General features: G+C 36.6%; 2 protein-coding genes across 2 annotated transcripts; both read left to right on the top strand.

Annotated features, from left to right (window-relative positions):
• Nucleotides 1-470: 470 nt before the first annotated feature.
• rab10 (RAB10, member RAS oncogene family) lies at nucleotides 471-23615 on the top strand. Its single transcript, XM_084431549.1, has 6 exons — nucleotides 471-1325; nucleotides 12269-12329; nucleotides 15539-15677; nucleotides 16708-16797; nucleotides 17229-17330; nucleotides 22482-23615. Exons 1-6 carry the CDS (start codon nucleotides 1199-1201, stop codon nucleotides 22566-22568), a joined length of 606 nt encoding a protein of 201 aa, XP_084287675.1. The 5' UTR covers nucleotides 471-1198; the 3' UTR covers nucleotides 22569-23615.
• An 11058-nt stretch (nucleotides 23616-34673) lies between these two features.
• Nucleotides 34674-57722, top strand: lin28b (lin-28 homolog B (C. elegans)). The gene is made up of 4 exons (XM_084432894.1): nucleotides 34674-34899; nucleotides 35572-35747; nucleotides 46468-46655; nucleotides 51906-57722. Exons 1-4 carry the CDS (start codon nucleotides 34890-34892, stop codon nucleotides 52177-52179), a joined length of 648 nt encoding a protein of 215 aa, XP_084289020.1. The 5' UTR covers nucleotides 34674-34889; the 3' UTR covers nucleotides 52180-57722.
• The last annotated feature ends 14367 nt before the right edge of the window (nucleotides 57723-72089 follow it).

Raw genomic sequence — 72089 nt, 5'->3', positions numbered from 1 at the left:
TTTTTACATTGTTAGTTTATTTAGAGGGACTATAGACAAGAGCGACATTTCATTTGTAGTCCCTGGGCAGGGAGAAAAGACCATAGGATCATATGGCATAGTTAAAACGATAAATAATACGTAAAAACACCTTAAACATACATTACAGTTAATAACAATTACACAAACTTACACCGTCAATAAGGAAGAAAATAAAACCAATCAATAAATACATTTTGTTCACCTTAGATAAAACTAAAAGCGTCTGCAAAATGAATAAATGTAGCCTAAAACGTAAAAAAATATACAAAGAAAATGAGTGCATGATAAGCATGGTTTTGCACATGTACCATGGTATTGCAATGAAGTACCACGTTTCAGCATTGTCAGCGGATAACTTATATTCATTGTCATTTGGAAATGTTCTAAAAGGGGCACGCCCGGACTGACGTCACCGTGTTTGACTAAACATCTGGATTCGTCACGGTGACACAATCACACCCCGCAACGATGGTCCGGGACGGAAACTAGCTGTCGGGCCACGGAGTGTCGTTTACGGGCCAGGTTCTGGGCTGCGCCAGCTGCATTCGCCCTCCCCGTAAAAGCTACGTCAATGTATCCGGACGCTTTGTGCTCCGTCCAATCAGCGTCCGAGATAGATTTGAAAAACGGCGCGGTCGGCCAATCAGAAACCCGGACGCTGACGTAGGGGCGGGAAGAGAGGCGTGGCTCTAAAATCTAGGGTGTCGCCGTGGAGGCTCCATTCGAAGGCGACGGCGGTTGGTCGGTCGTCTATGTGTTTGTCCTCTTCTAAACTCCACAAACGGACCCGGTAAGGACTGTCGTAACGGAACCGGCTGTCAAACGAGATCTACGCGGTTCGGCATCGCTGGGATGAAGCGGAATAGCTTTCATTTAAATCAGATCGCTGGTGTAGTTTGAAGAAAGAAAGTCGGGCGGAGGAGCCATTTTGTCCCGACAGTGTGTGAGAGAAAGAAATACTGAGACATTAAAAATACCAAACGCCACGCTTTGAGAGGAAACACGCATCTTAAATACATCCTTAGGAATATAAAAAGAGTCTACAGAGGAAATCAACGCAATTCAGCTGTGAAGAGACTGTCCGGCGTGTGTTTTCGGATAACAGACACACACTTTCCATTTAACACACACTTAGTTTCTATTCGCTTCTCTTCAGTGTGTGTTTATAATAGCTCAGATGGCGAAGAAGACATATGATCTGCTCTTTAAACTGCTTTTGATTGGTGATTCTGGGGTGGGAAAGACCTGCGTGCTGTTCCGATTCTCCGATGACGCCTTCAACACCACCTTTATCTCCACTATAGGTGAGACACACACACGAATCTACCCGGTCTAAGGGTTTTAGTCTTTGTTTTAGTTGAGAAATGCGGTTAGATGTGTGTATACATGGTGACTAGGCCTTGATTCTGGGCTTTAGCATGCTAGCCGGCTAACTGATTCATATCAGCTGAGTGAATCACCTCAGTTGATTCAGAATCATGTCGTAGAGTTGTGAAGCATGTTTTGGTTGTCATGTCTTTTGGATCAATGATATTGTTATTGTTGAGGTTATTTGGCTAAAGTTCGCGCCACCATGCGAGTTGATTGACAAATAGCAATTTGATGCCAGAGGATTTCACTTAATGTTTTTTCGATGTTTAATATGTAGCCTAGTCATTATTTTGTCCAGATGAGATCTATACATCGTGAATTGCTTAGGTTAAATGTTCAAGCGGCCTGTTACATGCAGTAACCCCAAAAATCCATCACTCCTAAGTGTTAAACCTGTTAACATACCAGTACAAAACATATTTACTGTGCCACTAGTGCGCTTACCCTGTCAGTTTGTTGAAATAATCGATCATAAGTTATAAAAAATAAATAAAAAAAGCATAAACAGTTCAGTAATGTGGCGTCATCTGCTGCGCTACTGCGCATGCGCATTTATGCCAATTGAGTGTTTGCCAAACTGTGTTCTCTATGCTAAACCAGTCATTTCAGTATGATATCATGGGAAAGGCACACTTGAGATGGGTTTTTGCTAGCCTATGTGTGTGTTTATTGTAGTTTTTGGGTTATGGCCAGGTGTGAGAGTTGCAATCTTTCAACCCTCTCATAAAAAAAGTACTTTGAAACTCTCATTGTACCACTGTACTGAATTATTACAGTATTGTTATGCCAGGGTTTTTCCAAGGTATATTTCGAGTGGACTGTGTTTAGAATACATTGGTACTTTTTGCAAGCATCCTAAAAGGGCCACGTTAAAATTTGATTTGTTGTATTTGAGTGTAAAGTCGTTTTCTTGCTTTCCTACTTATTTGACCTTTTCTTTTTTAGCTGTCAAATCCATCATCTGTCACCTGTCAATCATCATTTAACATGTAAATGAAAGATAGACTGCTTGTCTTTATTGCTGCAGATGTTTGGACGCCATTGTTGCGATATAACAGACTTTCTATCCTCACTCTTCCTCTATGTTCAGATCCCTGGAAGGTAAATGCAAAAATGAGAGTTAAAGTTAAACAGAGAAGCTGGCCGTACCTGTTAGATCACAGGAACTACATGAGAATGTCATACGGCAGATGCTCTTGAACTCAGTTTACGGACGGCAGGGTCATTTCTCTGGGGGTAACAGGAGATCTCAGTGTCACACCAGTTCACGGGGCAAATTTAGACACAGCCGGCCCTGTCCGTTTATCTTAAAGAACTGATACTATATGCTCTCTCTCACTGACATTTTGTCTGATTTTGAAGAGTTTTGGCTGAAGAAAAGCTTAAATCTTGTAACTGTTAGATGTTACTCACCTTAAGCTTTGTCAACATGAAATCAAAATTGAATTCAAGTATTTTAATTATAATTTTCATATTCTATGTTGTAGATATTATTATTTTTATTTAATATTATAATTCAATTATATTTAGGTCACTATTTTCTTTATATAGGCCTAATATTTTTGGAGAGTATTTGTTATATGGTCTTGTTTACACCAGGTAATCAGATGCGTTTTGGTCGATCGGATCACAAGTGGACGACACTAAATACAGGAGTAAACGGCGTCTAAAACGTTTTGAGCTCGTCCACTTTTGACCACTTCCAGAGGAAGTTGAAAACACATTCGATCAGATTGCTTTTGTAGTGTAAACGCTCATGTGGTCGAATGTGTTCAAACAGCCACAAAAGACCGTCTGCTGATCTAATGTGGGAACATTACGGGAAGATCTCTAGCCAGACGGGATTTAAACGTTAGCTGGAGACCCAAGTTTGGTTTGAAGAATGAAAAACGTACCAAGCTCAATGTTCTCTCACCATTCCTGATTTCTAACACACACTCTCAGCGTTCGGCTGGTCTTGTGGCTGTCAGAGCAGAAACTAAAGCTGATGCTCTCGGAGTGTTTTCCCGTGTTCATATGTAAATTGCGTGAGCTTATTTCATCCAATAGATCGAAAGATCTGAAAAAACCCATAGATTTACCACCCATAGACCCTCCCCTCGAAGAAATCAGGACAGAAGTGATTGAAAGTGGACAAAAGAGACGGATTAAAACACCAGGTGTAAACGGGAATGTGTCTCCCTCGTCCACTTGTGATCCGATCGACCAAAACGCGTCTTAACACCAGGAGTAAACGGGGCCTATATTTGAATTGGATGTTGATAATGTTTAAGTGTTCTAGTATGTTGGCCTGTACAACCAATTTATGTGATGCATGTTCAAGCTTGTTCCTAAAAAGAAAAGAATCAAAAACTTAAGTTTAACAAAAGAAATTCAGATTGGCTTGGTTTGCCATACACGGTTTCTGGTTCTTCCAGGCTATTGTGAGTGATTCATTGGCGCTCGTTATACTAATTCCAAAGAAAAAGTCTTTGATCTGAAATGTAGCTCATAACTTGTGCTTCCTCTTAAATGACTTTACATTTTGTAAACATATGACATCACATGGGCAATTCAATATTGGTTAATGTAAAACCGTTTAATCTGCGGAACAATCTGCTTGTTTTTAGTGACGCATGACTCATATATATAAGTAGAATAAAGTTACTGTCTTTGATTGGTTCGGACTGATAAAATCCTGGATATGATGAGGTTTGAAAACAAATATTGAGCTGGTTTCAGGAAGGGCAAGGGTGTGTGTGTGACCTTTACAATGGTGTTTTTATCTCTTTACTGTGAGTCACATGACTGCTCACGGTGTGTCAGGTGACCACATCGAACCTGTGGCTTCCTGTTGCCATCAGCAAGTGTGTGTGTGATCAGGTGGCACATGTATACTGTCAGCACGAGGTTGATGTTCTGAAATGCCAGGAAACTGTGGTTGACGTGATCAGATCAGTGAATCCACTTTCACTCACACTTGTATTTCTCTTCTACTCCAGTTCTTTCTTTCTGTTTTCTCTTATGTTTCTTTTGGTTGCTTTTTTTAAAATCCCGATTTTCTTTTTCTTAAATGCATGTTTCTGGTATTATTCTCCATGTTATTCCAACTACATATAGTTTTTGCAATCTATGTTTAGAAAAAAGTAACCACTTGCAACTAGGCTATTTTATTTTATTTGTCTTTATTTACTCACCCTCATGTCGTTTCAAACCCGTAAGATTTTCTTTCATCTTCAGGAAGATATTTTTGATGAAATCTGAGAGCCTTCTGTCCCTCCATTGACAGCTAAATAAAAGAGACATTTATTTACATATAAACATTGATATTTTATTCCACAATTGATAATAAAATGACAGAATTTTCATTTTTAGGTGACCTGACCCTTTAAGTTTTGACCAATGACAGATTTGTTTCAGAAAGGTAGTCCTTCATTTGACTGCAAACTTTCATTCCTGATGGATAAACTAAAGTCTCACCTTTCATATTTTCCTTTTTTAAATACCCTGTCACTTAATAATAATATAGGTTATGAATGTCATTTCATGTTGACTTTAAGTCCATCTCTCTCTTTCTTTCTGTTGTAGTTCAGGGCCTTAAAATACTCGCCGGAAACTCCCTGCAGTCCCAAGGAGAAAGATCACCTTACACGCTCACACACAAACACAAATCTTAACCACATTTGCACTATTAAACTCATGATTTATTATCGTATAAACTTCTAAATGCATAAAAAGTTCGCTTTTTCTCACTTTTCCCCTTTCTGACTGGCAGTAGTGCATTCTTTTTCTTTGATTGACAGGATCTTGGCTCAGTTGGGCGGAGCTTCAGTCTTGACCCCTGAGGGGCCCCACAGCTGCAGAGGCTCATGGGAAGGGGTCTGATTGGCTGCCTGTCAGGAACCCTTCCATGTCCTTTGTGTTCAGAACTCGTATAACCCAAGTTTATTTAAACCAGCCTCACATTTGGTGCTGTACTAGCCAGTATAAACCAGACGACTTCTCAAACAGTTTACTCACCCTTACGTCACTTTAAACCTGTGTTTTATTTTCCTTTGTTGATGTAGGGCAGAATAATATAGTTTTTTTTTGTCAACTACGTTTACGTCGTTTTTAAAGCTCCTAGTCCTCATTCACTTTCATCGTATGTAATAGAATAGCGTCACCGAAACATCTTATCTTGAGTTCCACCGAAGAAAAGCATGCAGGTTGTTAAAGATGTGGAGGAGAAGTAAATGATGGCAGAATTGTCACATTTTGTGCTCAAACTTTCTGCTCTTTAAGCTCGAAATACTAGACTGCTGTTTTTGAGTGAGTGTGACTTTGACATGTTTCCAGAGGTTAAACTCTGAGTGTGTGTCGTGTTTTTACATCTCATGTTCATCAGAGTTTTCACTCTTTATTCTCTTTCTATCTCCGTTCTCTGTGGTGGTTTATGTGTATTGTATGAGAGTGACTCAGTCTTTGGCTGCTCATTTGTGTATCATTTCATAAAGCAGCTCCCACCCATAGTGCAGCTGTGTGTGTGTGTGTGTGTGTGGTTTGAGTTCTGTTAAGCATTACTGCTAAATATGCTGGTCAGTCTTTCTGCATGTTAGAACTTGGGGTGTAACGGTACACATATTCGTACAGAATTTTTGTTACGGGTCTTTCGTTTCGGCTTGCCTGTATACTGAATGAATGCGGTTATTTTAATATGCGTGGAACTTCTGTGTGCAGAATTTGATATCGATATACTTTGATGTTGCAAACATATTTGAAAAATACGGAGGAAACCAAGTGTGCAGCTGTGGGAAAAGTAGCCAATGATCCAAGTTGTTCTAAACATGACACATACTTTATATTAAGCGCTTCAAAGTTACTCATAAGCATACAGTTATACATCAGATACGAATGCTGCTTGATGCATTTGAGACATGTTTTCCTCAACACATAACTTGCTTCTTACGGGTTTGTGTAAATGTTAGAAAGATGTTCTTATTTACAAATAGAGCTGTCCCAAAAACTGTGACTTCAAAACCAAGGTATGTCCCCCGAACCATAATTTTTGTGTACCCTTACACGCCTTGTTAGAACATTAAAGCACTCCAAATCCTGTTTAGACTATTCGGTAACAAAATGGTTAGTGCCTTTACAATGCAGTTGCTGATGTGTTAGGCTGTTTTGTCATCATTTGAGTGATCGTTTGGATGCTATAATGTATTTAAGTGATTTAGGTTGATACTGTGCCATTTCTAATGTGTTTTGAGTGGACTTGATTGTTGTATGCCATTGCTGAGGTATTTTGAGTGGCTTAGGTTAGAGATGCCCTGGTCGACTGGTCATGAATCAGAACCGGGCGGTTTTTGCTCCAAACACACGATTGGCAACTTGCCGTTTCTTTTGTTTTAGATTGGCCGTTCTTAGTTCCGGATGTGCACTCAAACTGCTTTACAATCATTTCCATTTATGTGTAAATGTAACAGAGTCTGTAAACACTGGCTAGACGGGACACGCTAAAGACGGACTCAAAGAAGAGAGGAGAGCACAGATGCATCAGCAGGGAACTGTTTGTGATGCTCAAAATATTAGAAGAAAAATATAAATTGAATTGGAGGGAACTGACTGACTGTCTTCAGAAAAGTTTCGATGGCATTTTCATTTTCCTCTTACCTTTGTATAATGCCTATTAAAGTAACAACATGTAGTTTTTCAACCTTCATAATATATTTCCAAGACCCTTGTGATGGTACATCGACTTACAATAGGTTGAATGAGACGTCTGCCAGAGCCTGACGGGGTCTGTATCGCTTTTACTGGCACTATGTAACTTCGGGGTGCGGGTAGTAACCAGAGCTCAAAAAGAACTACAAAATTCGACTGCTTTACGGCATACGTCACTTCGCCCACCGTGACAGGCCAACCAGCGCGTTTGTTTTCGTGCGTCTGTTTTCGTCATGGCTGAAGCAGCAGCGAAACGTAAGAAGTCCAAGGTTTTGTCGGAGTAGAGTCGGAAAAGGAAAAGGGAGAGTGATAAACTGAAAGGCAGGACGAGGATCAATAATGGTCGAGCGTTTGCTCGCTGGCGTGAGCTTATCGTCAGACCGATGCTGACTTGGCCGTCATGCTGTTGAACTAGTAAGTAAATTGCTTGCATACTATCTTTAGTTTTTCTAATCTGTTGTCTGCCTGGCTACGTTACGGAAACTATCTGGTCCTCCATTTATCTTCATGAATCAGCTAACGTTAGTAGATGAGCGAATTATCAATCTGGTAGCTAGTAAACACTAACATGCTAACGTTAGTTTTAGATGGTTAGGATGCTATCGCTATCATTCTCGTTCAGATTTGAGCATTGCAATCGACATGCAAATCGCAAATGTTTGAGTTAAAATGTTTAGTCTACTAAACATGTATAAATTATGAAAGGAGGAAGATTAATAATATTATCATTGCCCATATGAAAAAAACCTGCATGCTTCAGTAACAGCCCGTTCTCATCCCAAGTCATCATATACTGACGCGTTCAAAATTTCTTCAATATCGGACGCACAAAGCACCCTTTAGCGTCCATATGAGACTCATAACCCTACCACAGACCTAAACCTACCCATAACCGAAGCGTCTCATATGGACGCTAACGGGTGCTTTGTGCGTCGGATATTGAAGAATGTTTGAAAGTGACGATTTGGGGATGAGAATGCGTTGACAGTAACCGTAAATCATTTTACGACAGCGGTAATGGACAATTCCGCTTCCAACCTGTAGGGCGACCGCAGAGGAAAAGTTCCATGTTGTTGCTTTAAAGTAGCCTGGATGCCAGCTGAACTTAGCCCCGCCCACAACATTTGAGGTCGGGAAGTTCAGTCCGGACTTGATCCGTTGAGGAGCAACTATGCTCGAACCAGAGCTGTTCGGACCAATCAAATTGTCAGGGTGGGCTTTATACGATCAACAGTAACGTAATCATCCGCGTCACCAAAGAGCGCTTGTGTTGAATTCGTTTACAACAAAGATGGCGCCATTGCGTCTGTTATAGAAGATATCGACAGCACATTAAAAAGGAACAGAGAACCGCAATCAAGGCATTTGTCGATCAGAAAGATGTTTTGCCGTCCTTCCTACGGGATTCGGCAAAAGTTTAATTTATCAGCTGGCCCTGATGGTCGGCAAGAAAATGGGGCGCAGTGAAAACCCTGTGGTCATTGTGGTTTCTCCGTTGCTCTGATTGGTTGTAGGTCTATCCAATTGAGTGCAGAGGCATTTTCTTTCCTGGTTTGGTTGAAACACACCCCATAATCACAGCCCAATGGAGCAGTATCGGACTCATATTCTGACTAGAATCTGAGTATGGCGACGTCAGGCTACTTTGGTACAGCATTAACCAAGGAAATGCTATATCGCTGCTGTTCCACAAGCGCCACCTACTGTCAGAGTGTGAATTTGCTTTTTCATTCACTTCGTCTGTACGTTTTTTTTGTGTGTGTGTGCAGGTACAGTGTGTGTTTTATGTAGGGATGCACCGAAATGAAAACTCTGGGCTGAAACTGAAAATTCAGGATGCGCACTTGGCAGTAAACGGCAAACAAATAAATTAATAATCAAATAATTCTTAACACTCAAATAGCTAAAGCTGAGTTGTACAAACATTTAAACTGCACATAAGGCAGTTTTATATCTACCTTTTAATAACAGAATTGTTTTTACTCCATTTGTTGCTGAAATATAAACATTTAAATGACAATAAACTGTAATAACTTGTTTTCCTGATAGATTTATCCAAACATACATTAAATAATGAAGACATCACTAACAGGTTAAGTAAAAATACAATGAATGTGGAATACAGTGCACATATTTAGCAAAATGCTCTTCTCTAGAGTTTTTTTTTCTTTCTAGCTAACTGAGTTTATGGACATTGAATAGCTTTCTTGAAATGTAATCTTAAGTATAACCTACAAGCCGTTTTGACACTGAGTGATATCATGAGACAGGATTCATTTGGATAAGCTGTGATGTATCTTTCGACACACCTTCCGGTGTTCACCCCTGTTTATTTCCTGCTGTAACTAGTAATAAAGAGGAGATGAGATGATCGGTTCAACTTCACAAGCGCTTGAACTGAGGTGCTACAGCCATCTGCCATATTAAAGAGATTTTAGTGATATTTATTGTTTGAAATTCACAATAAAATCGAAAGAATTTTAAAGTTGAGACTTTGCTTCATATTAACAGTTACACAGCAAAACGTTTTTTGCTATTATTGGATTGCAGGCATGTTACAAATGTTTAGTTGAGTTTTATTCACGCTACTCATCAACAGAAAACAGCACCGACTAAAAGATTTTAGATTTAAGAAACCATATCATTACCGATTTAAATCGGGAAGTTAATATTGTCTATTCAGAGCTAGTGACACTTTTAACTGTTGTAGCTTATCCACAGTGTGTGCGAAATAGATGCTGAACACAGTCAAAACATGCCATTGGAGAAGCGCTAATCAAATGTCTGTCTCCATCACTGATTTCGGCCCTCCAAAGAGCATTTTCGCCCAGAACCGAAAATAGCTGTTTCACCTATAATTTCCAGTGGTTACAAGTATTTTTTTTAATGCCAGTTTGGCCTGTAATAGTAGCCTGGAAATCCAGACCTAAATCTGAAAGATTGATGATCTGGCATCAACTAATGAAAATCGGCCAACTCGAGGGGCGGCACCAAGCTTGCATTTGAAAATCACTACGGCCAATCACAACAAGCCCCATACGCTTAGCTACCAGCGGAGCTAACTGGTAGATTAGACTCTCGCCGTATATTTTTCAGGGGTGAATGTCTGTCTACATTTGTAAAATTATACATTTATGGTAGAATCAAATGTTGTTTTGTTTGTCTTTTCCAGGGTACTGTATTAGAGCAAATAAACAACAAATAAATCTGCTCAAACAAAGAAATAAAAAACGGCAACCGGTGCATCCCCTAATTTACGATGTTATTATGTAGATGCTATGGTATTTTAATTGGATTAGGTCATTAGTATGCCATTTCTATAGTGTTTTGAGTGGATTAGGTTGTTGCTATGCAGTTGCTGAGGAGGGTTGTTACAGTGCGGTTGCTAAAGTGTTTTGAGTGATTTAGTTTGTTACTATGCCATTACTAAGGTGTTTTAGGTGATTTTAAGTCGTTGCTAAGTTTTTTTTTTTTGCACATTGCTTATGGTTGCCAGGGTATTGTGGGAGTTGCTTACTAATCCAAGTTTCTCTGCAAACATCAGTTGTGTGTGTGTGTGTGTGTGGCAAGGACAAAGTAGCTACCAGCGATCTGTTCAGGTCATTTTCCAGTGTGAATTTGTCTGAATGCTTTTACTGTGCAGTTGGGCCGTTAAACTCTCTCAGCAGTTTCACAGATGAACCTTTCCATTCTGTCTGCGTGCCCGTGTTAGTCCGTGCTAGTCTCAACAACACACGCTGCTAGTGTTCTCTCTGAACGGTAGAGATCTCTCTACTCATGAGCAAACATTGTGATGCTACTTTGAGCTGCTTAAACCTCGTGGTTTATATCTTTCTTTACTTTTAAATTTAGGAACATGGTAGAAATCCCCCATCGATAGGCTATTATTGCTATAGATAGTGTAGCGTTTTCTTGATGCTTTTCTGTGTCACACTGAGTGCTCAGTCTTGTTTCTCATTTGAAAAAGCTTCTCCCACGCTAAAGCCCTTAGAGGCAAATTTTCACAAGTCATGATTTTTTATGATTTTACAACAAATTAATGTATGCCATTGCCTCCACATCCCACACTTTTACATTGAATGATGAAAATTCAGTATTGGAGCCATTTAGTGCAAAAAATTCTTATCATTTAAGCCATTATTAGTTGACTAATCGCACATTTATATTAATTTAATTACTTAAATATATACTGGGGGGAATACTAAACCATAAAGAGCCCTATAGGCCTAATATAGCCAAGCAAAGCACCGGCAAAAGTAATGATTATGAATGTGTTGAGACATTTTAATTATTTATTAATAAATTACTGTTTTCTGAGTCCGTATAGTAAAAGCGGTGCCATTAAGTTCTACAGATGTTGTCGCAAGCACCTGATTTGGTAGCGCTAGTGGGATTTTTAAACACAAACTTACTATTGTTTTGCATTAATAAGTACAGTTGCTAATGCTAATAATATTACTTGTTTGTTTGTTGGAAATTTTACAGTAAAGCACTGAGCTTTAATTTGAGATGCAGATAAAATTGACTTTTATTAAAAAAAAGGAGTGTGCAAAAACCTAGGGAACCTCCTTATAGGGAAATTTTAATATCAAAAGTATCAAATTTAAACATCAAATTTGATCACGCAGCGATATTATTAATACTGAGCTGCAGCATTGCTTTATGGAGAAACAAGTATGTGAACTTAGTATGTTTCCTAAATCTCTGCAAACATACTATGGTATTTTTGTGCTTTAGTACAGTCAAAAACATTACATACAGCACCTTCAATGTAGTCATTGTTGTAGATCAGGCAAACTTTCTAAACTGTGAACAGTCATTTTAACTAAGCCAGTTAATGTGCTAAAGCTTGCAGTGATTATAGCAAATAACATTCTACTTGGAAAAAGTAGCGCCACCATTGGGATCTGTGAAGAAGCTCTTGCGCTTCAGCCTCAACATTCTGGTCAAAATGCCTCCTAGAACATGGAGTTCAGGAGGAGAGCAAATCCCCCACAATCCACTGCAAACTCGCATTCAGATCTGACTCCATTCTAATATGAAAAGCCTCGGTGGATCCAATCAATTTCCAATGAATAAAATTCACATTTTCCCATTGAATATTGTGTTTTACTCTAGATTACAGAAATAAATCGGGGTTGTGAATGCTTTCAAGTGTCTTTCCTAAATTCCTCTTTCTGTTCTGTCTCTTTAGGAATCGATTTTAAGATCAAAACAGTTGAATTGCAAGGAAAGAAGATAAAGCTACAGATATGGTAAGTTCTTAGTGTGTGCTAACATGGTTTCATATTCATAACACACATTATACAAATAGATAATGTGATATGTAAATGCTTTAAGTTAATATTTAAATTATATTTACATTTTGAATAACTGAAAATGAAATAACCAACCAAAAGTTTCACATTTTTCCGGGAGAAAAAAAGTCTTAATGGTTTCTAAAAGTGAACAGCAGTGTTTTACTGTAGCATTACATAAAAAGCAATGTCACAAATCTGACAATTTAATTTTACATCAGTTTAAACTAACAAATAATATTTCAATATCACCAATTCTTATCTCAATTTGGTAATGTCAACTATATAGTACCAACATCAACTATATATATTACATCAACTATATTATCAATTTGATATATTGTTCAGTTCTAGTTTATATGCAGGATGCAAAATGAAAACTTCATTCAAGCATGAATAGACTTGCTAGCATGCAATTCAGAGACTGATCTACTAGAAAAATGTTGTTCTTCATGGTTTCATTTCGGTGGCCTGTGACCTGGAATGTGTTACCATTCTGTTATGACGACAGTAAAAGAAAAAAAAAATTGTTGGGCTTCCTAGTAAAACGGCTAAAAGTGTCAGGTAGTGCAGCGATGTAGGCGTCACCATGACACAAGTGTACTGCAGATACAAAAGGTAAAAGAACCTAAATAATTCCATTGTTGCTGCACATTTTGTGCATGAGCCACACACACAAATCGATATACTTTTATTGATGAAATTATTATCAACAATTAATTGATCATCGATTAACCGTTAGCATGCCTAGTCTGTTCTTATGCTTATCATCCCAGCACTGTTTTCCATTTTGAATACATTCTGTGAAATTGCCTTGTAACTAGGGCTGGGTAAAAAAAAAAATCGATTTCTCGATTTTAATCGATTCTCTTTTTTACGAACCGATATCTATTCTTAAATCCCAAGAATCGATTAGTCATCCTGTTTTCAGTTGATGAATGAATGGAACATTGTAGCGCACATCCCATCCAATAAATCGCAATAATCTTTGTGCTTTGTTACTATTGATATGAAACAAAGTCTCAGATTTCAAATTACGTCCATTTTCTTACAAAATTACAAAACATAAATACCGTTTTGGCGCTGTGGCGTGAGATCGCTCTGGCTCAGCTCTAGCTCAGCAGCAGCAGCGCGGACCGCACATCAGGGATGGAAATTAGCAGCCGCCACCAGCCAAATGCGGGTGATTTTGTGTTGTGGCGGGTAAACTCGCTTCACCTACCGGCCACCGTGGCGGGTAAATAAAAATATACTGTTTCACACAGACGGCGGACACTTTTAGAGGACATAAGTGTACGCTGAAATAAAGTCTTTCACCTCAGAAAAACGGACTTTCTTGTCCTGTCACGTCAGCCGTTATCCTGAGCTCGGAGCGCACACTCTTCAATTGCACGCGCAAATGGCGGCGCGCGCTGTGTATCGCCTCACTGTATATAAAGTGCAAAATAAACTACGAGCATGCAACGCCGTTAAGTTGTAAATTACACAAAATAAAAGTAATGCAGGGATGATTTTCATTCTATTCACCAGGAGCAGTTTCCATGGTTCATTAACAGTTATTGTTAATATTGTGTATTCACCATGGTAACTGTTGTTTCCATATTAACCCCAAAATGGCACTTTATTTTTCTTTGTGTTATTTTTTATATTTTTAAATGACTCTAGTGGCTCATACCAACATTGTATTAACAAAAACTAGTTTGGGACTGCTATTTAATAGCTTTAGTATAGGCCTAATGTTTATTTATTTAGTACTAGTCTTTACTATTAGGCCTAGTCATATTCTTACAATTTATGTTAAGTAAAGGGGGACAGTACTTGTGTGTGTGGAAATAGCCGGTTTCAATAAAACTACTTGTGCATGTCATATTTGGCTTTGACTTTGACTGAACATTTGCTCTCACTTTGCGGAAAAAATATCGGGATATATATCGTATATCGATATTCAGCCTAAATAATCGGGATTTGACTTTTGGTCCATATCGCCCAGCCCTAGTTTCATTGTTGGGACTAAAAACCTAAAACTGGAAGCCATAAAAGACCACGAATCATTCAAATGCCACATCCAGGTAAAAAAGAGAAATATATATATAAGAGAGAAAGAGAAAATGTCAGTATTTCATTGAGACTTGAGATTAAATAAACTGCTTAAGTATTGTAGATCTTGTAGTATTGATTTCCACATGCAGTTACACATTGTTGGTTAAAAACAAGAAAGTGGCTGGTAAAAACATTGAGTGGCTGGTAGATTTTGAAATCCACCAGCCACAGTGGCCGGTGAACAAAAAAGTTAATTTCCATCCCTGCCGCACATGACCTTCTCTTCCGCCTTAATACCAGTTACAGCGCGAAATAAACATGAATGAGCATCTGAAAGTGTGTTAAAAGATTACAACTTTTCAAAATTACAAAAGTACAACTTATCAATGCGTATCTTGTCACATGGAATCGCCCAATCAGTGTTTCAACCGTGGAAAGATGTAATTAAAACGGCATGTAACGTCACATTTACCTCAGAAAAACCATATCCAATGAACATAAACTCGTCAGTCAGCTAGAAAAATTAACTCTAGAGAGGAGCATTTTGCTAAATATATGCACCATATTACATATTCATTATAATTTTGTAACGTTCTTCAATATTTAATGCATGTTTGAATAAATCTAGCAAGTTTTTATGACAGCCACTATTTAAATGTTTACATTTCATATAATTGTATTATTATAAAATAAATAAGTGTAATTTAAGTTTTTAAACAAATCAGTTTATTTTTTCCTTCAATATTATAGTAGGCTAATGAAGCCTATAGGCTACAACTGACTCCCATAGTTTACAGCCTTAGTTAAGAGATTTGAAATTTGCCATGTACTGTACCTGATATCCAAAATAATCATTGAATCGAATCGAATTGTGAAATTTGTGTCAATACGCAGCCCTACTTGTAACATATTGAAAGACAAGAACATTAGACATGTGTTTGACCAGCAGTATAGCGGACGGCAACAGTTTCTGAGGTGGAATTAGTCGGTAATAATCGGTGCTGCTTAACAGCTGGTCCACTATGGTCACCAGCTATGGCCAACCGAAGTTTAATTTGGATCCTGTGTGTTTTATGATCCATTCGATGCCTGGGCTGTACTGACGTGTTTTGATTGTGTTTGTGCAGGGATACAGCGGGACAGGAACGGTTTCACACCATCACTACCTCTTACTACAGAGGGGCCATGGGAATCATGCTCGTATATGACATCACCAACGCCAAGAGCTTCGAAAACATCAGCAAATGGCTCAGAAACATTGACGAGGTCAGTCTCCACACAACATTACTGCAACCCTCTGACAACATCAGAAAAGACAAAAGTCGTTCAGGAAGTGATGTTTCAATAGGATTGTGTGTTTGAATGGAAAATGTTGCGATGTTGCGTTGAGAAATTTACTCGAGACCCAGATTTTACGTTTGACATAAAGTAGTCAACAAAAGTGTGCCTAAAATGAAGAAAGTTTATTAGCAATGTGAACTGCAAAAGCTTAATGCAGTGCTATTTTAGTATCATTGATATATTACCATATATATTATAGTTTCTGGTAATATTTTGAGTTTTTATTTTGATATTTGAGTATTTTAATTTTAGTTGAGCCAGGGTTATTGTTAAGTTTATTAACATGACATGGCCTCAATAGGAAAATGTTGGCCAATAATTGACTGCACAAAACACGTTCTGGTTAAGTGAAATCACACTGAATGGAGTTTTCTTTTACATTGCATAGTTTTGTTTTTGATTTTTGAGATATGGATTTGTGCCCAAATTTGGTTGGAAACACATCTTTTGACCAAGTGCGTTCTTCTAGCATTTAAAGGTCAAGCCCTTTTATTTTACTAGTCTGACTATGCATGATCATATGGTTAGTTGCTATTTATTATTTTATTTTTTATAAATAGAACAGACCTGCGACCCAGTTTTGAGTTGAGAACCGCTGGTGTAGGACTTTTGAAGTTCCAGTCCTGTAAAAACGGCAACTTAAAGATATGTAGCCGTGTAGTGAAACTGCTGACTTTTTGAATTTCAGTGTGATTCATGCAGAATTTCCCAACAATCAGCAATTTCAAGAGAATTCATATAACGAGACTCCATTAGGGATGTGGTTGTGTTGTTTGGTGGCGTGTTGTTCATATCATCAAGTCACTTGCACCACTGTTACAAAACTAAGTTCCTCAGTGCTGTTTTTTTCAAAGACTTCCAAAGCCACTTTAATTTGGACTGTCAGTCTAAATGTCACTATTTGTAAGGATAGTGTAAGAATGCATCGTCTCAAATGTGTGTATGTTTATTGCAGCATGCTAACGAGGATGTGGAGAGGATGCTGCTAGGCAACAAGTGTGACATGGAGGACAAACGTATCGTACCAAAAGCCAAGGGGGAACAGGTGAGAGACTGGATGGATGGGTCTGGATGGTCAATTTGTCCACTAGTTTTTGATTAACAAGGTTAAAGATAGTAAAAACACATGCATAACAATTACTGAAATTAAATATATATTTATATATATTTATTGATTACATAATAGTACAAATGAATATGAAATAAAAAATGATTTGAACTTGTTAAAAAAATAAATCTGCAACTTCTTGATTCTGTCATTAATTAGACAGAGCGAAAATTAATAAAGACGACGGAGAATGGGAGCGCTGGCGTTCTCCGTGCTTTCAAAATAAAAGTCCCATACACTGTCAAAATAAAAGTCCCATTCATTAGCCAATCAGAAAAACTTTGTCAGCCGATGCCAATTATATAAAAAAAAAAGCCTTGGCAATATATCAGTCGACCACTATTAACTGTTCTTGTGCTGATCCTTAGATCGCCAGAGAACACGGAATACGCTTCTTCGAGACAAGTGCAAAAGCCAACATCAACATCGAGAAGGCGTTCCTCACGTTAGCAGAAGACATTCTCAGAAAGGTGAGTTCTGGAATCTCTAACTGATATCACAATCGGTATGATTGAGTTTAATGCATTTAAAGGGTTAGTTCACCCCAAAAATGAAAATTATCCCATAATTTACTCACTCTCAAGCCATTCTAAGTGTATATGACACAATCTGAGTTATATAAAAAAATATTGTGGCTCTTCCCAGCTTTATAATGGGATAATCCATCCATCATAAGTAATCCATACGGCTCCAGTGGGTTAATAAAGGCCTTCTTGAAGCGAAGCGGTTTATAACTTCATAAACTATAATCACTGGCTTCCGGTAACGGCTTTACGCGAGTCTAGTTCCAGTGGGAGAGTGACCTCTGACCCGACGCATGACGTATGACTTTGGCGTGGCGTAATCTTAGGTGAGAGTAAACGCCTCTCTGGGCTGGGCAACAAACTCAAGCTCCTCAGATAATTCTCGTTTTAGACTTCTAATTTGTGAGCGGTGTTTTGTTTGCTCTATCCTCTGTGCTTTCGCGTTCATCACTGAATCGGGTTAGAGGTCACTCTTCAGCCGGAACTCGACTCGTGTACATTAGGGCTGTCAAAATTGCTCAAAAATGAGGTTAGAATATTCCCTCTAAAAAAAAACACATATATTCGAACATCTGGTTGCGCATTTTGTCAATGACGCGCATTACGTCAATAACAGGACAAATTAATACAAAGAGACATAACTACTTGTATAGGTAGTTTATTTAAGTTTAAACATATTTGACAACGTATTACCTACACAAAAACAATTAAATCAACTAATGGCAGACCTCACTCTCGCTCGCTCGCTCACTCGCACTCGCAGGCACTCTTTCTCTCTGTCGCCCTCACCCTCACGCTCTCTGCGCATAACGGTTTAAATGAACAACAACAATAAACAAATGTTGAGTGCTGATCAAGAGTTTTGTGCAAGCAATTTAAGGTCGCGACTCTTGTCCCAAATATAGCAGGCTTCATTCAGTGATTGAAACAAATATTATTAACATTAATTGAAGTTCTACAGTATATAGAACCCCTCAGGCAGCGCAGACAGCCGCGCCTCTGCTACCGCGGGCGTGTTTTTCCACATTCGAATATTAATTTTCACCTTCGAAATTCTGTTTTTTAAAACTATTCGAATATATATTCGAATTTAGAATATTCGTTGACAGCCCTAGTGTACAGCCGTTACCGGAAGCCAATAGTTATAGTTTATAAAGTTATAAATATGGATATTTTTCTTACAAAAACGCATCGCTTCACTTCAGAACGCCTTTATTAACCCACTGGAGTCTCATGGATTCTTTTTATGATGGATAATTGGGCGTTTTTTTGGGCTTCAAAATCTCAGTTACCATTCACTCCCATTATAAAGCTTGGAAGAGCCAGGATATTTTTTTAATATAGCTCCGACTGTGTTCGGCTGAAAGAAGAAAGTCCTATACACCTAGGATGGGTTGAGATGGAGAAAATTCTGATATAATTTTCAGTTTTGGGTGAACTATCCCTTTAAGCAAAAACACTGCAATGCTAAAGAGCATCGATGTTGTTTGACTCATAAATTCACAGTTACAGCAGCTGACCTCTCTCGTGTATTCAGCTGGTGTTTACTCTTCTAGATACTATTATTTTAGAGCAGAAACGAGTCTGTGTGTTCAGAATCATAATTCAACAAGATGAGCCACATCACCTCACTGAATAAATTGCATTGTGATTCCCTGAATCCAAATTGAACCACTAAAGATTCCCCAGCCCAGTTCTGTTTCTGTTGATTTGAGACACTGATGAATTTGTGTATGTCTTTGACGACAGCCAGCTCTTAGTGGAATTATGCGTTTCCCTGTCAACAGTATCAACACAGCAATGAATACAAGCTCTCTAAGTTGTTTACGTTCATTATTTTGTAATGTTACGTGCTTTGAGACATGAGCTAGTTTAAAGGGTAACTCTTGCCAAAATGCAACCTAGGCTATTTTTGTTAATCTACCCGAGGCGAACTTTCGTGTAAAAGCATAATTAGAATGGAAACGCCACTTTTAATTTTGACCGTATTTTCGTTTTCAGCCAAATTGCCTTGAGAATGGGAGTGCTTGGGGCACTTCTATGATAGCATTAAAAAAAAATCGCTATTTTAACACTAAGAAGGCTCGACACAACATGAAACTTTGCTCTCAGTATCACCAGAGGCTCTACACATGAACTCCAGCATTGAGAACATTGTTTGTGTTCGCAGAGTTTAACTAAAAAGAAGGTTTTGAACAACTCACTGTAGCTGTGTCCGCCGGCATTTTGACAGTCAAAAATAGTCAATCTCCGGATGCAACGTAACAGGGAGGAGAGTAAACAATGTTGTCAATGCTGGAGTTCATGTGTAGAGCCTCTGGTGATACTGAGAGCAAAGTTTCATGTTGTGTCGAGCCTTCTTAGTGTTTTAAAAATAGTGATTTTAAGTGCCCCAAGCGCTCCCATTCAAAAGGCATTTTGACCGAAACCGAAAACACGGTCAAACTTAAAAGTGGCGTTTCCATTCTAATTATGCTTTTACGCGAAAGTTCGCCTCGGGTAGATTAACAAAAATAGCCTAGGCTGCATTGTGGCGACAGTTATCCTTTAACGCCATCTCTTGTGAAGCTTTGCCGAGAGCAGCTGTGTGTGTGTGCCTTCATGTGTTTTGGAGGAGGTGTGGCTTTGGACTGCGAATTGCAGGGAGGGTGGGATTGGTATGCTGACAGGTTAACGTTAGCATTTCCCAGATCACCTACTGTACCTTTAACTTTTTTGGATCTCTCTTTTGACTTAGCCATATTTCTAACATGCTGTCAAACGTGACACTCAACAAACCTAGCCAGTTCAGATATTTCATGTGTTCTAGCTCAAGCACACCTGGTGCAACTAATGAAGCCCTTGATTAGTCGTATCAGGTGTGCGTGAGACAACACCTGTTTTGCAGACTTGTGCTGTTGTGAGGGATTCTGTTCAGGGGGTTGAATCATTTTGAGACTGCAGAAGTCATTAAAAGTTGCATTTTCAGTTGAATTTGGGGAAACGCCTTGAAACATTTGTTGTGTTGAGCTATTTCAATGACTTTTGTTTGATTTAGGGCTGCAACAAACGATTATTTTGATAATCGATTAATCTAACGATTATTAGAACGATTAATCGATTAATTAAAACACTGAGTTATACATATTCTAACTATAATATAAAAAAGAAAATCACTTCAGCTTTTGAAATGGTTGTTTTAATGAACTTTGAGCCAACTAAACGGGTCATTCTCTTTAAGTTTTCAGATTTCTGTCCAACTCAAATCACACACAAATGCTCTCTAAGCATTGTTTAAATATTCTGTTCTCTTTCAATAGAAAAAAATGAATCAGCTGCATTACAGACAAACTTAATCTGCAAACAATTATTATAAAAATAAAATAAAAATTGACATGACAATTGAGCTGACAGAGACATTCTCATTCACCTTTTAATTTACAGTATGAAAAAGTAACTGACATGATATTCTTCATAACATCTCCTTTTGTAAGTCTTCATGAATATGGAGCAAAATACAGGCAAGTGATAAGACTGTAATACCTAATAGTGTTACAATAATAAAAACAGCCCTGACTCCTAAGCTCGATCAAGCTTTATTATATGCAAAAATAAATCATCACATTACTGTAAATATATTATTATTGTTAATATTATTAGTTGTATTGCATTCTCTAATAAAGAGATTTACTGCTAGTTATTTAGCTCCAGCTGGAGAACATTCACCTCTCACCGGCTCCTCTTGTTTCCTCTTTAAGTGCTTTAACATGCATGTTGTGCTCCCGTGAAAAGCCTTGCATGTATTGCACACGACAGCATTCTTGGTTTGAAGTTTTGTGAAACTTTCACACACCTTGCTAGTTCGGATTCGTTTGCACTCCGTCATAATTCGCACTGTTTTCTTCTACCGCAATTCGCCTTTGGCTAAGCCACACCCTAGAATGTAGATTGACCAATCACAGCGCAGCCAAGAACGAGCTCCCACAGAGGTCCGACACTTTTTCACAGCGCTCCATTGACTTTAACACAGGCGTCTCATATTTTTGGTCTCGGCAGGCTATTACCGTCGTAGTTTTATCAAAAATATGGTTAAACGTTGTGCCTGGGGCATTTGTAACACAGATATGCGTTTCCCAGAGAGGTTGGAGGGGGGTGTCCGTTTTTTTCCCTTCCCAAAACCGAAGTCAAATCCTGACAAGTGCCGTCTTTGGATTAAACTGTGTGGACGTCCTCACAGTCAGCTAAACCCTTCAAGGATCAACAAGTACACTTTTGTGGTAAATTTTGCTTTTAACCTTACTGTGAAGTTATACTAGTTAGACAGCTTTATGCTGTTTTAGGTTATGATTTCGGTTCTCTACCCTAATTAATGAAGAATCAAGGTGCTAGCAAGCAAGCTTAGCGATAGTTTAGTTATCACGTAAGTCAGGATTGTATGTTTTGACTAGCGGCTGGATGTTAGCTAACTTTGTTATTCAAGATACAAACACCTAACGTTAATGTTACAGACACGCTGTTGTGGTAGTTTTTAAGGTGACTAACGTTACCGCCACCGTGTTGCCCAGATGAAGTTGTCGGACGTAGCAACAGTAACTAAGGAGGGCGGGGCTTAGCCAAAGGTGAATAGCATTTGTAACGGCTGCATTACACTCTAGCGCTACAGCGCCGTAGCGGTCAAATCGCGATATTGCAGGCCCTTACATTAGGTCACGTGAGATCAAACGACTACTCGACAACAAGATATTTTGTCGACAATTTCTTATTGTCGACGTATCGTTTCAGCCCTAGTTTGATTTGTTCAGTGCAAACAGCTAAAAGTCTGTAAATTTAGCCAATAATCCTGATTTGCAATGGGGGTTGAATAATTTTGATTACAGCTGTAAACCATTAATAGGTTGATTCCAGTGAAAAGTATAAACATTGTGGCACCATCAAAACGTCGCTCTGTTTGTTTGAACATCCCGATCAGCCGGACTGCGACAGTGACTCAACCAGTGCTGGAAACCAACCAAACAAAGCCAAAATGATCTAAAACAAACTTGAGTTGGCGCCAAAGCTCAAAGTGTGGAGCAAAATATCTTATTTTAAATCTTTTTTTTTAAATCTTTTTTTTTGCAGACGCCCGTAAAAGAGCCCAACAGTGAAAACGTGGACATCAGCACTGGAGGCGGAGTCACAGGATGGAAGACCAAGTGCTGCAGTTGAACAGACACAGTTACTCACACACTTTACACAAACACACACACACACACACACACAATGTGTTCTTCTATATCCCTCTTTTTCTCTCTCTCTCTCTCTCTCTCTCTTTCACTTATCCCTCATTTCTGTCTAACACTCTTCCGTTCTGTCCTTCTAATGGGATTCTCTGTAAAACACATCTCTAACGTTTCTCACACTCACGACTGCTTGCTGACATCATTTTATTTCTGAAAAAAAGTAAAGAGAGTCATTTCATGTTTCTTCGTACTTATTTTAAAGATTAAAGAAAGAAAGAATGAAATGAATTTAAACGAAAAACAAACTCGCATTCACCACTACAAAAAGAGCGTCAGTGGACCTGGAGACGCTGTCCGTCGGCGCAGAGGAGCGGCGTAGAGTTCAGTATGACATCCTAGATGAAGACTTTTGTCCAGTGTTTTGGGGTTAGTGTTGTGTGTTAGTGTGAGAGATCTTCTCTAGATGTTTTTTTTTTGTTTGTTTTTTTATTTTATTTGATTTCTTTCGTCCGGTGCCTTAATGTAGAGCCTTAGAGCTCATTCCCCCTCAAACACATTTAAACACCACTTTTCTGTAACATACACATATATATACACACACACACACACACACACACACACACACACACTGGTCCTCTCCTCTCTGCTTGACCTGCTAACTCAACCCCACACAACACACGCCCGAGTGGAACCATCTGGATTCAACCATTTTGCTCAGAAGAGAATGGCATTATACAATTTTTTTTTTTTTTTTTTTTTAAGTTTAGTTTGTTCTTTATTTTTCAGAATGACTTATTTTATGAAACTCCTCAATGTATTTTTGTTTTGTTGTTTCCCCCCCCCTCACTCAGTTACTCATTCTCTCCTGCATGCTGGTTTCTTTGGGTTTTTTGGGGTCTTTTGTAAGTTTTGCCATGTTTGTAATTCACAGGAAGTATCTCTTCTAGTCCAGATACGTGTCAGGGAGGGGAGCGTTCTCTTTGGAAATTCAAACGATTTTGCAGATCCATTAAAAACAAGCTTGTTTAAGTTACATGTTGGTCCCGTTTATTCAAGCATGGAGGGTTTGTAATGGCGAGTGTGTGTGTGTGTTTTAGTTACTGTGAGATGCATAAGTACCTGAAAGACCACTGATCAATATGGTTTGTGAAGTTAAAACATATTCCAACACATTCCGAAAGCCAGTGATTATAGTTTATGAAGCTTTAAATATGGATATTTTTCTTATAAAAACGCATCGCTTCACTTCAGAAGGCCTTTAACTGGAGTCGAATGGATTACTTTTATGATGGATGGATGAGCTTTTTTGGCTTCAAAAACTATTCAATGTGATTATAAACATGGGAAGAGCCAGGATATTTTTTATTATAACTAAGAAGAAAGTCATACACACCTAGAATGGCTTGAGGGTGAGTAAATAATGGGATCATTTTCATTTTTGGGTGAACTAACCCTTTAAATTCTGATTTTTAGAATTAAAAAAAAACTTTTCAGAAGGAAATAATGTTGTAAGAGAACTTGGTCAAAGATTTCCTGCTGTTCAACTTCTAATCAGAAGAGATCTTAGACCAGATACTGTCAAAGTCTTTCATATGCAGTGTATTTCTGTCTCCTCCTGGTGGCTGGTGGTGTGATTACACATCTGCTCACAAACGTATTTTGGGGGGTGAAAAAAAAAAAAAAAAAAAATTAGTCTGTAGTCTTAAGACTTTGTATATTACTTAAAGCTTCTATAAATTCTGTAATACTTCTATAATGCCGTTTATATTTCCTTTTGCACGTCACCAAATGTTTCTAATGTTTTAACAGTGTTTTATAGTAAAAACAAGCTCTATGGTCCGTTTATAAACCACCAGACAGTCACACCTTTCTAAATTAAAAAATAGTAAAATTGTCATACGATCGACCTATTAGCCTATTAGCCACTTTACAACAGGTCTCACTTGTTAACAGTAGTTAATATAGGCCATTAACAAACTAACAACGAGCAATTATTGTTTTGTTTTTTAATCAATCTTTGGTAATGTTAGTTAATAAAAATACAACTGGTCATTGTATGTTCATGTTAGTTCACAGTGCATTACTGTTAACAAATACAACTTTTGATTTTAATAATGTAATAGGTTTTAATAAATGTCGAATTTAACATCAACTAAGATTAATAAATGCTGTAGAAGTAGCCTATTGTTCATTAGTATTTTATATAGGCTAACTCCGCTCGCGCGTGTGAACTGTTTAGGTCCTATCATAAAAGTATGAAAGTTATGAATTAAGATGACAGATAGTTTAATGGAAGTTTTTTCTTCTGTTATGCTCAGCTCTACAATATTTTTTATTTTCTCGGAAATTATATAGGCCTATATATAATTAAAAATAGATATATACGTGTTCTCGTTCATCTGTGTAGCGCATTTATCGGCTTCGCTCGTTCAGTGTTTTTGTTGCGCTGCTAATGTGAATTTTAAGTTATTTTATCTCATCTAGCACATGAATGAATCTCATTATTTGTGACAGATATAGCTAAAATCACGTTTAAAGATTATATATTGTTAGGTAGCCTATATGATAATGCATTCAAAAGCAAAAAATATATGAATAGCATAATTGCCCGCTAATCGATATCAATTAACCGTGTGTTCATTAGCGGTAGTTTTCAGACCACACGATGGCAGCACAGAAAATAAAATCGTCGTGTTTGTCCAGATATTCAGACGTGAAGATGAGGACCGACTGCATAAAGTGGGTGTTTATATGCTTGAAGTGAATACAGCTGTCAGCAGCCTTCAGCATCAACTGAATTCATTTTCATAAATGATTGAATAACAGCATGGGTCTATGGACAGGTGAAATAGTCGATACTGCATAAAATAAGTTCATAAAAGCTTTTAGAGGAAGAGGCTGGACTGAAGAATGAAAGACTTGATGAAACCAATTCCCTTTATTGTTTGGAATAGAAATGGCATTAATAAATGACCTTCCAAAAATAGTCTGTAGCCTACAAAATACATGATGATACAGATAGGTTATAAAAAAATATTCGATGTGGAACAAATCCACAAAAAAAAAAAAGCACATTTTTAATTAAATTAGTGACTTAATAATTTACTAATCAAAGCATTAGCTAAAAATGCAAGTCACAAATAGCATAAGCGAGAACCGTTCGTTGATTTATTTTTATTTTTCGGTTGTCTTTTATTTGTTTTTGTTTTTTTAGAACGGTTCGTTGATCTGTTGTATCAAGTTCCTCAGTATACGTCATAATTGGAACTTTTGCAGCAAAATTCAAACGGTGAAACTGTTATGACGGAGAAAAGCATTCAAAATACAAAAAGGCAAAAGGTAACCTTTGGCCAGCGGATATTGAAGAAAAAAGAAAAAAAATTGGTTGTAAAATTACAACAGAAACACGTGACGACATGCCCAATACACATGTGACAACTTTCCCCAACCTGACATTTATGAAAAATACAGAAAAATCCCAATAGCCTACAGCAGTCAAACAAACAAAACCGTAGAGAAAACAAGAATTGGTGAAACTGGACTTAAAACCTTGTTGTTATAGGGCCTGTGGTATTCCCCTCAAATCTGTAAAAACAGTGTAGGCTAGGCATGGTGTTGTTAAAGACTAAAAAGAAAGAAAAGAAATGCAAGGATTTAGCTACATATTTTAGGCTATATTGAAATCAGTATCCTAATAGTAGGCCTATTTAATATTAGCCTATTGTATGCAATAACGATAATAGGAATAATTAACTTAATATAGGTAGGCTATTATATAGTAAATAATACGTATGCTACTTAAGGAATACAATTAATGAATTTAATAAGATTTTAGGTATAGCCTCAAGAATTAAGCTCTATAAAAACACCTAGGCCTGTTTATAAACATAGGCTACAAATAATCACCTTTTTAAAAACAACTATGAATGTACATGCAAAAAATATTAGCTACTAAACAAAACATTGATTGCCAGGACAGCAAAAGTGAGAGAAATTTAACTAGCCTTCATATTGGTGGGTGGTTTCATAAAAACGAATAAATCTTGTCTCGTTTATTTGAACACATAGTTTCGACGCATGATTTTATTTGCAGGCTATTTGACCAGTTTAAACGACTCTCTCTGACAGACTGCTCAAATTGCTGCACGACCTCATTATAACCAGTAGATGGAGCGATACATTTTCCTCCCCACATTTTCCCGCAATAATGACTGCGGATAATATTGATTATTACCAGCATCAACTCAAAAGAAGAAACAGCATTGGGTTTTTATTAGGCTACACGTCACATACAAAAAGTACAAATCACAAACATCCGTGTTTAAATATTTGAGTGAACACAAGCCTATTAGATATAGGCTACATGAAATAGATTCGCCTATATCGATCTAGAACACTACTCTAGTCAATCTAGCAATAAAAACAAATGGTTTTGTTTTTGAAGCAACCGTAAAGTTTGATGTAGAGTCTGCGCATGTCTGCTAGCGTCAGTCGCGCGGTGTCTATGGAGGATGCGGAGATGATGCTGAGCAGAACCGGGAGATCTCCACCGTCACCCATCACCCAGACATCATCAACGCACACATCTGCGGAATAAACACTCACACACACACCGGTGTTTCTGGCGGATGAAAGGTAAGAGTGCGCATGTCGGCGCATGATGAAACTGCATGCCTGTAAAATCAATAGTTGACTGATCATGATGTCCTTGTATTCAAAACACAAACACTCCCAGGTTTTATGTCTCATTATCTGAATCTTGGATTTACAGTGTTATAGAACCCCGTGGAAGGCCGTAATGGACAATTTCAACAGAAGAAAAATAATAATAATAATCAAAACCAAGACATCGTGTCACTCACTACACTGGCAAGATTGTATTCATTAGTCATCAACTTAACATTTATACAAACTTTTATTTTGAACTGCCCACTTTACAGGTTCATACTTTACAGTTTGCTAAATTATATCCTCCTGAGACCCAGAAAAGATTTGACAACAAAATATTTTATTCATGTTATGCTATGTCCACTGTAGACAAAAAAAGTCATTTTCATTCACCAATACATTTTTAGGTTTCAGGATTTTCTTTTAGAGTTGTAAAGATGATTCTCAACTATATTATGAAAGATATAAAGGAATTAATTGATATACCATTTTACTTTTATGCAAAATGGCCATAAATGTGTAGTCCAATTCAATACAATGTATCTTATTTGCAAATTAATGTATTGGGGCAACATGTAATGAAAAAAGAAGTGTAATAATGAGAGTAATAATTGGCAACATTTTTTAAATAATATCTAATATTTCATAGGAATATTGATATATAATTTATTTCCCTATTTACTTGTTGTGTCCACATGTTTTTCCCACTACAGTGGACATGTATAAAAATGCCCTGTTTGGTAACAGAAAGTCATATTTTGATTATGTTGATTTTGATGTGAGATGTTGATTTATGGCAAACAATTTGAAAATTAGTCAAATTTAAATGATAATCACAAAAACATTATCACATTTCCTTAGTGCTACATTTAATCATTAAATTAATGCCAGTCATATTAAAGACCAAGGCGAAGTTGTTGTCATGGTGAAACCTGTGACATGTGTGGTGTCAGAAATTCACTCAAATATAGTGTCAGAGGACAGAAGTCTGTTCCTGGTCTCAGGAGGATATAGGTACTTCTGATTCTGAAAACATCTGAATTATACGCCAGCATCACCTGTAGCTGAACCTCATCCATCCGGTTATCAACTGCAGAACGTCTCCCACTCTGACGTCATTACGCTGATTGGCCGCCAGGTGGCGCTGCCGGAACTACATTCTTCCTACTGAAACCTTGAAGCAAATTAAACTGCCAGTTTGATGTGTGTTTTTATTTGGCCTCATAAGAAGACACACAAGCTAGCAATGTCGATAAGTCCAGTGATCTCCTTTAGTTGGGTTGTTTTTCCTGAATTTTGTCTTGAATTTAAAGTCCCGATGAAATCAAAATTTGAAATAGTTTTTTGGCTTTTAGCCTTAATGTTATCTATAAGCTAGTGTGCTCCAAAACAATGACAAAATTCGCATTTAGAAGAAATAAGCATTCAAAACTTAGTCTCTCACATCTGCTTATATGGATCAATGATTTTGATGACATCACTCTGCACTTCAGCTTCTTGTCAGATTTTCTGTCCAATCAAATGCTGTCTAGAATCTGAATTGTCCCGCCCCCTAAAATATAAATAGTGTAGGTGAAGCAGCAGCTGAAATCAGTCACTTGTTCAATGTTCACACATTTATATTTTATACATGGTGAATGGCACATAGTACACTATATAGGGGATAAGGAACAATTTAGACAGTGTAAATATGCTTTATATCAGGGCTAATGAAGTCTGGTAGCTCCAGACCAGAGTGGATCATATGTGCGAGTCAGCACAAGCCACAAAACATATTGGACCCTGCACAGAATTCTACATTTTAAAGCGATATGGAGGAGATAAGGAGGAAACTGCGGCTTTACCGAGCTCAACGGCTCTGGTCGAGCTGTGATGTAAATTAAATGCTATTGGCTATTTAAAAAAGGGGGAGGAGTTAATCGATATGTCCCGCCCTATTTCCCTGTTTCAGTGGAAAATATGTCAACACACTGAATAATTCTGAGTGTGTCTAGGCACTTCAGTGCAGGGCCTTTAAAAGTGATTACACAAAATGGCTGCCAATTAGAGCCCCTCATTCAATCATGTGCTTTCGAATCATCTCTAGCCTATATCCTCACTGTAAAAGCATAAGGGAAAAATGAATGGAGGTTTGTGGTTTAAGTTTTATTTAATCAGAATACAGGTTGGTTAGTTGACTTTACCATTTTAATTCAATGTTGTTTATAAAACACAAGAATTACAGTTTTAATGTCATAATTTTATTCAAGAGTTCATTTACTAACATTATTATGATTATGTTATATCAAAAGAGCAGGGATGACTCTGTTTTTTGTTTGTTTTGTTTTTTCAACAGGTGTTTGCCGAATTTGAAATGATATTTTGACGCTAATGAACTTTCCAAAGATCGTCTGAAGTTTTCTGAGAAGTTTCGTTTCATTATCCACACCATTCTGGATCTGAAACGTAAAGATCTCTTCACATCATATAGCTTATACAGGTAGGCCTATGCCTGCATAGAATTTCATATTTTTATGTAGCCTACACTGTTGACTTTAATTTAAAAGCATCACAATAAAACACGCGCGTAAATACTAATAATACTTAAATAGGCATATATTGTCATTAAAGGTAGGCTATTTGGACAACTCAGTGCATCTAAAATTAAAGCGCGTGTTTGTGCGCTTTAAAGGAGATTTTCCTGCACATTATTCGCGGTTTGTATTTAAGGAGCGATTTAAACTCCTCTTAAATTTCACCGGCTCGATTAAATATTCATGCTGGAAAATTCCTCTATTCGTTATAAACGACCGAGCCACCAGCAGCCCAAACAAAACAGAAACCAACCTCGGTCGGTGCATTAGCCTAAAACATGCAACAGAAGAATTTAGATATTAATCAAAAATAATCATTGCACTATTTTGACTCATCCACAGGGTCAGACACGGAATTCATACAGCATGGCCGTGTACTCTATTTCAGGTGAGTGAGATATAGTGTGTAGACTATAAATAAATAAATACGAACATAACAGCTAACAATAATATCCTTTGTGAGCGCATGAACATTAGGTAAGCCTATAGAAGCAGATCAACCGTTCGAATGAGAGCTCGTGGACCTTTATTATGTCACAATCATATAGCCTAATATGATCATAACAAGTGATTAAACTAGTTAAACCAGTCGTCCCGTCGTTCGTGCAGTTTTATAAGCAGTGAGCGACTCAAAGACAGACGTTGAGGAAAAGAATTCTCCCGAATGCTCTGTTCATACTTCCGTTCGACGTCATGATTTAATTGTGACGTAATGGCTGAATCAGCCGCCAACATAACCCGCGTTAGATGGTATATTTACACAGGGAATGCTGATGCGAGCTGTTAAAATGCTTAGAGTGCATAGAATATATTTTAAATGCGTTATATGTTGCTTACTATTAGCTATTTTGAAGCAAAGATAACGCATGCAGCCAGTTCATTCTTCTTTTTTTTCTTTTTTTTAAGATTAACCATGATAAAATAATAACTAACATAAATTAATAAATACAATAAGCTTCCAGTTTTGTTTAACGAGTCATTTTCATGTAGGTTATTTAAATCGTATATACAGACAAAATTGTAACGTGATTTTTTTTGGTAAGAATTTTGTTAGGAAAAGCATGTAAAACTCGTTTTAAAACAGAAATTAGGCAGATCTGACAAATCTGCCTAATCGGAACACATCTGAAATCCAACAACATTTTTGCAATTTAAGGGAAACGAAAAATAGGCCTATAAAACAACATCTGAAATGTAAAAATTGGCAACAGAAACAACTGCTCATCTCCCTTGTCTCAAGTCTTTTTGCGTGTGACAAAATGCCCCAAAATCACGATAAAGACGACTATTTTACACTGTGACAATTAACCTAGGAAACTGCGTGTTGTGGAAAATCTCTTTAATTTAAGATCTCTTATTTTAAACAACCCCTCATCATAAAACTCGTTTGTGTCTGGTTTTAAAATGTCTGTTTTAAGGACATAATGTATGTTTTGAAGAAGCCCTTACCTTCTACTGAAAGCACTTGTATTGCTCTTAGTAAGAACAATGATGTAGCAGCAGCCTTCACGTGTAAAACTGAGAATGAAGCATTTCAAATCTCTTCTTTATGTACTCGATATCTACCTCTGATTAGTTTTGAGTCGGTTTCACTGCTTCTAAAACTGTCGGGTTTGTGTTGGCTTCGGTAGATAATTTCGGAGAGATGGAGGAATTGAACGAATGCAACCAAAAGGAAAGAGAAAAGCCGAATAAACTCTTGTGAACTCTATTGACAAGTATGCGTTTGCTCGGGGGTTCGGCTGGTGGGGGTGGGTGAACGGGTGAACGGGTGAGGTGAAGGGATGGCGGATCACAACTGCTCAATACATCCAAACAGTCCAAGAAACCCTCCAATCAGTTTGTTATACTGCACAAAGCGTCTCTGGAAAGCTTCTGTTGCAAACTCAGATTATACTGATGGGTGGATATTGTCTGCTGCAGTGTTTAAAAAAAGATATATATTTAAATCGAATTACTTTAAAGTTAATTAAACAAGTATGTTCACGTTCTGTTGGGAAGTCTAAGTAAACGACAAATTTCAAGACCCAATGAGTGTTTTCAGGATGCTTTTGTTCAGTATGTTTTCTTTTAAATGTTGTGCATTTGAATGAAAACGTCAATTGGTAAACCATTTTGCATTTCAATAGCACCATTTGCATAGTCTTGATAATAATTTCACATGTCAATGATTTAATTTATTTGGTGGTTGGTATGAATTTGGATTTGAATAATCAGAAAAGTTGGTTTGTTCTAAAAAGTTAAACTTTAAAAGTGTCATATTCAGGAGTTAAACAATCTACACTTACAGAAATAAAGGTTCCAAAAGGTTGTTTTTTTCTCCTCACCTTAGAAGAACCATTTTGGGTTCCACAAAGAACCTTTCAGTGATCAGTTCTTAAAAGACCTATTTTTTCCTGTGAAGAGTATTTTAATAATCTAAAGAACCTTTTTCCACTATAAAGAACATTTTGTGGAACCTAAAGATTCCATGGATGTTAAAGGTTATTTTTGGAACCATCAGTGCCAATAAAGAACCTTTATTTTTAAAGAGTTATAACTGAACACTTGAAATTAATTTTTTTTCTTTAATGTGTATTACTGTTTTATCTCACGTTTAAATATAATTCGAATTACATAAATGTTCTGTCATTGATTTAATGAGAGCTTAAAATAAAAAAAAGCAACGCGTTCTGTGTTACATGTAGATTTTAGGGAAGATGTTAAACTGATGTGATTAAACTCAACAGGTCAAAATCAATAATCGGTTAGCCTATGAAATATTCACCAGAACTAAACCTGCTGCTGATGGTGCTTCTGTTTTATTTAAACTCTAAAATCAAATGCGTATTTTTTTTTTAACCTCAGATCAATATCTGATCAGTGCTGTTGCTTTATATTATTCTCACAGTCGTGCGTTCCGGTTGCGTTTCCAATAAGCGATAAACTGAGTAGCTAAGATCTTTATTTAGGCAGTGCTGGAGAACCTATTCGATGGTTTAACGGGATCAAACGGGGACATGTAGGGTGTGTCCGTGACCTCGTGGGACGTGTTTCCCGGCACTCGCGGGGCTGTTTTATGAATGGTGGATGGGAAACCCTCGTGCAGGAAATGAGAAACTCCATAACATCTGACACCGGTGACCAGATCCGTGACCTGCGCCGTAATGGCACGACCACCATCCACACACACACACACACACACACACACACACTGCTGCAGGGGGTGGGGGGATTGGGGGCAGGGGTGAATTCCGGAGGGTGGTCGGCAGAGATGGGTGGGGGGTGGGGGAGAATGGGCGGGGCACAGAAGCGGTGGGGTAGATGTTGATTCACTCCTTCAACGTGTTTTTCCTCTGACTCAAAAGACAGAAAAACATCCTCAGCCAAGCTATCAGGTTTGATCACGAGGTTGTCAGAAACATTTACTGAACGAATATCTTATAGAAACGAAAACACTCAGTTTTTATAACAGGAGAAAATTATTTCAGTTCTCAGGTGAACTTATTTCCCATTAATTCTTGCATTTCAACTTGTTGGTTTGGTGCACATTTGGCACATTTTTTTTTTTTTTTTTTTTTTGTGAACTGACCACCCAGATACAATTCAAAAGAACTCAATAAGCACAGTAACAGAAAGAATCTATGAAATGTAAGCTTGTATTTTATCCTTTCCATATTTGATTTTTTAGAACATATATGGGTTTTATTTTGAATTCATACCAATATGTTTGTATTAGCAGAACAATTAATACAATAAATAATAAATCAATAAGCAATAAATACAGTGATGCTAGTTATTTTGGATCAATGCTGCCTTTTCATGAATTAACAGATAATGCAGCTTTTGTAGGCTAAATATACTGATGTAGGCCTATGTAAATACGTTTTATGTCTTTATGTTTGTTCTGCCTAGACGTTTACATGTACATAGACCTATTTGTAAGTGCTCAAAGCTCACGTAAACCAGACACAAATCCCCGTGTGTGTGTGTGTTTGTGTATGAGCACTTGGTCAATAAAGCTCTTCTTATTGTGATTCAGTCTCATTGACGTTTGTACTGCAGCAAAACAACAAATGCAAACTGCAATGCGCTTCCACAAACGACAGTTAGCGATATATAATTTATCCCAAATATAATAAGGAGTGTTTTGGAAACGTTTAAACCAAAGCATAAATACATCAGCAGCAGCAGAAGAAAAAGAAAATCTCCTTTTTATGCTAATTCTAAAGGACACATAGGTAATGTAGATGAAACGTTTTCGTCTTTTTAGGTAAGCTGTTAGGCCAACATCAAGTTATAACTTTAATTTCAACAACTTTATACAATACGACGATTATTACTCTACTGTTTAATGAAACAGTAAACCTCTTGAAAAATACAACCTTTTCTAAAAAGATAAATTCTGGAAAACTGTTTGCATTTCGCTACACCAAGCGAGAACATTACAATTGAAGTGTCATACAAGTATTTACTTCCATAAGACTATAAGTATAATGCATGTTACCAGCGGTTGAAATTGTGTTACATAACGCATCATTGCAATTGTTACATATACTAAATGAAAAGAAAGAAAAAAACAAATCCCAAAAATGCTGGACTTTTTATGGCCCCGCCAATGACTTTCAGAACATACAAAAAGAAGATTTTAGACGTTTTAACACGTGTTAAAAAACTGAACCTGTTCAAACGGAGATGTATTTACGTGACGCAGCAGTAGAGCTGAAGTCCAGCCCGGTTCCGAGTCCGCTCCCTCTCCCGGGCTCACGGAGGAGTCACGTGTGCAGCGCTGCGAGCGAGCGAATGAGAAACGGAGAGCGGGAGAGAGAGAGAGAGAGAGAGAGCGAATGTGCGAGGGAGGGAAAGAGAGAGAGAGAGAGAGAGAGAGAGAGAGAGAGAGAGTGAGGATAGGAGATGTTAAAAGAGACATGACAAAATATCCAAAAAGGAGACGCACGCCGTATCATGCGCGCTAAATTTGTGCCCGCTGGAAATCGGGATGTCGGATCGACGGTGACGCGCATCACCCCATTTCACGGAGGAAACGATTTCGCTGGAACTTTGGAACGGAGGGTCCGCGGGGAAACATGGCCGAAGGTTACGATGCTTTTTGCTTTTTTAATTGTATATTTTTACGTTCAGATGGGAACTCGTATTATTCCACGCGCACCGCCGCGCTTTGTTTACGTTGTTTGTACGCGTGATGAAGAGCCGTTTGCGCCAGTGGTAGTGAGAGGGAGGGCGGGTAACGTGTGCACACCTGCCCCACGCCAGACGGTTCACATGCATTAGATGCACGACTACAAGAAGTTACATAGTAGCTGTAGCTATCAACCAAGCACAGTGAGCATTCGCAATGCACTACGCCATCCAATCTGAAGTGTAGCTCTACTTTTCATTGACTTTCTCCAGTTTTCCAGAGGGGTGGGTTTTAGGTGGTTGTAGACTAGGATGTAACGAAATACACAAGGTTAGGGGGGTGAGAAAATGTTTAAGTTTAAGAGTCTGTCACTGCAAACCTCATACATTGATTGATAGAAGAGAGAGGGGCGTCTATGGTGATTACGGCCCTGGTTGTAGACAAGTGAGACACATTTGGTGCGTAGAAAGCGTGTTGTTGTGTAGTAGGCTATAGTTGGGGATTTCCCTCAGAAACGCTGCCCACGCAGACCCACGGTCAATGTGTACAACGAGAACAAAGTATAGGCTTGATCTCATTAACGTACACGGGCGTACATCACTATGGGCTTTTCTTCCTTGACCGCACAGGAGGGCCGCGCAGAGGTGGCGGTGGCGGGTCGGACACCACTAGGACTCCGCCGCAGATTCTGGCTGGCTCGGGTTACTGCAAGTGGTTTAATGTCCGCATGGGCTTTGGATTTATATCGATGACCAGCAGCGAGGGGAAGCCAGTGGACCCTCCACTAGACGTGTTCGTTCACCAAGTAAGTCCATGCTACATCTTGGTTTCACTCGTTCTTCTGGCTCTTTTTTTCACGTTATCTGTCGCAACTCATTGACATCAGCAGATGTGTTCGAGGAAAGCAGTAAACACACGCTTGCGTTTTCATCTCCTGTCACTTTAAGAGCTGCACTACTCACGCCACAAACACATCATTACTCTGGATCACCTCCATTGATATAATCACACGAACGCCGTATTAGTAGTAAACACTGAGGAATGTGCGATGCACGTCTTAAAGGAACCTTAAGATTTCATTAGGAAGAGAAAAGAGAGGGTAGGCTATGTACACGCACAACATTCGCCTCATGCTCACAGATAAACCTGCCAACATGTCGGAAAATCTGTCACATGTAGCTCACGACGACCAGACTGCTTTCACAATCAGACTTTTGAAGAATGGCAAGCTATTTCGGTGTGGTGGACTGTTGTACTGAACATCATGTGCTCTCGTGTTTACATGAGTGTAGTACAGCCCCCTTTACACAACAATTCGTCCTCTTCTCATGGACATTCAGAGCTAAATCAATACGGACATATATACTAAACCGGAACTTATCTCCTTTCATCATTTTCCAAGCTTTCTATGGCACCTCAAAACAGCATATGCAGATTATAAGAACAAAAGCAGAGAGAACAAGAGGTTCCTTCCGAATTCACTGCACTGTTGTTCTGCTGTCAGGTTTGCTGATTTGTGCTGCTTTCTGATTCATTGTGTTCTTATTATCTGCTGCTGCTGATAATATTGTCGAACAGTGTTATGTATACTGCTGGATGTTAATGAGATGTTAAAATGATTCATGTGACTGAACATTTGCATTGTTACAAAACACGTCTGCATAATCCTTTAAAATCTGAAATTCAATAACATAACAGCTAGTGTGCATAAGGATCTATCTATCTATCTATCTATCTATCTATCTATCTATCTGTCTGTCTGTCTGTCTGTCTGTCTGTCTGTCTGTCTTTTAAAGCTATTTTTATTTAAAGAAATCAAGTTTGAATCATATTTTATTATGTGTTTAACCTAATTACAATTGCTGAACCACTTTGAAGTAAAATATATGTTGCTTTCTGGATTCATTTTGTGATTAGTGTTTTTATGGACACATCATTGCCTAGAATTTTGTTGAATTATATTGTTGATTTGGGTAAATCTGTGGAATTCGATAACAGAGAGAAAGATTTGTTCTGTTAAAAATTTACAAAATTATTTGAAATGGAGGTTTGAAGTGTTATTTCCAATTTTCTTTTTCTTTTTTTAGGTAAATTTAATTGATTTTTTTATTTAAATTGACATTTTATCTGAAATCTTGTGTGGACATGATTTTTTTTGAGCATGAGCTAAAACATGAACCTCTTGTGCTAGTAGCCCCTAAACCTGAGTGCATTCTGGGAAACGCAGTTCTCAAAAAAGACAAACATAAACACTAACCAGCGACACGGTCAGAATGTTATGTGTGCTGTTGAGCGTAAGATAAGTAATACATAGGGCAACATATAAATAAATATACAAACTGGTGAAATCAAAGAAATATCCATGTCTGAGTTGCAAATTCAACAGATTGTTCACCGAACTGCCAGTTGACATGCACGATAAATGCACTAGTTACTAACTATAACTATATCTTTGTGGTAAATCTTGATGTGAAATCTGTGCTGTAACACTAGCTCATAAGCGAGGAACATTTCCTGCCTTGTATTCATTCGAGTAGATATTGTAAGAACATTTTGTACTCCTGATAAAACGGTTCTTCTGATAAGCATGAAGTAAACGATTGTATTGAATGCATTTGGAACATGAAGGCTGCTTTTTCCTCCCCAAGCGTGTGAAAGCGTATTGATTAGAGATGTGTCTGTCATCTGCAAGAGCTGTGTGGTTTTATTTCCTTTTTGTGACATTTTTGAAACAATGTACATTCGTGTGACGTCAATCCTGTGTGTGAAAATCCTGAAACCAGCAAACATGCAGTTCTAGAGCTCAGGGTGTATAATATTTTTAATGGCAAATGAGTTTGCGCTCATTTCTTCGTGTTAGACGGACCAATGGCACATAACGTCTCTGATAAAGATTTGCATTTGGCTGCTGTGCGGAGGATTGTTTGTGTTCTTCCTTTGTGTCTGAATGCTGCACATACATGTGCGTTCATGCTACAGAGGGATTGAAAAAGCTGTGCAGGGTGTGTGGTGTTTAGCATGTGCAGCCGTTGTGCATTGTGTTTGTGATAAGAAGAGTGTGTACAGCTGATTATTCCATCTGTGTGTGTCTGTCTAACCCTGATATTCTGGACAGAAACAGAATCTGCTGTTTCTTGAGGAGAACAGGACAATTTGTTACAAACAATCCAGAATTATGTGACATTACATTTATGCATTTGGCAGATGCTTTTATCCACATTTTTTTCTTTATCAGTTCATACAACCTTGGGAATCGAACCTATGACCTACAGCACATGCTCAAACTCAGACAATTTGGACAAACTCAAATAATTGAGAGATAAATTGCTTTATTTTTTTTTTTTACTTTGCATTTAAACATTATTTTGTATATTTATCTCTTGTTGATTAAACTGAGCTACAATTTTAGATTTTATTATTGCTCTGAGGTTATGATTATAAAAGTAGCTATGGAAATGAATGAACTGACAGACTGATTTTTTTTTTTTAAATATGTAAAGAGCAGAGCATAATTGTATTAGTATTCAGCTGAAAACTCTTACTGACTTAACAGCTGATTTAAATATTTTATTAAATCATCATCAAATTATTTAAAAATTATTATAGTTTCCCCTAGACTTTTGGCTTTTCTTTTTATGACAGCTAAAAGAATTAGTATCATATGAAGGAAGTAATGTTAATTATCTGAGGAATTCACTGTAAAAAAAATCAGATTACTGGAGTGTTTTACAGCAAAATAATATTTCTAAATAAATTAATAGTTAATAGTGAGAATTGGACCCTAAACTTGACCACTGTTTTTAAAATCTATTTTCTTCTTTCTACTTCTAAATTTCATTTTAAATGTAGTGTTGCTTGCCGAGTATACGTTGTAACTATTAGTGAAATTTACTAGCAATTTTGGAGTGAAAATAGTTTTTACACCAATTTTTGTTTTCAGTGTAGTATGTTAATATCAATATTTTGCAATATCAATTGCAACACTTGTACTGAATCTGATAAGGCAGTTTTTCTCAGTGCGTGTGTATTAATTAGACTTTTACTTGTGGCAGAAATACATGTTTCTTATACCAAAAGATGGCAGGTAGATTTGTAGTTATGAAGGAAAATGTTATAATAGCACCCAGTCTCTCTTAATTCAACTATTACATCAATACAGTAGTATCCTGTAGTCAATGACACATATATACACACACACACACACACATTCCCCCTGTGTTTCAAATCTTCAACAAATCCATGAGCTTTTTGTGTCAATCCAGGACAGAAGTGAGAGTGTGAATCGGAGGAAAAGACAACGCATGTCTGAGTGTGATTTTGTTTGTATGTGTAAAGAGGATTTCAGTGTGCGTATGTATGTGTGTGTGTGTGTGTGTGTGTGTGTGGTGGGGGTTGGGGTCCTCTAACATTCTTTAAAAGAGGAATTTCGTTAAAGACAAAAAAGGGAAAGGAGGCGTGGCTTCGTCCGGCCCTCACACTCCGAATCAACGCACTGCAGTGTGTGTGTGTGTGTGTGTGTGTGTTTCATTAGGAGCTTTGTGTTTGATTTTTCCGAATGCTGCACCTCCTGCAGTGTTTGTGCGTGTGCATTGTGTGCTTGTGCCAGTCTTCCTGCACGAATGCATGTTGCTGTTTGTCGCGGTGTGTGACTTGATCATGTTAGTTTGTGCAGTGATGGATTTATTGCTCATGTAGGGTTCACTCTGATAAACACTCTTAAAAATAAAGGTTCTTTACCGGCATCAATGGCTCCATGAAGAACCTCTAACATCCACGGAACCTTTCAATTGCACACAAGATTCTTTAGATTTTTAAAAATGGTTCTTTTTCACTGAAAGGTTCTTTAGGGAACCTAAAATGTTCCTTAATGACATCACTTTTGGAACCTTTATTTTTAATAAAGAGTTGTTTGTGGGCATATTTATCTCTAGAAGGAAGATAAAACTGATAAAACCTCCCTTCAGGGGAAACTGGAAAAATGATTTATATGTAAATTAATATATATTTTTAATTCTACAAATGCTAAATGATTACTGTTAGGGTCTGTGGTATGCCCTTATTTACATAGCTAGTTGTGTGTGTGTGTGTGTGTGTGTGTGTGTGTGTGTGTGTGTTGTGAGGTTACTCTGGGCCCCTAGTGAGATTAACCTCTCCTCCAGACTCCACCTCTCACTGCTGCAGATTTCTGGCTCCTCCTTTAACATACATGCTCCTCTCTTCATTCTGTGCATGACAGATCTGAGTTTCTCAAGCGCTGATGCTGCCTCTGATATCTAGTGTGCACAATGAGTTATATGATAGCACACGACTCACGAGATGTACGCAAAATTGCTCAAATTAACACTTATTTTACACAAAAAATTAAAATGAAAAAATAATAAGACTGCTGTGAAATTGTGAAATACAAGGAGAAACTAATAATTAAAATAACGCTTTATATAGTTTTTTTTCATACATGCATTTATATATATTTTTTGTGCATGTACAACGATGAGTCAAAATATTATGACCACCTGCTGTTGGTCCTCCATGTGCTGCCTAAACGGCTCCGTCCCGCCCAGGCATGAACTCTACAAGAGGCTGAAGGTGTCCCGTGGTCTCTGGCACCGAGACGTCAGCAGATCCTTCAAGTCCTGTAGTTTGAGGTGGCGCCGCCGTGGACTGAACTTGTTGGTCCGGCACATCCACAGATGCTCGACTGGGTTAAGATCTGGAGAATTTGGAGGCCAGAGGAACACCTTGAACTCTTCATCATGTTCCTCAAACCATTCCTGAACAATGTGTGCAGTGTGACTGTGCTTTCACCATTGTCATGAAGGGGTGTGTCTGGTCTGCAACAGCGTTTAGGAAGGTGACGTGTGTCAAATAAACGTCCACATGAATGACCGGACTCAGGGTTTCCCAGCAGAACATTGACCAGAGCGTCACACACTCCCTCCACCGGCTTATCGTCGTCCCACAGTCCATCCTGGTGCATCGTTACCCTTAGGTAAACGTCGCACGTGAACACGTTCTTTTACATGTGGTGTTAAAGAAAACGGGAGGTCCAGTTTCGAGGCTCATGTGCCAATTGTAGGCGCTTTTGACAGTGGACGGGTCATCATAGATCTCTGATTGCTCTCCATACGCAGCAGATGCACTGTGTGTTGTGACACATTTCTCCCATAACCATCACTACAATTTTGTGAGATTTGTGCCTCATAGACCTTCTGTTAGATCTTAACATGTGGCCTTGTTTCACCTTGTATTCACTTCACCTGTGACTGGTCATAATGTTTTGGCTCAATATGCTCGAGGTTTCATTTAAGGAACTGTTTAACGGTCAGAAAGGATTTTAGCTTAATTTACACAATAGCAAGGAAGTGAACAGGATGTAAATAGAGTTAGCCATTGCTTGCAATGATATAACAGTTTGTGTACATCAGTGTTTCAACTTGGTGTTCATTTTGAATGCATTATTCTTATAATATTCTTTTGATTTATTTTGAAAGAATTATACTGTAATTTCTTCAAACAGAACGGAAAGTTTTATTTTGATACAAACCAATTAATCCCAATCAAAACCTTGCTAATACTCACTGGCATTTGTGCAGCCGTTTTCTCTCTCAAAATGATGTCACTTCCTGGTTTTGTAAGATAGATGGATTTGACTAAAGATTAACAGGATGGAAAGGAAAAAAATGATGAACTAATTAAAACAATAATCTCAAGGAAACATGTTTTGTTTCAAACATTTTGATTTGATAAAGTAAAGAACAGCTGGGTGCAAAAATATCTGCTTAAACTAAGGTTTATTTAAAATTCAGTATACTCCCGATTTAATATTAATAAAAATATTATATTTGTATGTAAAGTTATTAATAAAAATAAAAAAGTGTTTTAGTTGCGCCGAAAAGGAAACGAACTAATACGATTTTTATCCTTTAAAAAGATAATATCTTTATACTAAGTTTAATATCTTATCTAGTATGTTAAATGGGGACATGCAAATGTATTGCACAACAGGAAAGACCCAGAACATGTTCATTATCAGTCTTAAATTCTCTCTCAGCTGCTGCGGTCATTGTATCCACTCATTTTATATCATTAGGTTTTACTTTTAAAGATTCTGTTTTCATCTAAAATTGAACAGACTTTGCTTTTACTTGAACATAATTTTTTTTTGTCTTCTCCATATTTTTTTTCACTCTCTCTTTATCTTCTTTTTGTTTTCTTTTCTTCCAGTGCTCAGTTTCTTCTGCTTCCTGTACTTTTATTCTCCATTTGTTCAGTCCTTCATTTCGCCATCTCAACAGAAGCAGGAGGTCACATGACTTCCTCCTTCAGCTCTGCCCATATAAGGAGTGAGTGTGTGGGTGGAGCCAGCTGCGATCTGACACAAACAATTGCTCACTTAAGTTTGGTCATGGCTGTGTAGTACCACATCTATTACCATTTATTTATTTTTATACCATTATAATTACAATTTTGTATTTATTTATTTTAAATGTATTATGTTGTTTAATAAATTTGTTTGAAACCATTCTTTAATGCAACTGAATATATTATTACTACATGTATTATTGATGCCTGGCTCTCAGTGGTTGTATTGGTTCTTGCATGAAATGCTCTGCATTTTATTATTTTGTTAATTTAATTTTAGCACTGTATTTGTGGTCTCATAAGACACATCTACCTGATTAAAATCACAAACACAGTAATTGAAGTGTCTTGTTAGTGGCTTTTATAAGTAAGTATGCCAAGAGCACAAATGTTAAATGAAAATGTGTTAGTTTAGTGTGTTCAGTTTTAATTGTTTAAAATCTAAATTCAAACGGTTTGGACTGATAAAAAAGGGCAATGTAAACCAAAATCTATTTCCTCTTTTTCTTTTTTTTTAGAGGGTGGTTTATGTTTGTTTTTCCAAAAAATAAGCAAACTTTCAATAATAGACAATAAGTAAAAAAATGCTGGTAACACTTTACAATAAGGTTTCATTTGTTAACTATACATAATTTAACATGAACTAAGAATGAACAATACTTCTACAGCATTTATTAATCTTAGTTAATGTTAATCTCAACATTTACTAATATATTTTTAAGATCAAAATCTGTTAACATTAGTTAATGCACTGTGAACTAACATGGACATTTTTATTAACTAACATTAACAAAGCTTAATAAATGCTGTAAAAATGTATTGCTCATTGTTAGTTCATGTTGGTTAATGCATATGTTAACAAATAAGACCTTTTTGTAAGTAATCAACATGTTTTTCAGAATGTTTTATTATAACTAATGAACAAAACAAAATTTGATAACCATAAATTGTTAGTTTTTTCCCCTGAACTGTAGTTTAAAATTTTCTGTGTATATCCAAGTTAATTCATAATTTAAATGGAGACAAACATAAATCATTGTCAGTATTTAAATCATCTTTGATTAAATTGCTTTGTTCTTTTTAAATGTTTTGTTCTTATAGAATTTCATTCTAAATTCACACACATTTAAAATCAGCATAATCAAACTCAAACTCAGTCATTTCTACAATGTAAAAATGAATTGTATTTCTATCCGACGCAACTTGACCGTGTGCACTTTACACACAATGTTAAGAGCTCCTCATACACACACACACACACACACTGAGCTCATATCCGGCTGCTATCAGGGGTGTGTGTAGAGTGATGTAGTGTGTGTCAGCAGATCAAATACTGCGTGTACGTCTTGTAGTCAGTGCAGAAGTGTGTTGTTAATTTAACGCAGGGAAACGGGATGCCGGTGTGTGTGTGTGTGTGTGTGTGTGTGTGTGTGTGTGTGCATGTTTGAAGGGGGTTGGGCAGAGGTCAGAGGTCACCGTGAAGGATGAAAACATGTGGAGGAGGGGTGATGTGGAATACGTCCGGCCCTTTGGTGGCGCTCTCTGTGTTTTTTTCTCTCTCTCTCTCTTGCTTTCTTGTCTTCCGTCTCTCGTGTTTTTCAGTAATATGACACACGTCCTCTCCTGTGCTCACTCATCATTACGTACCTTAATTCTGCTATTTTGGGATGAATCATCAGTAACACGAAGCACCTCTTCCTGATCGCAGAGCTTCTCTCTGAACTTTGACCTGGAAATAAGAGCATAAATGTAAAATATTCGTTGCTCAACCTGGTCTTCACTCTTCAATGCCGGTTTAATCACATCTCAGAACAGAGCACTAGTTGGTTAACATCATAGAAGCGTTTTAATAAAACCAAAATGAAAAAATTCTAATATTTATGCATTAAAAACACTTTAATTCTCACACTACGGATTAAATTGTATATGCTATATTTGTCTTGTGTGTTTTTTTATTTTTTTACCAAGATCTAATCCTATTTATAGCCTATGATATTCCCACAGAAAAGATCTAATACATGTGTGTGGGAAGGGTTTTGCTGCTGGCGTTTCGATTATGTTTGCGTTCTCCGTTCACATTCATGGATTTTTAATTTCTCCCCATCACAAGTGTTAAATCAGAAGGCTTTTGTGCTCATTATGTCAATTAAATGCATTATTTTCCTCCCACACGGCTGTATTTAACGTGATGCCGTGACAAAAACTAAAGTGTTTCTGTTCCATAAATAAAGGATCCAAAAGGGAAGAATCTTCTAGTGAAGACCGTATCATTTTTTTGTTCTTATTGTGAATCTAAAGAACCTTTTCCACTATAAAAAACCCTTGAATGTAAAGATTTCCATGGATGTTGAAGGTTCTTCATTGAATCATGATGATAGAGAAGTGAGAGCTGATACTACAACTACTGAAGACAGTGTTGTATTTACTGGAAATGTCATTCATCAATCCAGATGTGAGATTTATCCTTCCAAAAAAGTGATATCAGATATGTGAGCATAAGTGGATTCATACATGGTCTATCATTTGTCCTTTCCACTGCGCTGGTGTTGATCTATTGACTTGCTTGTTAATGATCTCACTATAGATGAGGAGACTTGTTACCTGTGCTTTCCCTCTCGCATTTGATTGTTGCTGCTGTTTCAATTTAACGAACGATTGAAATGGAAATCACACGATCATGTACCGCAACAATATCTTGAGACGGTTTTCTGTTGCAGCAGCATCGAAATAATCAGCTGTGAAATCACAATCATATTACTTAATATGTTAGTCCTGTTTGTTTGGTTTAGACTGATCTGTGTGTGTCTTAAACAAGCAAATGCCTAAACCTATAGATATATTTTCAGTATTTTTTGTGTAATCTTACATGTTTTGTAGTATTAATTGTATTGTATTTGAACATTAAAATCAGCTCTGTGTGTTAGAATCAGTGCTAAACTGCAGAATGGTTTTGTGGTGATTTTATTGCTATTAAATTTATAGAATATCGCTGTTATAATTTCCGATCATTTCTTTTTTAGGGTCTTAACTTTGCATTTATAATGCCAAAAAAATCGTATTAATTGAAGGATTTGAATAAACTAATAAACGCACTGTGTGAATATTGTACAAGCTCTTGTGTGATAAACTGATGAATTTGATCAAATGTGTTTGATGTTCCTCTTTTGGATAAAAGCATCTACTAAATAATTAAATGATTAAATGTCCGGATGGTGTTTTTCTGGGATTTGTGTAGAGGATTTCTAATTTGTATCACACTTGTTGAAATTGTATTTTACTGTAAAACACCAAGTCATACACATTATTTTTATGTTACGAGTATTTGCATGTGTGTATGACAGTTCAAGTGATATTATACGAATATGTAAAGAATATATCACAGGGATCATATGGTGCGTTTTATTTAGAATTTTGTTGAATTGTCCTTTTATTAAAGAATTTTTCGTTTAGTTTTTTAAGTTTAGTATTAACTTTAACACTTAATAAAATCTAATTAAAAAGTTAAATCTATTAGCAGTTATTGTAAAGACAGTTACACTAATATTTGGTGCAATTAAACCATTTTTTATTGTATTAAGTTCTTATTATTTAATGTTTGTTTTATTCTTTAATATTTGTAATATTCTGACATAAACAAATAGTCACTCAGTTTTCACTGTAAAAAGTTTCATCCTATTTCCACTTGAAATCTTAAATTTGCTGCCTTCAAATTTTTAAGTATAATCAGATTGAGTCAAATCTCTTATAACTAATAAAAAAGTTGTAATTGCTTAAATGATTTTGCTTTAGTTAAAGACTAAGAAATGTGAAATCATATGTTGTTGACTTATTGATCATATGATACAGTATACACATTTAAATAAGCAAAATCTGTTTTTGATTTTAGCAATTAGGTCTCATAAAATTGTGCATTTTATGCTAGAAAAGTGATGAAATGTGTTTTTAAACATAGCTTTCGTAATGCAGGTTAAGTGGATATTGACAGATCTGTATTCTTTCTTTTCTTCTAGTACTTGGAAAATCTCTCTTTTCTGTCCCTGATAAATTATGGATATCTCTGTAGATTTGACTGATCTGTTTGATATGTATTTTTAGATATTATAGACTATATAAGCACGTTTGAATGTGTATTAAATCAGAAGTGTGTGTGTGTGTGTGTTTAGAGTAAGCTGGTGATGGAGGGCTTCAGGAGCCTACGGGAGGGCGAGCAGGTTGAGTTCACCTTCAAGAGGTCGAGTAAAGGTCTGGAGTCGCTCAGGGTCACGGGGCCCGGCGGGGGCCCATGCTCGGGCAGCGACCGACGCCCCAAAGGGAAGGCCCCGCCCCTCAAGCGCAAACCAAAGGGAGACCGGTGAGTCCGCTGAGCATGATGGGATATGTAGTTTAATCTGTTTTCAGTTATCCACAATTCACACTGTGCTGTATCGTTTCTGCATAAATGAAATACCTCAGGGTTCAGCTGTGGGTCTACACTAAATGGTATCTCAAGGACAAATTAATTAATTAATTTATAGGCCTGTTCTTGTCTTTAGCAGCTGCCACAGTAGTGCGAATCCCAGTCTACTGTTTAGAAATACTAGTAGTTTTGGAAGTTTTAAAATCTTAGCTGATTTATTAAACTTGTAAAAAAAAAAAAAAAAAGACCTGAATGTTCTCATGTTTTAATTATATCTCTTGATGTTTTCTTTCTGATACGTGAGTTATTTGAATGCTAATCTCGTTTAATTTACTTCTTTTGTTAATGGTTGTATTTGCAAAGGTTTATTTATAATGCTACAAAAGGAAAAGAAATTGTTTAGCCACAAAAGGAATTGATCAAGCAAACGCGTTAAACCAATTTGATTTGATTTAATTTAATTTAAATGTTTTATCATTCAAAATATATACGAAAATTAGACACTAATAATAATAATTAAATAATAAGTGAACATATAAAATAGAGCTGGGGAATTACATAATTACTGCATGTATGATTCATTTTTAATAAAATAAAATAAGTTTGTCGTACACTTGATGTATTACTGAGGAAGATGGGGTTATTCATTCAAAAACTTTTTGAACAAGCATTTTTCATCAAACGTGCTGTTTTTGAACGTTAAAATGCACAATATTATTCACATGTTAATTAAACGGCATGGTTCTCTGTATAAAAGAATCAATTACGGTATTAATAATGTTTAGTTAAGCCACATGAATTACAGCATGTAATTTTGAATGTAGATGATGGGTCATAGCTTGGTTTCGCCAAATGCTTTTCTGTTCACCACTCGCATTGATTGTGAGTCAGTCTTCTACTTCCTGTTGCCATGGTGATCAAAGCAAAAAAAAAAAAAAAAAAAAAAACCAAAACAAACTGAATAAGTCTTTCAGTCTGTTGTGTTAAAGCTATTTATAAGTATGTACGTGCGTGTGTGTGGGTGAGCGGTTTATCATATAGAACAGGTGGACATGAAATTAAAGATGAGATAAAGCCTGAACTGATGCTTTAACACATTCATATGAACATATTCTTAAACTCTTTAATCTCAAAAGTGCTTGAAATCTGTCTGAAAGAGAACAAGTACATTAGGCTCGTAATGAGATCTTGTCGATTTTTTTTTCTTCTTCTATAAAGTCATTGAAAAACTGAATTAAAAACGTATCAGTGACAGTGTAAATTTAACTCTTGCCTGTATTTTCATTGAATGCTGTGATAATATGTACCTGAAAGTTATCATCTTAAATACAATTAAGAGGTTAATGGAAATCTTTAGTTTAGATGAATAGTCCTTTATATGGAGTAATCGTTCCGCTTAATGGTTCTTTGTATCTGAGTCTGGATGTTATAAGGAAATGATACGGTTGAGATGTACAGATTTCGATGCAAAAAAATGACCTTTTATTTTTCAAGGGATAAAATGAAAATTCTGTCATCATTTACTCGCCCTCATGTCTTTCCAAACCCGTAAGACTTTCGTTCATCTTCAGGAACACAAATGAAGATCTTTTTGATGAAATCTGAGAGCTTTCTGTCTCTCAATTGACAGATACGCAACTACCACTTTGATGCTTCAAAAAGTTCATAAAGAGATCGCAAAACTAATACATATTTATTGAGCGGATTAGTCCACGTTTCCTGAAGAGACTCGATCGCTTTATATGATGAACAGATTGAATTTAGACTTTTGTTCACATATAAACATTGACCAGCGAACACAAGCCTCATCGGTTCTTCCGGAAGCTCAAAAGTGCTTTATGATTTTTATTTAAGCATCAGTGTCGTAACTGTCAATAGAGGGACAGAAAGCGCTCAGATTTCATCAAAAAGATCATCATTTGTGTTCTGAAGATGAATGAAATGACATGAGGGCGAGTAATTAATGACAGAACTTTCAATTTTGTGTGAATTAACCCTTTAAAATCGCAAAATTAGGACTATGTTTTCCTCAAATATTGTGAGTGCATGAGGTGCCCAGGTTTGGGTTACACTCTCAGAAAAAAAGGTACAAAAGCTGTCACTGTGGCGGAAACCTTTTCAAAAGGTACACCTTTGTACCTAAAGAGTGCATTTAAGTCCCTCAAAGGTACATATTGGTACCAAACGTGTACATATTAGTACCTAAACGGTACATATTAGAACCCTTTTGAAGGGTACTGTGCCAGTGACAGCTTTTGTACCTTTTTTTCTGAGAGTGTAGAAACAATATGGACCTGCTTTCCATAAAATCGAAATGTTGATCAAATAATTATCATTTACACACTTCTAGTTTTGTGCAGTTCAGCGCTGATGTCAGATCAGTTTCCTCCAGTGTGTGTCTGTCTAATACAGACATGGTTATCTGCTGCTGAAGCACAGCGCCACCTAGAGGCGGAAAACAGTCCGTGCAGAGACAGGAGCGACGGACTCGGAAATGAAGGAGAGCGAGTTATTATCGCACATAACTATAAAGACACCAAATGCGTGTTTATTTTCTAGCAGTGGTTGTTGTATATTGGTTTCAGACATCTAAATCAAAACCCTATTAAATGAGAAGGTAACATTATTTTAAGGTGATGTAGTTGCACATTACATGTACTTACTGTAGTCATAACAGTATAGTATGCATAATAACAAGCAATTACTCCTAAGCCTAAACTTAACCCTATAGTAAGAACATGTAGTTAATTAATATTCATTACTTATTTGTGTAATTGCACTGTAACATCACCTTAAAATAACATGTAACCCTCTCTTTCATAAATGTCAGGTTGGGTTAAGTTGTTTTATTTGTGTGCATTTGATCAATTATGATTTATTTTGGCCAAAACAATGGTTTGTATGTTATGTGTTCATTTCCATTTTTTAGTTTAAGGATTTTTTTTTAAACAATCACTTTACCTGTAATTAATTAAAAATAGTTTACTTTACTTATCCCGCCATTAAGGTGTTTTCTCCAGATGAATATTAATAGCATCATTATATACAAAAAAATACATGACTGCAGAACATTGTGATTGACCACTCAGAAGAGAACCATGTAATAATATAGCCATTACTCTTTCTGTCTCACACACACACACACACACACACACACACACACACACACACATTAGTGGTACTCTGAGATCTGATTCACTATATTTAGAACAGTAATGTAATTTCCTACTCTGTTTCTATGCACTGGAATTTCCTTGGCAACCATAGGCTCTGTGGTAACGTAATGTTTCTTTTAAATTCTAGACGCTCACAGTAAATCAATTTCCTCATTTCTATTTAAATATATTAAAAAAATTATATATATTATAAATCATATTTTTTTAAATTATTTTTTTATATATCATATTTGTGATTATTTTTGTGTGTGTGTGGCTATAAATCATACAATGTGTCTTTTTTTTTTTCATTTACATTTTAATGTAGGAATTACCAGGCTGGGACTATTTATCACTCCTAAATGATAAAACATTGATTATTAAATACTGCAACTGCCACTTTTGGAGTATTCCTCTAAAAGATCTTCGTTATTGGAGTACGTCTTGTCCTGTACTGCCCCCTGGTGGCCAACACTGGGTTTGAGTTCATCTCAGCAAAAAAACGTCCAGGTCACATTTAATCCAAAAATGATAAGAAATAATGTAAAGAAGTTCGTTTTTAGGACCATTACGATTTTGGCATATTATTATCTTAACATTTCCTCCATAATTTTCATTAGCATTATGCATCTGATTCTGAATGTGTTACTTTATGAGGTGTTTTCCCCTTTATTGCAAGTACAAACATGGTGCAAGATATTTTGCTTGCATTCTGGATCTGGTTAATTGTCATTAAATAATGTTACAGTGCACATCTTAATGGTCTTAAAAATAGGTTCTGTTTTCTCTGCACAATATAATTCCTGGTCTCAATAACTCAATGATAATGTAAACTGTAAAAATTAATTTTTAGTTATTAGAGCTGATGTATTTACACTAATGTATTTCGTATTTACAAATGTTTGGAATAATTAAGATTTTTGGAAATACGTCTCTTATGCTCAGCTGCATTTATTTGAAAAAAATAAAATAAATACAGTAAATATTTTAAAATATTATTACAATTTAAAACAACTCTTTTCTATTTGAATATATTGTAATATGTAACTTAGTCCAGTGATCAAAGCTGAATTTTCAGCATCATTACTCCAGTCTTCAGTGTCACATGATCCTTCAGAAATAATTCTAATATGATGATTTTATGCTCAAAAAAACATTCATTATTATTTTCAATGTTGAAAACAGTTGTGTGCAATTTCTTAAAAAAATTCTTTGATGAATAGAAAGTTCAAAAGAACAGCATTTATTTAAAATAGAATATTTTCTAACATTGATCAAAAGTGACCGTAAAGACATTTATAGTTTAACTCATCCTTGATGAATAAAAGTATTGATTTATTTTATTTCTTTCCCCCAAAAATAAAATAAAAATTCTTACTGACCCCAAACTTTTGAACGGTAGTGTTTAATGTTACAAAAGCTTTAGATTTCAGATAAATGCTGTTCTTTTGAACTTTCTATTCATCAAAGCATCATGAAATAAAAATGTAAAAGCTGTTTTCAACATTGATAATAATCATAAATGTTTCTTGAGCATCAAATCATCATATTAGAATGATTTCTGAAGGATCAAGTGACACTGAAGACTGGAGTAATGATGCTGAAAATCCAGCTTTGATCACAGGAATAAATTACAAAACAGAAAACAGAGAAAACAGCTGTTTTAAATTTTAATAATATTTCACAATATTACTGTTTTTGTTTGTATTTTTTTATCAAATAAATGCAGCCTTGGTGAGCAGAAGAGACTTCTTTTAAAAACATAAAAAATCTTACCGATCTAAATTTTTTGACCGGTAGTGTATATTAAATATTTTTGTTGTTGATATTTTATTGTATTATTTATCAAATAAATGCAGCCTTGATGAGCATAAGACACTGAAAATAATTGATCGGTAGGGGAATCATCCTCTCTCTGATTTTCCTGCCGCGTCGTATAATATCTAAATCGCGCAAAATATAAATCTTGTTTTATTTGATTGCACATTTTAGTGATATCATCCGTATAATGATTTAATGTAAATAAGCAATTTTTTTTGTCCTTCCGCAGGTGTTATAACTGTGGAGGTCTGGACCACCACGCTAAAGAGTGTGGCCTTCCACCCCAGCCAAAGAAGTGTCACTACTGTCAGAGTGTCACACACATGGTGGCCCAGTGTCCCCACAAGAGGGCGCTGTCCCCCTCCACGTCTCAGGACCCCCAGCGGCCCTCCACCTCAGCTCAGTCCCAGGAAGAGGAGAGCCGGTCGGGCTCGTCGTCCTCCCCGGAGGAAGCATCTCAACGGGGGAGTCACTCCCAGCGCTGGAGGAAAAGCTGGGACTGAAATCATCTACCTCACACCAGACCCTCCCTTCCCGTGCAGCTACGGTGTCAGCCGATGGGGGTGTGTGTACATGCCTGTGTTCTCACTGAGCAATCACAACAAACTCTGCGACTGACGTGCGTTTTGGAGCGAGTGTGTTTCAAGTGAATATTACAAGGCTCAACTCAAACTCAACAAAAAGTTTGGAAGCTATTTTACCTCCATAATGCGAGAGGAACCGGAGTAAAAATTCAAGGAGGGACTTTTCTGCTGTTTAGATTCACTTTCTTAACGCACGTTCCTCTTCTTAACGTGAACATTTATTCATTTTTACGATCACATGATAACTTTCCTCTGAAACTTTTGAATGGTAGTGTGTCACGGTTTCCATAATAATCTGATGATAATCAGAAATGTTTCTTGAGCAGCAAATCAGCATATTAGAAAGATTTCTGAAGGATCATGTGACACTGAAGACTGGAGTTATGATGCTGCAAAATTCAGGAATAAATTGCATTTTAAAATAATTAAAAATAGAAAACGGTTGTTTTAAATTGTAATAATGCTTCACAATATTACTGTCTGAAAGAGTTTCAGAGGAAAAGCAAAATAGATAAACATTCACTTTAAGATCAAGAACATGCATTAAGAAAGTAAATGTGATCAAGATTGATTTCTTGTTGATTCAGATTCAGACATAATGTTTCTCTGGCATTTTGAATTTCTCACAATCAGGTTCATGTCAAAATTCACGGGTCCCGGGACTGTTATGGCTGGTGGTGGATACGGTCACACTCACTATATCCTTTCAATAATATTATTATGGGGTAGTGAGGACATTTTCAAATCAGTTTATTTTCATTTTTTTCGTGGGTGGATGGTTTTATACGCGGCTCTCAGATCAGCCGCTGTCAGCCGTCCGGTCTTACTAAGAGCTAAATTAACTTCAGTCAGAGAGGACTAACTAACTGATTTAAACGTATTGGCATTGTTTAGCTGCAGTGGAAAGCGGTCTTTTGCTTTATCACAGGCTGCACCACGGCTCACGGTGATAATTTAAGGCATTAATATATGTTGAAATACTCTAAATGTTGAAGTGTAATTTATATAGAGCGCGTAGGTAGATTCTCTATGATGGCGTTTTGATTTGATCCCTCTCCTCCCTCACACACCTCGGCCTCGTCTTGTGGAGGACGAGATGCTGCTTTCAGTGCCGTAACGATGAGATTCTGGCGGGAGAAAAGCTGTTCGAGTTGCGTCACACCCATAAAAGCTTAATATTCTCATGTAAAAAGAACCAAAAATAAGCGGCCTTAAAAGTTCTTTGGTTTGTTCTCGGATGTGTATAGTGGTGAATTATTGTAGTGGTTTGACGGTCATTGAATCATTTTGCTCTCATCACTAACAGCTGCGCATGATCCACTGTGGGCTACACTTGATTCAAGTAGGCTATACTTAAGCTCTGACGCCACTGATCATCAGCGTGGGCGTATATTGTTGCATTATTCGGTCGTTTGTTGCTCCATTTCTTCTGGAACAACTGATTACTAAACAACTAATAAATGGTTAATAGATTACCATGCAAAATTGCTAGAAAAATTCACAAATTATCACAAAGAAATGGCAAGTAACACATTGAATTAGGCTACATGTGAGTAGGTGTTTCCTTGTAATTAGTCGTACTTCCAATCATTTAATCGAAAAATCAGTGTTTATCGCATACTATGTTGATGACTAAATTTACGATAAATTGCCTCGTAGGACATTTTCCTGGATCAACATATTTCGCTGGTCCTGCCTGGAAATTGTGTCCAAACCCTTCCCATAGCTTATCTCTGAGTTTAGAAAGAAATGATAGGTGATGTAGAAGCACCTAACCCTTGTTATAAGCCTAAACTTGACATAAATGATCCAGGAACATGTACTTGGTGAAAACATGTTCGCATGTGTACAGCGCAGGTGAATGTGATTTCACCAAGTACAACCTGGATCTGATCCTGGATCAACATTCTAATCAACCAATCAGATTTGAGGGACAAGTTTACAGTTTATTTCAAGTTTAGGCTAGTCTCGTGTTCAAACTAGAGCTTCAAACTGTCTCCATCGAGGCTTTCATTGGCTAAGGCCCGCCCAGAGGCCGTCTGACTGACATGTGAAGCAACCAATCGCAGTTCGTTTTGTTCCGCGTCACGTTTAGGGGCGTGAAAATGTAACGTCGATGTCTCAACAATAACAGGCCGGTGTGTTAAACTCTTAGATGTAATTTAAAGAGTCTATGCCGTGAACTTTACATACTTCACATACTTATGATAAAATCCCGCGTTTAGTTGATCCTGATATGCGCTCATTGTCACAACTGTGTTTTTTTTATCCATGAGGGGGTTTGGCATCACAACGACACGCACATCTCCTGGACATCCTGTAGAATTCAACCAATCAGATGACCACTTCAAAGTGTTTTTAGTTAATTGTGCCATATGCATGAGACGCGTGACACGAAGTATACCCCCCCCACCCCCCATTTAGCTAATGAATGTAGATGAACTGAAGCCTTAATTTAACAGATCTCATAATTTAAAGCTGCTGGCGGAGATGTGAATGATCTGAAAGTTAAGAGCAAGTCTGCTACAATCATCCATTGCACAATGAAAAACTGAACAAAAGTGCACTTGAACAAAGTAAGCATCGTTTACCCACAATGCCATGCCGTGGAGGCTTGTGGTGCAATGTCTTAATGTCAGTGAACGACCCAGTGACTGTCAGCAATAATTTCAGACCCTTTTCATTCTGTGGACCTTAAATACTGATGAGCTTTACAAATCCAACAATAGATTTCCAGCAACACAAAAGGATTCATAAAGCGTCACGGCAGCGTTTGGCTTCTGATGCGCTGATGATGAGGGAAAGTTCCGCCTCAGCGTTTCTCATTTTGTCCTGATCTGGAGGGAATGAATCTCATGAAACATGTCAAAGAGCCATATTTTACCTCAAAATCAAAAGAAATGAATGATAAATTAAATTAAATTAAAATATTAATATAATTTAATATTAAATCCCCTATTTTATCATTTTAAGACATTATTTTCTTTACCATTGAGCACTTTTCACTGTAATGCCATTTAATCTCATTCTCATTACTGTAATGTAAGAATAATTAAGAAATAATAGTTCATTTCTGAAGTGTTTATACTTCGTAATAGTTTGCTTTAAAAAATTATTTTATTACAGTAATTTTAAATTTTGCTGTAAAAAAATTACTTTCAATGATTTATGAATGCAGTAAGAATCATCATTGAGAAGAATGACATTTAAAAAAAAAAAGCAATTACAGTAGTGACAATTTAGGGTGAAAACGTGCTGAATTTTCATGACAATAATGTCACCGTGCTTAAAATCTGAATTTTTCTTTTGACTTTAGGGTAAAATATGACTTTCACCGGTTTCTGTGAGATTCAGCAGGGAACAAATCAAAAGTTTTTTTTATAGATTTGAAGCTTTGAACAGTCCTAAGTTTCTTTATCTTCATAACGAGCAGTGAAACACGTGTGTGTGTGTGTGCGCGCGCTCAGGCAGAGATTTCTGAAAAGAGACCCGAGTGCCGCCTCACATTATGGCTTGAACCGACACTCATCCTCCACTTGAGGTCTATAAAGACAAGACGACGCCTCTCTGACGATACTGAATGTGTAAAAGATTCAAAGCAGCGTCACATGACTGTTCCCAGCCGTCGGCTCTGACGATCGCACAAGTGTGTGTTGACAAATCAAACGGCGTGTCACACATTGGAGGGCGTAAACTAACCGTGTGCGTTTTGGTATAGATGTTTATACCAAAGACCGGCTGTGTTTGAAGGCATTAGAAGTGCGATGACGCTCATGTTGTGAAACAGCCCTATGAATGTGTGTGTGTGTGTGTGTGCGCGCGCATCATATTTAATCAAGTGCACAGACCTAGAACAACAATCTGAGAGAAAGAAACTGACCAAATGACAGACATAGCACAGACTCAGATCCCAAACCTCATACAGTGACTACAGATTTCTACAGTGTATTTTTGTACATTTCTACCCACAATTCTACTCAGGATGAACTTCTCTCAGGGAACGAACCAAATAAGTGTATTTGATGTTATTCTGTAGGGAAGCATTGACCCATTAACTGAATCTATTGACTGTTTGCTCATCAAACTCACCGACTCGTGTTCCCGTACCGTTAGAACTACCTCCTTCAGTTACACACAGTCGTACTTTTCTCCGTTCCGTTTATTTTCCTAAAGATTAACAGTGTTAGCTCCTTGTAGTTTTGTTTTATTAGCCTTCAGTAATAATTTGCGTTGTGTTTACACAGAAGTCTACCTCATTTTTCTCTCTTTTCATCTCCAGTTAAACTCTAGGCTGTTTTTATCTGAACATAGAATTTTGTTGTTGTATTTCTCTCTGTTTTAGAATAACTCTAGAGACTCTCTGTTCAAGCAAACCGGTTTCTGGATGTGTAACGGTTCAGCGTGATCTAACACAGACTCCATATGTTCTCCATGACAGCTCAGTGCAAAGATTGTTTAGCTTTTGTGCCTTTGTTTTTATTGCTTTATGGCTAGACTGTAATCGAGAGGCAGACAGCATACTATTATTTTGGGGCATTAGTTGCTATAAATATCATTCCAGTTGTGTTTATTTTTAACATCAAAACTAGAGAAGGCAGCAGTATTAAATATATATACATACATGCATACACGCAATGTAAAATGGAATATGATGTTGTAACTACTGATTTAATGCTGTGCCAGAATGTTTGACATCATATAGAAGTGATTTCTGAGCAGATCTTTTATTTTATTGTTTGAAATCAGATCATTGTGCGGTTTATTTTGCCTCACTTTTAGCACTGAATGTATGAAACTGACCAAAGCCCAGGACTAATGAAAATAACAACTGTTGGTTGGCAAGTCTTGATTGTTATTGTAATGCCTAATTAATCACTGCAGTCTTAATAATCAAATCGAATCATGTTCTTATGAGTCACATTTTTATTTTGACAAGTACCTCTGTTGCCATATGGCTGCTGAACTTTAAATAACTGTGTCTCTCAGAGATTTTTATATATCTGTGGGTTTATTTGATGCCCTGTGTATTTAAACGTTGACGTAAATCAGAGTACGGCTCTCTTTGGTATATTAACCCTCATTTTAACAATGTCATGCTTTTAAGTTCCAGTGCATTTCTCAGTTCTGCTGTCGAAGTGTATTCAGATCGGCGGCCATTTCTGTTTTTAACTTCATCGAAGCACTGATTGCCTCTTATGATATTATTTGAAGAACATATCACTCATTGTAACCACGTTTATATGCATTTTGCCTTTTTGTCTGTGAATTTAGGACTTTTGAGTATGTTTAACTGTTCTACTTGATTGATATTAAACCTATTATGAAAACATTAAATATGTTGCGTAAAAGTTCTCAATCGAAGTCGTCATATATCAGTGAAAATAGATGATTAACCTTCATAAAATGTTTATCAGGCTCAAATTATATTGAATGTGAGTTGTCTAAATACAGTTTTAACTTTTGATTTGTGTGATTTTTCTTTTTTCTTTTCTTGGGTGCTATTGTTTTTGGCAATAAACATGTTGAAAAGTTAAAATAAAAAAATGAAGGCTGTCAGAATGGGTAACAGATATATGATTTAATGTAATTAATTACCGTGAAAGAGCATCATTACTCCGGTCTTCATTCTAATATGATGATTTGATACTCATTGTTATCAATGTTGGAAACAGTTGTGCTGCTTAATATTTTTTGGAACCTGTGATACTCTTTTCAGGATTCATTGATGAATAAAAAGTTCAAAAAGAACAGCATTTACTCAAAATATAAATCTTTTCTAACAATATAAATCTTTACTATCACTTTTTATCAATTTAACACATCCTTGCTGAATAAAAGTATTAATTACTTTCAGAAAAGAAATAAAATAAAAATTCTGACCCCAAACAAATATATTGTTTACAAAAGATTTCTATTTTCTCTTTTTTAAAACTTTTTATTCATCAAAGAATCCTGAAAAAAAGTATCACAGGTTATAAAGAAATCTTAAGTGATGGAAATTCAGCTTTGCATCACAGAAATAAATTATATTTTAAAGTATATTAAAATAGAAAAACATTATTTTAAATTGTAATAATATTTCACAATATTACAGTTTTTTTTATCAAATAAATGCAGTCTTGATGAGCATAAAATATTTCTTTCAATAACATTAAAAATGTTTCCAAACTTTTTACCTTTACTTTTTTAAATAATAGAAAGTTAAAAAGAACAGCATTTATTTGAAATATAAATCTTTTGTACCATTCTAAATATCTTTACTGTCACTATTAATTAAATGAATGTATAACTGCAGAACAAAATATACATTTCTTTAAAAATAATCTCCCTGACGCCTATATATATTTAATAAGTATAGTATCCGCATTAGAATTTTTTTTTTATACTAAAATATTCAGAAGGGATTTTTTAATTATTCATAGTTTTTTAGGTAGTTTAGAGTAATTGTTTAATCCAATCGATTGTACTTACTTTACTCTGTCAGCAGAGGTCACTATACAATCAGCCCAACTGCGCGTTCACAAGGAATTCTGTCAGAACTTCGGTGGGTTTTACTTGACTAGAGAAAAGAAAGAAGGGATAAACTGTATATTATGATTTTCAGCGACATTCTAACATAAACATGGATCGTCGTTACATACACAAGCAACATATTAGACATAGACATAAATCCAAAATGAATATGTCATGTTCGTTGCTCTCTCTCTCTCTCTCTCACACACACACTCACTCACTCACTCACAAACACAACTTCCCATCAATTTAACTGCACACACACACACACACACACACACACACACACACACACACACACACACACACACACACACACACACACACACAAACAAACCAAATTAATGGGAACTGATAGGACTGCACAAGTTAAAAACGACCCCAAGTAAACAAACAACTGCAGCAGAAGAAACAGAATTATCCGGAGAAAGACAGAACGAGCGAGAGAGAGATGGATGGCTAACCGAAGTGGCCAGCAGCAAACTCGCAAAAATGATTAATACGGGTAGAAATAATTGCATTTCATTAAGATTGATGAGACACCATTTAACCTCTTCTCTTCTTTCTCTCCCTCTCTCCCTCCAGCGTTCATCCTCCACCACTCTGAGTCTGAGCTCCTCACTATAGCAACGACAGACAGTGATGGAGTGTCTGTTATCCTAACAGCCAATCAAAAGCTCTGTTACAGACACTCACACTAACAGACTATTGGGGTTATTTCTCTTGGCCAATGAGATGTCAGAATTCAATCACCAGCGAATGACAGACCGCGAGACAATTACAATAATCCATTTGTATTAACAGTCATTCAGTATCATGTCATCGCTTTTCGTAATGTTATGATTACTTGGAGGTGAATCAACGATATGACTAAAGAGATTTGAATAGTTATTAAAAGTGTATAGATAGATAGACAGACAGACAGATAGATAAACAGACAGACAGATACATAGATAGATGAACAGACAGACAGACAGACAGACAGACAGACAGATAGATAGATAAGATAGAGATAGATAGATAGATAGATAGATAGATAGATAGATAGATAGATGAACAGACAGACAGATAGATAGATAAGATAGAGACAGATAAGATAGATATAGATAGATAGATAGATGAACAGATAGATAGACAGACAGATAGATAGATAAGATAGATAGAGATAGATAGATAGATAGATAAGATAGATATAGATAGATAGATAGATAGATAGATGAACAGACAGACAGACAGACAGACAGATAGATAGATAGATAGATAGATGAACAGATAGATAGATAGATCGATAGATAAATAGATAGATAGACAGACAGATAGATAGATAGATGAACAGACAGATAGATAGATAGATAAGATAGATAGAGATAGATAGATAGATAGATAGATAGATAGATTAGATATAGATATAGATAGATAGATGAACAGATAGATAGACAGACAGACAGACAGATAGAGATATATAGATAGATAAGATAGATATAGATAGATAGATAGATAGATGAACAGATAGATAGACAGACAGACAGACAGATAGATAGATAGATAGATAAGATAGAAATAGATAGATAGATAGATAGATAAGATAGAGATAGATAGATGAACAGATAGACAGATAGGTAGATAGATAGATAGATAAGATAGAAATAGATAGATAGATAGATAGATAGATAGATAGATAGATAGATAGATAGATAGATAGATAGATAGATAGATAGATAGATAGATAGATAAGATAGAGATAGATAGATAGATAGATAGATAGATAGATAGATAGATAGATGAACATACCGATAGATAGATAGATAGATAGATAGATAGATAGATAGATAGATAGATAGATAGATAGATGAACAGATAGATAGACAGATAGGTAGGTAGATAGATAGATAGATGAACAGACATATAGATAGATAGATAGATAGATAGATAGATAGATAGATAGATAGATAGATGAACAGATAGATAGATAGACAGACAGACAGACAGATAGATAGATAGATGAACAGATAGATAGACAGATAGATAGATAGATAGATAGATGAACAGATAGATAGATAGATAGATAGATATATGAACAGACAGATAGATAGATAGACAGACAGACAGACAGACAGACAGACAGATAGATAGATAGATAGATAGATAGATAGATAGATAGATGAACAGATAGATAGACAGATAGATAGATAGATAGATAGATGAACAGATAGACAGATAGATAGATAGATAGATGAACAGATAGATAGATAGATAGATGAACAGATAGACAGATAGATAGATGAACAGATAGATAGACAGACAGACAGATAGATAGATAGATAGATAGATAGATAGATAGATAGATGAACAGATAGATAGATAGATAGATATATGAACAGACAGACAGACAGATAGATAGATAGATAGATAGATAGATAGATAGATAGATAGATAGATAGATAGATAGATAGATAGATAGATAGATAGATAAGATAGACAGATAGATAGATAGATAGATAGATAGATAGATAGACAGATGAACAGATAGATAGATAGATAGATAGATAGACAGATGAACAGATAGATAGATAGATAGATAGATAGATGAACAGACAGACAGATAGATAGATAGATAGATAGATAGATAGATAGATAGACAGATGAACAGACAGACAGACAGATAGATAGATAGATAGATAGATAGATAGATCTTAGCAGTAAAATCTTGAAGCCTCATAGTGTTTTTAATCTTACACATGAAATATGAAAAGAATCTATGCTGTTTTTGCACCTGCATCAAAACTTTTAGTCCATTCAATTTGACAAAACCTATTTTTATGATATATATTTATATTTTAGACAAAAACAAGGATACATTAAATTGATCAAACAGTAAATACATTTATAATGTTACAAAAGATTTATATTTCAAATAAATGCTGTTCTTTTTAGAATCCAGAAAAAAAAAGCATCACAATTTCCACAAAAATGTAAAGCAGCACAACTGTTATATTCATATATACTGTTCAACATATATTCAAAAGTTTAGGGTCAGTGAGATTTTGTAATATTTTTGAAAAAAAGTATTTTTTATATTATATTATCAGACTAACCCAAACCATTTCCATATACCATATTGTATATAGGGATAGGGTTTGGGTTAGTTTGATAATTCTAATTAGTTTGATGTAAAAACAGCAGAAGTGTGTGTGTGTGTGTGTGTGTGTGTGTTTTACAAATCACCGGAGACAGAAATCAGAGATATCCGAGTAAATTCGTTCACCTTCACTACTCCTGTGCAAATCAAACACACACACACAGACTTTATAGCAGATTAGAAAGGAAGAGCAATGTGGAAACGCAACGTGGCCAAGGTTATTAAAAAAAGGATGTAGCAAAGCAAGATGGCGAGTGCATGGCCCGGGGCATTATGGGAGATAAATGGTTGACCCGGGCGGTGTCAGGCCTGGATTGATGCTACTATCAGCAGTGTGTTCTCCCAACGATTTCACTCTCGCTGATAGAGTGTGTTATCTAGTTACTAGCATGAGGGCTTCGGCCCGCGGGCAAACGCAAGGTCAATCTCCGAGGACAATCTTTGTTGGACTAAATGAGAAAAAGAGAAGAGCCCAAAAAAAGAGAAAAGAGGAGAAGGAGGGAGAGGAATCAAAAGGCAGCTGTGAGGTCTACGTGATAAGATAAGCCAAATTACTCTCTTTAGCGGGATGAGCCGCGGGCGGCCGAGGGAACACAACTGCAGGGAAAGTTAAGCAGAGCACATCTCACCTGAGAAACACTCTTTACCTGGAACACACACACACACACACACAGATTCAGACGCTGAATATATGTGCTCCTGAAATGCTCATGAAAGATGTCTGTCTCCTGACTCTCTCTGCATGGAGGAAAATCATTCACACTGATAAAGTCATCTTACAATACTGGGCAAGGTGTCAGAAAGAAAAATGTTCACTCTGAAAGCGTAACAGCGAAACACTTTCCTCCAAAACATGTACATTCTGTTATCTTTTATTATGACCATACATTAAAGCCCAGATCGTAATTCACTTGCATTATATGGAGGAGAGCAGCTTGGACATTTCACTAAACGTCTCCTTTTGTGTCCGAAAGTCTGAGATTGCAAGGAAAACGCTTCTATTTTGCATGTATTTAATATATATATATATATATATTAGTGCTATATATAGTGCTGTCAAATTGATTAATCGCGATTCATTTAATCTAAAATAAAAGTTTATAATATGCCTATATATATATATATATATAGCCTATATTCACACACACATACATGCACACACGCACACACATATATATATTTCTAAACTTTTATTTTAAATGCGATTAATCAAAATTTATTTGACAGCACTATATACATAGCCTATTAATACAGTCAAATCGATAACATATTTATGTGTGTATGTACTGTATATAGCCAATAATATATCACACACACACACACACACACACACACACACACAAACACATGTATATATATATATATATATATATATATATTAAGCAGTGTTATTTTGGTAATTGATATACTATTATAGTTTTTGTTAATACTATTAAGATTTTATTTTATATTTTCTGAATTTAAATATATATATATATATATTTGAATTTTCTTTTTCTTTTTCTATTTTTGCCCTGATTATAAGCATAACAATTTGAGTGAAAAAATGTAATAAAACATTTGTGGTGACTCTGTTTTGTATGAATGCAGCAACACTGGAGCTGACAAGAACAAAACCTGATGATTCATGATTTTGTTCCAAAGAGCATCTTAAGCTTCAGTGTGTCTGTACAAAGAGTCACATGATCAATGACACGCATTTATTTATATTTCATCAGTCACCTAGAAATCTGAACGATTTCTTCTTAATGTTGCATTTTTCTGTTTATTACCAGGTGTAAATCCGATATTCAATGTGGTCTCAGACCTTTGGCCTGCACAGCTCGAGCTGCTCTCCTCCACCACTAGATGTCAGTGCTGACTATGGCGCAAACCGAGAAATGCCCAACCTCTGAACCCTGGAGTCAAGTCGGAATATGGCTGCATCCCAGTTCACACAATCGCTTCTAAATTATAAATAAAATTAACGATCCTTAATAAAATTAGCATCAGTGCATCACAAATCAGAGCACTCGAAAAAGTATGCCAAAGATGCCCGGATTATACAGCTTACACTTTCCAGTGGATTTTCTCTCATGCTGTTTGCACTAATATTGCCCACAATCCCTTGTGCTACACAAGAGATAGTTTGTGAGTATTCACCTTTGACTTTTTAAGGGTCGCAGAGCCAATGCAACCACAGGAATGTTGAAATGTATGAATCATTAGTTAAATCATAATGCATTGTTATGGTTTTATTGTGTTCCTGTAGCTCAACCAGCTTTTAGTTTATTTTTTGCACATAAGCTTAAAATGTATAGTTCGAGCACACTGTAAGGTGCTTTTGATAAACGTGTCTGTCAAATGCATAAATGTAAATGAGTCAACATGCAAAAGCGGTCTGCCATATCAAGAGAAACTTGCATGATGTTATATTATGTCCCAATTACACCGTACTGTCTTAATGCTCAAGTCAAATCATATTTAGTATTTATTTTCACCATGATTAGCGTATTAGATATATGTGAATTGGGATCCTACAAACTCTCATAATACTGCAGTCTTGCCATCAGCACCGTCTTGTTTGTCTTTCCTGTGTAATATTGCAGTTCATTTGACTTCCTGTGATCCCATGATCCAGCGTGATCGCCTGAAAAAAGTTTATTAGTTCTCCATAAGACGGGCAGCCGTTCCACTTTAAAAGCTCAACGAGGCCTCGCTGAGAAAAAGTGACACAATTTCCTGTGCTTTTGCCTTTAGAGATTTATGGCTTTTTTATTAGCAGGACATTTTTCATAGTTTGGAATTGACTGTTTTATTATTAAACAGTTAGACGAGCTTGGTTATTAAGCCTCCGTACAGAAATATTTTGAATGATACAACTTTTACAAATTTGGCTTTGACGCTGACTTAAGTTTTCATAAATCAGGGATGTTTTTCCTCTTGCCGTCAGAGCTCGTAAATATTAGCCAGAGGAGATCCTGAGAGATTTTCAATTTCAGCTCCTGCACGACTGGATTATTCACTGACTACTGATGGATTATTAATGTTAGAGTCATGTTATGATGAGATATTAATTCTTGTTGTCAGTTATTGTTAGAATAAATGATGTCAGAGAGGCAGCTTTCAGCATTAGTGTGTTTGTGTGCTTAGCAATCCTTTGAAAAACAAAACTGTCCTCAAAAATGAGCTATATGTGATCAAATCTTCCTTTGGGGACATTTTCAAAGGATGAACTGATGAATAAATAAACTAGTATTATGCACACATACTTATACACACACATACTGTTCAAAAATGTGAGGATGGTAATATAAAAAGTCTCTTCTGCTCACCGAGGCTGCATTTATTTGATAAAAAAAAATACAATAAAAACAGTAATATTGTGAAATATGATTATTCCAATTTACAACAACTGATTTCTATTTTTAATAAGTTATTCACAATTGCTAAGACACATTTCCTGAAACCTTCACCCTTTTTCTCACAACATTAAACATAAACTACATTCACAAATCCCCTTACTCTTCTGGCAAAATCAAAACCTTCACCTGTACTCAAAATCAAACAATGCTTTCAGATCATACACACAGCCAGTCACTGGGCTTGTCCAAACACACACACTTGTGAACACGTGTACGCGACAGAAAGTACGAACACAAGACTGTCCCATGTCTTAAAGTGTCCTAAACACAAACCCAGACTATCTCGAGTACCGCTTTGGAGCTAAGCGTATCCCATCATGCATCATGTTCGGGAACTTGCCCCGAAATTGCGAGATGTCGAGGAAAACATTCCACTGTAAGTTCAATTAATTAGATATTACATATAATTTTTTCTACTGTACCACAAAAAATAAATAAAAATATGCCTATTCTATTGACTTCATTGTTTTTGACCCATAACCTTATAATAAATAAGGTTGTGACACCAAAAACTACTAGCCTAACTCATAAATTTCAAATATTGTTAAAGACACGTAAACTCTCAGTAATAAAATAAGAAATAAAACAATCAAATTACGAGCAATAGCACAAATAGAATAGAACAATGTTAAAAATAAAACAAACAGTGCTTTTCATGTTTTTCTGGCAAGTCTAACAGTAATTTTCAGGTAGAGAAAATGAACAATCAAATGTAAAATAACACTGCGTAGTCTTCACTGTTTAAATTAAATATAGATTAGTCCTTATTAAAGTTACAAGTTATTCAGTCAAGAGCAGAGAGTGATTTTTTTTTTAACATTAAAACAAAGAGAGTAGCAGGTGTATTAGGCTGCTGTCACTTTAAGAGCTGCACGGATCCAATATACTGTTAGCCTGGCTAACGTCAGACCTCTTTCTCATTGAGACGTGGTCTGGGAACTTTTCTCGTATTTGCGGCGTGGTTTACGAATGCCCAGAGCCGTTTATTGGGCGCTACGAATGTCTATCAAATGCGCCTGTACGTAGCTCATAGCCAATCGTTTCAATTATACCAGATGACGTACGTAGAGCGACAGAAATTCGACGAGGAAGAAGACGAAATAAACTTGCGTTCTAAACTACTTATCTAAGGCTGCATCGAAAGGTGACTTCGCGTCTGATGCCACGTTGGATCCATAGATATAAACAAACTGCTTCGGTGTGTCTTGCTGCTCCCTCCCCGTTCTGTGATTGGTTTCCTTTTTGAGGGGAAAATCTGGTCCATGGTGTCCAGGCTGCCTAGAAGCGTGAATAAAATCGCGCAAGGCAGCATGGGGAAACCCAGGCTAATATACTGTATCATATACTATACTTTCCATCATCTCGCTTTCTGATTGGATATTGTTTCGTTTCACGTGATAATCTCCAGAGCGTGCGCGTTTGTCCTCGGGGTTCCCCCCACACATCAGGATTTCTGATCGTAAATATTCAACATGATTCGCGATCGGGGCGGCTCCGACTGTTCGGACACTCTTAGCACACTTCACACCAAGGGAAAATCTGATAAGATAATCTTTAGAACCATCAAGAAAATCAGGACATAGCTAGGATTGTCGGAAGGGGGGAAATCGGCCCAAAATCAGCCCGATTATCTTTTGGTGTGTACCCAGCATAAGATGTAACAGACTATGTTTTCTAGGATACTTGCAAAGACTGGAATTTTTTAATGTAATTCTGTGTGAATAAATATGTCTGTTCAAGTGCAAAAAGACGTGAACGAGAGCTCAATTCAGCATTCATACGCTGTCTGAGAAGCGCCGCAAACAAAACTTTCGTGTCTTCTTGCACTTGGATATTTAAAATTGCAGAGGCTTAAAAACATGTGCAAATACTAAACTTTCGTGATGCAGCACTGGCCTGATCAGGCAGTCCTTACTGTAAATAAAGCTCTGTAAACACTTGATTTTTGCAACACTACAAGTGTTTCCCATCGGGTAATCAAAAGTTCTACACACACTTGCGGTCTTCACGCCTACTTGAACACTTGGGCCAAACACAGGAAATACGTCATGCAAAGTAGATAAGTGGTCAAGCGCAAAGACAGCAAGTGTGGGTATATGGACAGGCCCATTATATCAACATTACAGATCAATCAGTACTTTTAGTAAGTTCGTTACTTACCAACTTAGTAAGGTGAAAATATTGAATACTCTATGTACTGCAAGTATAGTATTGTATTAAATATTGTATAGTATTGAATGTCTGTATATTCAGCACCTGCATACTGTAAAAATGCAATAGTCCAGCTGCAAAAGGTCAAAGAAAACTGTAAATGAAAAGCATGTTACAGTACACTCACAAAAAGTGGCAAACTTGCAAAATCAAGGAACATTTACTATTATTATCAATGTTGAAACCAGTTCCGCTCCTTCATATTTTTATGGAAACTGTGATGCTTTTGTCACTTTAGACATATAAAAGCTGACCTCTGACCTTTTTGACTTTGTGTGTGGGGTGGCTGGTGGGGTTACAGTGCAGTTTAGACTGACAACAGCTCAAAGCACGCACACACACACACACACACACACACACACACTGTCCGTCCTGTCAAAACTTCTGTAAAGTCTTGCTTTCTAATAAAGTCTCATTCCAGCATCCATCCATCTGACGCGTGAGGGTTCAGACAGTGTGAACTCTGAGTGTGTGTGTGTGTGTGTGTGTGTGTGTGTGTGTGTGTGTGTGTGTGTCCCATGGTCTGGACATTGATAAATTCCCTCTGCCGAACGATCGATAAACGTCTGTTATAGGCCTGTGATAGCCTGCAGCGAGCCTCATAATTATACTGTCACACAGCACTGACACGCACACACACTCTCACTCACTCGCGCGCCGACGTCTGATTGGCAGGTGGACAGCTGTAACCGAGGGCAACGAGCCCAGAACCGGCTCCTGTGCCGACCTGTACGGTTACTCCATCTCGTGACCATCAGACTCACAATAAACAGCAGCAGAAAACAATCAGCGTAATTATTAACCCCACACACTTCTGAAGTTTCCACCTCTCCGTTCTCACGCACATTAAATGTGATGTTTGTGCAGTGATGCTCAGTGCTGATAACAGCGGGACGTCTTTGAGATGAATAATTCTGAATCATAAACTTTGCGTCTGGGTGGTTGATTGCTGAAGCTCTTTTCCGACATCTCTCTACACAAACACCAGCTGATTGCATGAGTGACACCGGGAATCGTTCCCACTTGTAGTTGCCAGAGATATTTTCTGCTTCAGTGAGAGAATTTGACATGGATTTATTTATATTTAAAGGTGAAGTCTGTTGTTTTTTCGATGTTAAAATACTTTCTCATATTCCGTCTTACAACTGCAATGGACGTAATCTATTTCAAAACTTTTCCCAAAACATCTGTTCCGTTGTTTGAGTAACTCGGCCAGCTCGACGCACCAAGATTGACTCAATGGTGTGAGTTTGGGGAGGGACTGTTTGACTGACCAATGGCAGACAGGGGGAGTGTTTTGGTCGATCGGATCTCAAAGTGGATACAATACAGGTGTAAACGGGGTCTAAAACGTTTTAAAGGGATTGTTCGGAGTAAAATCAACCTAGGGTCCTTTGCACCATGACCTCGAGCCAAACACCCCCCCAGAAGCCTTTTTTCCCTTGGTCAGTATTAAAGTTAGAGCTTATTTAGAGATATCAGCCGGATGGCTTAGTGCAGGCGCTAATGGATCCAAGTTCGTATCTCGTAAATTACCCCACTAATAATGCCCAGAATGGTACCAAACTTATACGGTAGTACAAATAGGTTCTGTACTCATAAAACGAGGCACTGGAAAGTTTGTAAGTACATCAGGAGTTTATTTAAATAACACTTGCCTGACGGCTAATGCTACTGCTAACCCGGACGTCAACGTCACTTCACTGAGTTGAAAAAAGCACGTAAAAGTCCTGGCAGAAAGTGATGCATAAGGATGTAGTGTAACGACGAATTATTATTTTTTAACAACTTAGTGTTAACTAATAATTGTTATAAACTGGTACTACCAACAAAATATTAGTGCATTCCTGGAACTGGGCGTCGTTACACTACATCCTTATGCATCGGCGTGGCATGTCCGTTTTATTTCAGCTCCCATGTTAAGAGCTAGCACACTGCCTGCGTGACACGCGCGCCTGAGCCGCGCGGAAAACGCGTGCATGCTAGAATAGAACCGACGCCTATTTTTCAAGCGACACGCAAGCATGTTGGAATCGTTTCCAGGCAAAATAGAATAGGAAAAGATGTTTCTATGTAATTTTGACATGAATGCATATTAATAAATGTCATTTTGATGTCTGAAAGTCTAGGTTTTGACATAAATGCAGATATAAATGTAATAAAAAAAAATAATAATAATTTTAAATACAGATTTTCAAATATTGCACCTCTCAATACAGAACAAAATATTCTGTAGCCTTTTTTGCCGTCAACACTGCCGACGTTGTCTTTGCTGCTATATATTTATGTTTAACATGAAGTATAGGCCTTCCACAACTCTCTCCCCATATGTCAAATATATCACCAATGAGGCTTATCATATGTTACCAATATTAAACATTGTTTAATATAATCGCTGTTCATATTTTTATTGAAAGTTCATAATCAAGATAAAGTTATTACCGGTAACTCTTATGTTTCTTATGATAAATGAGATAATGCTGCTAAATTTATAATGTTTTTTACCTTGAATGTCATTGCTCTAATTAATTTTTTATATTTTGATATTTCATATTTTGTTCAAATGTTTAATATATCTGCTGTTCATATGTTCATTTATTAGTGTGTTATATGATTAGAATGTTGTCCCGGTTTTAAAATAAAGCACAGCAGTGATATTTGAGAGTGTTTCTCCCTTTTCAGGAAAAGTATCGAAAAAGTATCGAAATCGCAATTCTTGACTTGGTATCGGTATCGAAACAATAATTTTGGTATCGTGACAACACTAATCCGAACCATCCCTTTAAGCTTGTCCAATTTCAACCACTTCCAGACGTAGTCGAAAACGCATTCGACCGGATTGCTTTCGTAGTGTAAACGCTCATGTGGTCGAATGTGTTCGAACAGCCACAGAAGACAAAAAATGTACCAAGCTCAATGTTCTCTCACCAGTCCTGATTTCTAACACACACTCACAGCGTTCGGCTGGACTTGTGGCTGTCAGAGCAGAAACTAAAGCTGATGCTCTCTGTGTTTTTCCGTCGTCTCCAGTCGTGTTCATGTGTAAACTGCGTGAGCTTATTTTAGATTAGATTGAAAGATCTGAAAAAGCTCATACATTTCCCCGCCCATAGACCCTCCCCTCGAAGAAATCAGGACAGAAGTGATTGAAAGTGGACAAAAGACAAGGATCAAAACACCAGGTCTAAACTGATATGTGTCTCCCTCGTCTACTTGTGATCCGATCGACCAAAACGCATCTTAATACCAGGAGTAAACAGGGCCTCAGGTATTCTGAAGGCTTGTTTCTCTGTGGTGTCTAGAAGGTTCCTGGTCTAAATGAAAAGACTCCACCCTCAAGTGATATTCTGGTCTCTAGATATGCCACATTTGGCCTCTCTGTCGTTTTACAAAACACCTTCTCTAAGGTCACAGCTGCCCACAAACACCTGCATTTGACCTGCTGACCCAACCTGACCTTTGACCTTCAGGGCACACACTGTCCAGAGGGGAAGTGATTCAGAGCGGTTTTCAGCACAGAATTAGTTGCGTTGTTTAGTATTAACAAATAAAAGTGTGATGCTTTAGGACAGTGTTTCTCAACTTATTTATTCTTATTTACCCCACAGTAAGACTCAAGTATCTCTTCATCAATACCATATAACTAATATCATTTTAGCATCATCATGTAATATTATTAAAATGTCCCTTATAACAATTATAAAATATAAAATAACTTAAAAAAATATAATGGGAGAAAATCCGATTTATCAAAGCTTTATATCAAATTGGAGCAGGTTGAGAAATATTCAGTCTGTTATTTTAATTTTAACTTCATTTGTTTTGATATTGGTCTTGTTGGCTGATGGGATGTTAATAGGAAATAAGTTTAAGTTTGATGCACAAAAGTAAATAGGAAAGTTACAGCCAACATGTGAATAATTATATCTCAGTTTAGAGTGGAAACATAATAATTATATCATTTGAAAGCCTTTTTAAGACTTTTTATTTTAATGCACAAAACTCAGAATGATAAAGTCTCTTTCATACAAATCAGCAAAACATTATACACAGTTACACATTATTTAGTTTTCTTTCCTAAACTGAAAGTGTTACGCTGTTAATTAATATGATATCAATATGATATTTATATTATATGAAATATATTTAACCTATTAATAGGGTGTAAAAAAAATATTTTGACAGACCTAAGGTAAATATTTTTTTATTTGATACACTTCAGTATACATGTACCTATTATATAAAATATATTTAACTTTATATTATTAGGACAGTAAAAACTTTTGACAGACCTAATATTTTGGATTATATTTTATTTTATTTAAATTTTATTTTATACACTTATGTATACACTACATGTACCCTTGGTTGAAATTTATCACATTAATAGGATATACACTCACCTAAAGGATTATTAGGAACACCTGTTCAATTTCTCATTAATGCAATTATCTAATCAACCAATCACATGGCAGTTGCTTCAATGCATTTAGGGGTGTGGTCCTGGTCAAGACAATCTCCTGAACTCCAAACTGAATGTCAGAATGGGAAAGAAAGGTGAT

The sequence above is a fragment of the Rutilus rutilus genome (genome assembly GCF_951802725.1).
Source record: "Rutilus rutilus genome assembly, chromosome: 15".
NCBI lineage: Eukaryota > Metazoa > Chordata > Actinopteri > Cypriniformes > Leuciscidae > Rutilus > Rutilus rutilus.
Note: the sequence above shows the minus strand (reverse complement) of the source record. Positions and strands in the feature narration are given on the sequence as shown.

Bases quoted from the DNA above. Each gene is read 5' to 3' on its own strand.
- rab10 (XM_084431549.1), top strand. From the start codon at position 1,199: ATGGCGAAGAAGACATATGATCTGCTCTTTAAACTGCTTTTGATTGGT. The intron at 16,798-17,228 runs GTGAGAGACTGG...GCTGATCCTTAG, and splicing joins CAAAAGCCAAGGGGGAACAG to ATCGCCAGAGAACACGGAAT. The intron at 17,331-22,481 runs GTGAGTTCTGGA...TTTTTTTTGCAG, and splicing joins CAGAAGACATTCTCAGAAAG to ACGCCCGTAAAAGAGCCCAA.
- lin28b (XM_084432894.1), top strand. The intron at 35,748-46,467 runs GTAAGTCCATGC...GTGTGTGTTTAG, and splicing joins TAGACGTGTTCGTTCACCAA to AGTAAGCTGGTGATGGAGGG. The intron at 46,656-51,905 runs GTGAGTCCGCTG...GTCCTTCCGCAG, and splicing joins CGCAAACCAAAGGGAGACCG to GTGTTATAACTGTGGAGGTC.